Source organism: Lepisma saccharinum, chromosome 16, assembly GCF_977018435.1.
Source record: "Lepisma saccharinum chromosome 16, izLepSacc3.1, whole genome shotgun sequence".
NCBI classification, from domain to species: Eukaryota; Metazoa; Arthropoda; class Insecta; order Zygentoma; family Lepismatidae; genus Lepisma; species Lepisma saccharinum.
Window position 1 is genome coordinate 60,140,355 of NC_139244.1, and position 72,089 is coordinate 60,212,443.

At 37.9% G+C, this 72,089-nt stretch overlaps 1 protein-coding gene across 1 annotated transcript; it reads right to left on the minus strand.

Moving 5' to 3' along the window:
- Positions 1–2,045: 2,045 nt before the first annotated feature.
- LOC146000499 (SH3 domain-binding glutamic acid-rich protein homolog) lies at positions 2,046–45,590 on the minus strand. The gene is made up of 7 exons (XM_083138228.1): positions 45,398–45,590; positions 28,397–28,579; positions 22,407–22,568; positions 20,034–20,074; positions 13,945–13,990; positions 11,265–11,325; positions 2,046–7,302 (listed from the first exon to the last, which is right to left on the minus strand). The coding sequence occupies exons 1-6, from the start codon at positions 45,440–45,442 to the stop codon at positions 11,269–11,271; spliced, it is 534 nt and encodes a 177-aa protein (XP_082994354.1). The 5' UTR covers positions 45,443–45,590; the 3' UTR covers positions 2,046–7,302; positions 11,265–11,268.
- Between the last annotated feature and the right edge of the window lie 26,499 nt (positions 45,591–72,089).

Sequence of the window (72,089 nt, forward strand, 5' to 3'; positions counted from 1 at the left end):
CCAACAGAACAATGCACCCTGTCAGAGCCAAAATCATCTCCAAGTGGTTCCAGGAGCATGACTGAGTTCACAGTGCTTCGGTGGCCCCCTTCTTCCCCTTATCTCAATCCGATTGATCACTTATGGGATGAAGCAGAACAAGCGGTTCGGGCACAATCTCTCCCCCAGTCAATCTGCATGAATTGCAAGATGCTATTCTCTCTGCATGGTACCGTATCCCTCAGGAACGCTTTCGAGGACTTGTGACATCGTTACCACGACGAATCCAGCCAGTTCTGACATCCAAAGATGGCACATCACGATACTAGGTTGGTGTGTAATTTTTTAGATGTTCAGTGTATATCGCCAAAATATCAGGATATATATATATCACCAAATTATCATGACAATATATTGTCGTTGATATCGTCTGGACAATATTTTTTTAGGATCATGATATATCGTCTGGACAATATATCGCCCAACACTAGTTACAACTTAACACATAAAGCATCTTTATGTTTATTTATTTGTGGTCATACATTCAGAAGGGGATAGATATATGACATTCATGTTTGGTACTCTGGTGTATGTTTGCATTTTATCTGATGATAATCATAAACATACAATGTAATTCTTCTCATTATTTCTGAATACCCAAAAATATTAAGTACTGACATCAACTAGGTTCTAATGGTAAGATATTTCTGATAATAAAAATTAAGCTGTTATATTTATTATACATACAGTTTATTTACAAAGAGACAGAATATTACAATACAGTGAAAGAAGGAAATATTCATGTAATACAAATGTGTAACAAGGAAGATACTCAAAATATAATTAATTTTTCTAAATCCAACCTCTTTTGTCCAGCACCTCTTCAATCCCATTAACCAAACTAAAAAGAATATGGATATTATAAAAGCACATAACAAAATGTCTATGCAGTATAAATTCATTGCTTAAACACCAGAAACAAGTCCATAGTTTGATATACTAAAGTGTACATACTATCTATCTAATGCTCTCCTTTTTTACATCATTACCTTCAAAAAATCAAATTTAATTGGCACATATAAATTATGGAACTACATACCAAATTCAAAGGGTCAAAAAGCAACGTTTTTATGAAGCACCTTAAAACTATTAAATTTATAAGATTTTAAAGTTACTAGTAGTGATTATATATCTGATTAACAGATGCAACAAGACTATAGCAAAAAAACAAAGTAATTAAAAATTGAATATAGGATTCACACTTAAAATTCAAATTTCATTTCTCATTAAAAACACACCATGCAACAAAATGTACTGAGAAATCCTACTGAACAATATACACCACAAACACAGAAAAATGTCCTTAGTTAATCCTTCTCCTTTCCTGACAAGCTTTCACAAGAATGACATTTCTTGTAAAAATATGAATAAGAATTTTATAAACATTTGTTGCAAAGTAATGGTTATAATTAAATATGTACTAGAAATAAAGCTTATTGTTTTTAAAGCATTTTCTTTGTTTTTGTAATGAACAAGCCATTGTTATGATTATGCTTTAATTCACATTCAAGCATGTCATGCTATCAAATATACAATTCTAGTAAATACATACATGGCAAAAATCGTTAAAATGGAGGCTAGCATTAGAATATTGCAGGCTGAAGTATAAACCCTTAAAAACAACCAATGTATAATTTCATTGACCTATCTAAATAATTTTTATAACTTAAAAAAAAACATAAAAAAAAAGTACAGCAGGGTTTATAGAAATGGTATTGCACTTTTAACTTGTTATTTCATTTTCCCAGCAGTTCAGCTGTGTTGGAGATTGTGTAACAGAATTGCATAGAATGATATAATCCACCCAAAATAAACATGCTTTTGGCTGATGCCCTAGTTTTTCTGGTGAAATGTTTTGATGGTAATATTTACTTTCTTTCCTCAAGTAATATCTAGGGAGCAGATTTTTAGGCAAAAAAATATTTTTGTTGCTTCAGAAGTTGGCCATAGGAGTGCCAACCATACAGCTGCAATGTAATTTGCAGTCTTATTTCACATAAAAATGCATAATTTTAACTTTAGCACATAAAACACTCATTTCTAGGAAAATAACATAAACTGTACATATTTTAGACATTCCACACAAAATAAAGTTTCAATATTATTTGTCTAAATGCATATTTTCAAGTTAATGCATAAGACAAAGTGCATTTTAAATTAGTAAATTACTATCCTATTTGAGACTCTACAACACACTGGTCACTACTAAATAATTCTTAAAGCTTTCCTGGCGGCAAATATTGAAGAGGTTTTCTGGGGCAATCAGCCAGGTGATTTCCAGAAAGGCTTCCGAGCTTTCGAGAGCTAATGTCACTCTCGTCTTCAGGGAACTACTGGTCACTACTGTTAACCTACAGTTTAAAGTGGGATCCGAACCACTATGTGCGAACCCAGGACCTGAATATGTAGGTGCAACAAGCAACTAACGTTCAGCTGTCATTGCTGAGTATACATTTATTTGATGAACAGGTATTCTCGGGATATCAACCAGATGATTTCTGGATAGGTTTCGAAGCTTTCAAGAGCTAACATCACTCTCATCTTCAAGGATTGAAGTAATGATGAGAATGACGTTAGCTCTCGAAAGCTCAGAAGCCTATCCAGAAATCATCTGGTTGATATCCAGAGAAAACCTCTTCATAATTTGTGGCCAGGAAAGCTTCAAGAATTACATTTATTTATTTGTTTGATAGAATTTTGAATTAAAATATTTTTGACTATTATTTCTGCCGTTTTCAGAAGATGAAAAAAAAATGCACATAAAAATCCACTCCCTAGTAATATCACTATTTTTACTGTCACGGCAGTAAGTGACTACTCTGATGCCACATGTTTCTTTTTAATATTACTGTCTACAAGTAGCATATAGAACATGTACGCAATTCCCAAATTTCCCTTTACAACCGCCTGATATGTTCTGCAAACAGTAAATATTTTAATTCAGACATAATAAAATTAAAATATCTTACATCCAAATAACACATTTTCTTCAAGTTTAGGAAAGCCTCGCTTGACGGAGTAAAGATTTCCAATGTGGTAAATGGTGAAATGTGGAATATATCTAGTTGTATTATCAATCAAAAACTTTGCTTCTTAAAACTCTCAGGTTGAATGGTTTTGTTGACCGGTACAAACATCACAGCATAGGCTTGGATTATAACATCAAAGCTTCATGGATTATTTTTCCACCTTACAAGCAAATAGTGAGATGGGGCAATAGTGGTGGAAATTACAAAGTTTTTTGTCATAATAAAATAATATATAAAAAAATTCAAAACTTCATCCAATTTACTTTGGTTCATGACAAAAGGACATCTAACACATACTTAGACGGAGCTTAAAATGAACACTATAACATCCCATTTTACAAAGAAAGAAATAACTTGAAATTACAAAAGTTTTTCCCTTACAAACACAAAGAATATTTCCATGTAAGCTTAGGAAACATAAAGTACCCTGTAACTGCTTCATGCATTAAATAAACAAGCAAGTAATTTTTGTTCAGCCAGACATTTTCTGTTTACACATTTAAATAACCCTTCACAAAAAATTAAAAACTACAAGTGGTTGGTAATAATGAATATTTCTCACTCCCAGGTTTGTTAAAATTTAAAAATACAAAATCGCTAATGCACACTTCTTTATGCCACAAGTTGAGAAAGGCCAGTGATTTGTTATTCTCTATAATTATGCCTCGATGTTTTTGAGTGAGATCATTATAACAACTGTTTATTGCAAACATTAAAAAAGAACACAACCCTTGACCATTATGTAACGTAACAAGTAAACACTAAAACTTATATCCACGAAGAACATAATGAATATAAAAGAATCTTAAAACCCCCCTTTCATTTTTAAAAAAAATCCTAAACAAAAATTATTTTGCAGCTATATTTCATGGCCAATTATCACGTCAGTTGATTGATTCTAATTTGACTTCACTTTTCTGCCACTTTTACCTATTGTGATATTATAGTTTAATTCTAAGTGCAAACATTTCACTGGAATTTAATACCTATTAACAAACCCCGTTACTTAGTATGTGTAAAACATGAAATTGAGGTGCTCAATATGTAAACCACAGTTCATTATTGCATGACAATCTACCTCAGGTTAATTGTAATCTAATTTCATTGTTGATTAGTACATATATTTGTATTTACAAAATTCATTATTTTTATTGCGTACAAAAGCCACTTACAAATCTAATTTCAAATATATTACAAAAGAGAATACAGTTAAGTTTATCGTGAGTGTGTCATATGTTTTCCATGCTATATCATAAATATGTTCTTCCTCCTATTTCTTTCAATTTGATATATTTTGCTATACATTTTGTTGTTGTGCCTTATTTACAAAATTCAATTCTGGGAAGAAAATGACAATGTGTGATAAATTGAAGACTAAAATTGGTAAACGCTGTAAGTGCCACAATAATTCAAACACCGTTTTCCACGTTAAACTGTGAAATGTGCCATGCTTTATAATGTGGTAAACGTGAAATATGGCTGGTAGCCCTCTAAGTAGTTCAAAGGACGTGTAAAGAGGTCACTAATGTGCACGTTCTTACGGGCTGATGTGCGGAACGATGCGATTTCCCAACACTTTCGCTTTTGGCACTTACAACGTTTACCACTTTTAGTCCTCAATTATTCACCAACATCTAATTCATGAGATCTTCCAATAATTCTACAATCTTTCTCCGTGGCAGTTTTTCCCCATAAAAATAATGGCATATGGTTGCACACAATGGCAAAAATGTTGGAGCATATCTAAATGGCATGTTTGCTACAGTCTTCCTTCTTCATTGAACATAGCTAATGTATGTTATATGGCATTAAACGAACCATCCACCTTGGCATAGAGGTTTCTCCTACGAAAATGTGTCAAAACACATACATCCTCTTTTTGTGTTGCCTTTGTTTCAATGTTTGGTGTTTCCAATTCAGCTGCAGGAATTAATGGTAATATAAAGATATAGATACAAAGGTTGGATAAAATGTGGAAACACAGTGTAGCCACTAGATGATATACTGAAGGTGTTGAACGACTAAATCTCACTTCTGTACCAGCCTGTACCAACCATGAAATCAACACACTGGTATGGGTTATAATAGAGAGACACACACCCATCCAACAAATTAGAGCTAGTTTCTTGACTCGCATGATGTACTGCTTCAAAAAAGCAGCATTTTGCAGAAAAGGGGCATAGTGTTTACGTGTTAAAATGTGGGTAAACCAACAAAATATGAGTGATGCGTCACAAGGCGTTATTGACATTTCTGGAACATCCCCTGCCACAAGGATAAGATCACATGCACATGCTCTGATCTGAACTGGTAAAGAACTATCATAGGATGGTGTAGAGGCAGCTACATTGTGACAATGATATTTTGTGTCACCCGGGTCCATTCTGAAAGTTTATAACATTAGATACTGGATACAGACAATGTCATTACTGGCACGGTGTAGCTGTTCCTAGGACATTCACAAATTCTCTATTCAGTCCAGATCCAACAGGGCAACTTTAGTGCATGCATTTTCCCCCTTAAGAGACAGAATACCCTAGAGATATCGATATCCAGGCTTTGTGGGTTTGTTGTATTTTTATCCTGATATATTGGAATGCCACAAGGTCAAGTGAGCACCTAGTGTTTACAGTATAACCACATGTACATGTTTCACCGTGTTTCATAAGTTTAACTATGCACATACAAGAGATGAAAGCATGTCAACGGGTAGGGAAAATGTAGACGTTTCATTCGTGACAGATGCTATGGATTAGTTGCATTATTGCATTTTCAAGTGATTTGTTAAAACCGAGTCAATTGTTACAGTGCAACTTTGTTTTCGAACCAAGTATTGTACAGAACCACCAACGAACAAAACAATAAGAGACTGGTACAGAAAATTTTAGGAAACTTGCTGTTTGTGTGTCGCAAAACAAACAGGTAGGAACATGTGTGGCAGAAGCTAGATTACAGGTCTGTCAAGTCACCAAGGGAGGATATATTGAACATTTGTCAGGTAGGTTAAAGAAGTTCAATATTTACTTTTCACTGGCATGCTCTCATCTCCATGGGCGAGTTGCCCCCTGAACTAAGGACGAACTTCTTCTGGCAATAGAATTTTTATTGAGATGGCAGAATAACATCCCTATTGACCTGATCTTGCCCTTGTCACTGTTCTCTTTTGACAAAATCAATACATTCTGTGGAAAATTCCAATGACTTATTCAGGTAAAAGTTCAGAATTGGTGAAGCACCATTTTCTTTACAATCCTGACGAAGAAAAACTATATTCTGCATTTTAATAAAAAAGCATTGTTAAACATATTAAAACTTCACATACCACCTAACTACAATTACTTCTTTTTATGAATCGTAACACAAAAATATGTTAATAGAAAGCAAATACACCACCAGTTGTGTTCATAGGTGTTACATACATACACACACACAAAAAACTAAACAGTCTTAACATTCACAGAAAGTCAATACTTGTACTTAAGAGAAAGGAACAACTTTCCATCAATACAATGTGTTCCATACAGAGTTTATACAAGTGCATGATTTTAAAAAAAATCTCATCTACTTCATTATGGCATCTAACTTCTTTGATCTCAAAAAGATACAGTATAACAGAATTTCAACAATTATGCTATGGTAAGTAAAACAAAATGGCAAAATTTACAGAAAAATAAAGCAGCAAATTTGGTATAATTCATCGTTGTCTGCAAATAAATATGTAATCACAACACTTCTCTGAACATCACTGGGAACACACGTGTGGGTAGAAAAATTTGTCATTTCTTATAAACAGCCTGACAAAAGTTCAAAGCAAATATATATATATATAAATATAAAACAATGGCTACTGAGCATCTTCATGTGATTCAAAACACATAATACACTACTTTCAGTATATACAATTACTATGCAATATTCTACAAAATAGCAACAATCACAAGACTATAATGCAATTCAAAACAAAGAATGTATTAAATATTGATGCTTTATAAAAGTACAAAATCATGAGAGCTTATTCAATATATTTTTCATTGTTAAAAGCACTTGCGTTATACTGAACCAATGCATCAATTTTTTAATCTAAACACATTTGTTTTCTTTAATGCATAAAAATAAATCAACAACTTTAGGGGGAAAAGATTTGGGTATAAGTTCACTTCAGTTGTGCAAACAAAATGTCTGGCAGCTTACATTCAATTTTTTTTCTTACTATATTTTCGCCTTGAGCTTTGCCCTGCAAAGAAAAATAACAGACAATCCAATCAATTACAAAACTGGCTGATTTGTTGTAAAGAGAAGTGTGTATATATACATTATGTACCTTATCTACATTAACTAATAATGGCATACAGATTTATGGATAAAATTTATTTGTTGCTGTAATGGACAACAGCTTTACCATTCTGCTATTGTTCATGTATACCTACAAATTAATCTGTCCCTTTCTTAAAATTGATTGATTTGCTTTATTTTACTTCGCTTGTTGTGTCACTTTTGGCTAATTTGTGAAGATGGGGATGAGCGATGATATGATGAAATTGATGAATGGACATTCACAAACATCCATGCCCAGGCTGGGATTCAAACCCGGGACCCCTGTGTCGTAGCATGATGTGCAAACCACTCTTCCACGGGGGCCGGTATCCCTTTCTTAAAATATTTCTAAATATGCAGTTTCATTTATACAATGTAAAACCTATCACTATCATGCTCACATACATCACTTTATCAGATAACCACGGTAGTTGTTGTTCCATTGTCACCTGACTATAGCATTCTGATCAGAAGTAATTGTTGATATTTCATTTCTATTCCCCCCCCCCCATTTTTATACATATGAAGGCTTGAATTACAACACAACATACAAGGCCAGTCAATCAATAAAGAACAAGAATGAATGCTCACTATTGAGCAGGGTGAGGGAGTAAGGACATTATTCCTAACTAGTATATATGTGAATGAACCATCATGGAAGCAGGTCGCTGCATAGAAGTGGCAGTGGTGGAAGATTGACTAAATAGACAATTTTTGCCTCCAGCTTTCAGTTTTGCTCAAGATGAGGTCAGTATGCAGCCTTCAAATTTTGTGTCAGTCTGAAAAATCTATTACAGATTGTTGCAAGAGACAAAGTAGAGATTCTCCGCCACAATTGTGAACGAGGTGGTAATAAACACAGCTGCAGTCAATTGTAAAGATGGCCAGGTAACTGTCGATCAACTTTCCACCACTATTCACATCTGCAAGCAACAACGACTGGTGAAAATAGCAAGAGCTGTACCCATCTGGTTGGCATCTTCATCATGACAATGCCAGGCCATGTGTTGTCAACGTAGTTTCCCCCAATGAAGTAAGTCGTGAACCTTCCCTGGTGACGAATGATGAAAAGATTCTCTCAGGCTATCGCTCAGGTGAGTTATGGTAAAGATTCCACTTTCGAGAGCTAACGTCACTCTCATCTTCAGGGTACAAGAGCAGTCCTAAGCATCAACAGGGTGTATATACATTTGTGGAGGGGGGGGGTGCCAGTGAAGATGGCAGACCAATCAGGTGCCATGTCTGCTACGTCCCCACTGCTAGTCAACTAAACTAGTCAAGCAGGGTCCAGTTCGAGCCCCATGTCGCAATTGAGGTTCTCGTTTTCTCCATGAATAGCTATTGCTTATTTTATGATGTGATCCCAGTAGTTTGAAGATTTGGCTATCATTTCTGTGTTGCTGAAATCTGGTCTATGGCTCTCGTTGATTGAATGTTCCACTTTGGTGTAAATATTACAATGTTTGACTGCCCTACCCTGTCATGAAGAAGGCAGAGGTAGTTGTGAAGACCATGTCACAGAATGGGTTCCAGCACGTATTCCAAGAGTGGCAGAACCATTAGCCCAAGAGCATTCAACTTGGCAGAGATGATTTTGAAAAGAACCATGTCCACCTGGATCCTGCCGAATGTCTTTGGTGAATAATAAATTCATTTTCATTCTTTACTGGCTGGCTTTCATAAGTATTGTATGTTTGTGAAAAAGTCCCATTTTCAAAAAATTGCTTTGTATTTTAAAGTCCATGGTATTCAAATCTGTGCAAAAAAATCATAGGCTTGGAAATAAGAGTTGCATGCTTGGCCGCAGTTCTGTTGTGGGAAAAGGGGAGACTGGGCTTTCAAAGAAAATAAAATTTTTATATCCCAACCCTCAACGAGCGCAGTTTGAGGAACAAAAAAAAAAAAAAAAAAAAAAGACAAAGAGTATGCGAAAATCCATATTTGGTGAGACCCTATGCCCCTATAATAAATAAAAGTGTATAAAAAAAATAAAATGTAGCACTGCTGTTTGCCTACAATAGTGAAAAGTCAGGTTGAAAATCATTTGTAGTTCATTGAAAAAAGAATTCAAATGTATTACACTAACAAAGAAAGGCAGTGTTGTTAGCAATTCAAAAACTAGTTCTGGACAACACAGTTCTATGTAAGCCAGGTACAGTTTGGAGCTAAGAAGACTGCGAGGCTGAGGAATACGAAACTAACCTGCCTGTTGTCCCAGTGTGCAGCCAGCTAGTCTTCCTTTCAGGGTGGCAGCAGCATAAATAAAAAAGGTATGGTACGAAAACGCATTGCAAATGAATGGAACATATTACATAGTAACAAGTTTGATTCTGGTGTTTTATGTCCACTTTGTGCACAGTAAGGCTAATTGGGACTGGACCTACAGTTTATAGTGGGATCCGAACCACTATGTGCCTCCACCGGGTATCGAACCCGGGACCCCTAGATTACAAGGCAACGACAATACCACTGCGCCATCGGTGAGGGCCTACATAGTAACAAGTGAAATCAATACTAATAATGGAGTAAAACTTCACAAATCAAAGCAATCTGCTTCCAACGTGACTAAGAAAGTAATGGTGTGTGCGTGCTTTTTGTGTATTTCCTAGCATCTTGTTAATGCTTCTTTCCCAGACATGGATCAATTAATTTTAACTTATGCAGGGTAGTACATTTTCTCCCTCGTTTGTATTTACATTTTGGTATGTAGCATCGCTTTTCTGCAACTTTCGGATTATGGAACACGAAGTTGTAATGTCTCGGCCCCAGTGATTTATCCACCAACTACGCCCTAACACCCCACACAATTTTTATAAAAGGTCAAATTTATGGTCATTTTAGCTCTAAGTATACCTTTTGACACCCATAAACACAAACTTACACAATAAACAATTCTGAATAAACCTTTGCTCAACCCCCGAGCTGGCTTTCCCGCTTTTCGTTGCATGTTAATTCTATTGATAGTTAACCCTCAGCGACCCAGTTTACTACATATAGTCTGCTGTATACATATGCATTTAGTTATACACACACAACAGAACATTCATTCGATTTTTAAAACAAATTTATTTCCGAAAACACGGAAGAAGTGTGAATTCCTATGCCGTTGCTGGTCTTTGAGATGTTCCGTGGCTGACGTCATCCATGGAGGTTCATGAATGGTTCCAAACTATTCCAAACGCCAGACTGCACCTGACACTGTAAGTCCCGATTCCATTATCAGATTCTCACCCTTTCCTACAGGGACTTCTGCATGTCTGGCAACACTGAAAAATTGATCACCAAGTCGAAGCTCCTGTCCCCACACTTCCTACCTGTTCACCCCGAACCTCACCCCACACTCGCAGTCTTCTCAGCTCCCAACTGTACATGGATATAAGCACCACAAAATGTTGCTCTTTTCAAAAATATTAATTTAGTCAGAATTTTTGAAGAAACTTAACAATTCAAAAATTATCCTTTCACAATTTTTCTAGAAATGTTAAACTGCATGTGTTTTCCTTAGAACCTGTGAAATGCATGTAACTAGCATCCTGCTGAACTAGAAGTAATGTCTACATCAATCCGGTTTCTTCTTTCATACTGTGTAATAATGCTACTTGAAATTCAATGCGAAAGGTAATCAATTAATTAAAATTTGCAGTTACCTAATTCAGAACTATAATCAGCAGTTCCAAATACATTTAATAAGCTGTATGCGGCATTTGTGATATGAATGCAGTAAGTACAAAAATTATGAAATAAACGAAAGGACGATCACACTCGCATTTTAATTTAAACCTAAGAGCCCTGGTTTCATAGGCGTAGGTCTCATATCAAAGAAGCTCACCTTATTGTAATTTGTACATTACAACCAATGTTTGTTGAAATAATCATACTCACCAGGTTAATCTTCCTTTTCTTCCTCTTCATTGCCTTCTGTTTTTGCATCACCTGCTTCAGGCTGAAAAGAAATCAAAACTCATTAAAGTTCTTGACAACAGTTTTGTTACCACATTCATCAATGATATATAATCTAACAATTTATAACGCACCTTATAGCGTTGAAGCTTTTGCAGATTCGCTTGACATTTCGACTAATAAACATTTAGTTTAGTTTATTTGCATCCAAGGACTACCCCATGTGTACAAATAACAGTACATTAGAGTGTTGCAATGATCGTTTTTTGCTCGAGCGGCAAATAATTCACACGGGCAACGCTAGATAGTATGCAGAATTGATAGGTCTTATGCTTGAGCGAGAAAAGCTCGAATGAGCGGAATACACTCAAACTCTCGAACCCTATTAGAACACGTATTTCCCTCATTTGTCTATGGTAACGGGTCCTCAAATATGGATCGTGAAGTAAAAGATGAAGTGAAATTGAAAAATAAGTTAACATAGTCATCATTTCCATGACAAAATGCAGTTTTGTATATCTTACCGAGATATGTGAAAATGAAATAGACGATTTTTGGGCTGATACTACCAAGGCTGACATTTTATGTTTCTACAATTATTGTCACATTAAAATGATGTTCGATTGAATGCTATAACCGCATTTTATCATTTCACAGAATATGATTATCTTTTTTGGTAAGTGAACAATGATGTACACGTATTGTTGCACTGTGATACTATATTTGTAATTGCTTAGGCAGCTCTGTCAGCATGTGCATCCATTTTTCATTTCAGTCTGTAGATATTGCATATTTTCATACATATATTGTACTTGAGCTTTACATAATAATATACGGAATTATTATTTACAATTGTAATTGCATAGAGTGGTTTCCTTCCATCTGTGGGTTTTAGGTTGACAGTGCTGCTTATCAGGCTCTGAAATACGGGACGTTCGATCGAGCATTTTCAAGTGAAAGTGGTCCAATGCAGTACTCTACAGTACATAGTAATATAGGACATGTCAATACATTACGACATAATACTACATTAATAGATCTTACACATACAAATAGAAAATACATTACCAAAAATTGTAAAAATTGGGCCTTACTCGGGTATATCAAAATCACAAAATATAACTATAAACACTACAGCCTACTAGTAGGTGACACTAATTACAGTTCCTTTGACATTTAAATGTACAAGAAGAATATAGGATTTTACTACATCATATATAGTTATGTATATTTTGTCTTATGTAAGAGTTGCTTCGATGTATTCAGCTATAGAATAAAAAACATGCTTCAGAAGCATGGATTTTATCTTGTGCTTGAATGTTATCAATTTTGGTTCTTTCCTCACATCTTGTGGTAGCTTATTAAAGAGATCAATGGATGAGTTTAAGGGACCTTTCTTACATAAGTTAGGGTGGCAGTGTTTTGTGTGTTTGTCTTTATTTCTTGTGCTTAGGTCAAGTATTTCCTCATTTGTGGCAAAGTTGGAAATATTTTCTTTACATAAATGTATATGCAGGGGAGAGTTAACACATTAAATTTACAGAAAAAAATATTCTACATCTAGTTTAGGATTGTTACACGCATTCAAACACATTTTGTGATGTAACATTTCGGGAGAACACAGTCCTTTCATCAGATATTTATTTGAACTTTGATCAATGTTACATTTTAAACAATATGATAAATTTAACAAAAAGAAACAGTTATACAATGAATCATGTCAAGACTGTTTCTTTCTTGGAACCTAACAACTCAACTGTGAAATAAGAAACCACTTTTTGACTACAACCTAAAAATGATCAGGTAATTCAAAATCATCATCTGTACATATTTTGTTCACCTTTAATCTTAATGTCTTCCATTATTTTTTTCTTCTCTTTAATCTTTAATCTTTAATTGTATGTTTCTCCTTGATGATGTCTGTATTTCATTCAACAAATTTGTAGAGATGATGATTTTTAATTAGCTGATAATATTTAGGATCATTTTCAGTGAAAAAGTGGTTGCTTATTGCACAGCTGAGTTCCTAGGATTCAACCATGTAACACTATTGACAAGATCTTCTACAAACTACGAGGGTTACAGCAAAAGTCATGGCAACCATTTTTTTTCCCACGATAATGCGGGTCAGGCAAGAAATTTTAAAATATACAGTGGATACCCCATCACATGCAATGTATTGTGACACCACTAGGTCGCAGTGGCGGCCAAGATATTGAACTGAGGAAAGTGGGAAGTCAGTGTGTGTTTAACAGTCGTGCAGGATGTTAAACAGTGTTCTTATGTAAAAGTAGCAGTTCTCCGTGGAAGGAATGCGAGAGAATGTCACACTGAGCTTGTGAAAACTTTAGGAAATGATGCTCAATCATACCGAACTGTTGCGAGGTGGGCAGCAGCATTCAGGCATGGAAGAAAAGCAACTGCTGACGTAACATTCAGGATGACCTGTTACTGCACGTATTTTGTATTTTTCTCCAGCCTGATACAGATCTTTATGTTGTTCAAAATTCATACATTAAACGTTAGCATATATTGCAACCTTCCAATTGTATATTTTACAATTTCTTGCCTGGCCCGCATTATCGTGGAAATAAAGTAGTTGCCATGACTTTTGCTGTAACCCTCCTATTTCTACAAGTACATGAGCAGATTAAATATTTACCTGTTCCGATCCTTTTGTTTCGCTTGACTCTTCTGGTTCATCTTGCCTGTAAGAGTAATTAAAGGAGTGTAAAAAAAAAAGAAATTGAAAACTCATGAATGTGCAAAAAACAAAAGAGTTCCCAAAATAATATGTAATTATTCCTGCAGTGCCTTTCACAGTCGAGTTGTCCACAGAGTGGTGGGAGCATGCCTGCTGGCATTTAGACCTACAACTTTATGTTGACTTTGGCACTGGACAAGTCAGTGCTTTGAAAAACTCAATATGCCGACCAAAGCAGAAAATTTATTTTATTTTAAAACATAAACTAAACGTAACGTTTCAACCTTCTAGCAAGGTCTGTCTTCTTCAGACTCTGTACCCAGTACAAATGTACAGAGTCTGAAGAAAACAGACCTTGCTAGAAGGTTGAAACGTTACATTTAGTTTATGTTTTAAAATAAAATAAATTTTCTGCCTTGGTCAGCATACTGAGTTTTTCATATCATGGAAACAAGGCTTAATGGTGTTATCAGTGCTTTGGTATCCAGATAGCTGATGTCCAGTTTGCACATGTTTGTGAAGTGTTAAGGTGTTAACAAGTGTTTTAGATTGTTTTTTTTTTTTTTTTTTTTTTAATTTTACGCATTGCTGGTGCTTTTCTGCAGTCTAATAATGCCACACTATACGTACAACTTAAAACAACAAATTTTTATGTACAACTCTTACGTCATTATGAATTCTTATAGGGAAGGAAGTTAGAAGGCATTTTGCATCAGAATTCCCAGATGTTCTTGTACCACACAGAAACAGTGTTCGAAAACTTGCGGACAAATTTAGGGAAACTTTCGAGCATGATTGGAACACACACTACAAAATTCCCTCAGGCACAATTGCACAAGAAACAGACATTTCCATGTAGTCTGCGTGATAAACTAACAAGCTTTTAAACCTGAAGCCATACATTACAAGAATTGGAAGAAAATACCAGGAGAGAAATTCAAGCAATTTCAGAAGAAGAACTGATACGTATTAGTGAAAATTCACCAAAAAGGTTCCGTAAATGTGTGGAAGCAGGAGGACGACATTTCCAACACCTCTTGCAACAAGGTACGTGCTCACTTTAATTGTAACTGTCAATGTAATAGTACAAGCTTATTTCATTACATAACTAGTGGTTCCAGTCACATGAATTTTGCATCCAGTTTGCCGGCAGACATGCTCTCGCTGCCCAGAATGCAGGCCACTGCACCGTGGACAACTCAACCATGTAAGGCACTGCAAAAGTATAAAGCACAAATTATAACTCTACTGCCTTCTCGCCACTCCGTGCAGAGTAATGTGGATGGAGCTGCTGATACGTTCATGTCGTCTGCTGCACAGCAGAAGCAAACTGCACATTGCAAGAATTCTTCGCACGGTGCTTTTTCTATTTCCATTTGAACATTCACAACCATCTCACTTCCATGTGGATGTAAAGTTCTTTCACGGAAGACCCACAAACACTAACACCACAATACACATTGTTACAAACAAACCTACCATGTCGCATATGTATTCTACCGTGCGTTCATTTCGATCTGCAGCCGAGAGATCGGGAGAAGCGTGGCGGGCGGCGCTGACGGAGATACCGACATTTGCGGCCTGTAATGCCCGCTTATTTTTATAGACATATGCAGACATTTATATAAATATTGCAAAACGATCACTAACCTGTGTTATAACATGCAAAAGTTCTTCTGTAATTCATCCAAGTTCTGCTCTTATATACACAAAAAAATACGCTTTAGAAACGATGTTAAGAGCCACAGATAATAAAACATTTTAATCATAGTTTTGACCAGTAATGTCCTGCTTAAGTTTATATCCTTGAAAGAGTTTTGTACCGATGGGGATCGTTTGGAGGTTTTGAATGTGCAACACTGTATCAAGATTACGCTGTAGAAGAAACCGTTAAAAGTCAATAGTGTTCGTGAGCTTCCTTGCAATCCGAAATCTCCGAGCTCGAGTTTTTTGTTCCTTCGCGACTAGATGAAGACAGAGTTGTAAATATAGTGGCGAGCAATGTAAACCAAGAGCGTGTTAATTTCGTACTGTGCGCAAGAGTGTTATTCTTGGTTACTTGCAGTTACTTGTTTGTGTTATTGTAGTGTGTATGTGTGACGTGTCAGTGAGACGATTGGAATGCCAGCCGCAAGATTCACGTTAGAACAAAGATTTTTTTATGTATGACACGTACCTACGTGAAAACAAACTCGTGTCGAGACGTGTGTAGGTAATTTGTACATAAATTCCCATGCGTTTCAACTCCACACAGAGATACGGTTAGACATCTTGTCCTTAAATTACGAGAAACTGTATCGTTAAATTTTAAAACACCTAAGCAAAAACGACGGATTCTAACCGAAGCAAAACTCGATGATATTGGTGCAGCGTTAGAACGTTCTCCAAACAAACCTCTACGCCGTGTTTCACAAGAGGTGGGCGTGTCAAAATCATCGGCACATACAGTCACTAAGCTACTAAAATTAAAACCATACTCTTATAACACAGGTTAGTGCTCGTTTTGCAATATTTATATAAATGTCTGCATATGTCCATAAAAATAAGCGGGCATTTCAGGCCGCAAATGTCGGCATCTCCGTCAGTGCCACCCGCCACGCTTCTCCCGATCTCTCGGCTGCAGATCGAAATGGACGCACAGTATTTTGAGCCACCCAGAGAGAGTACGGGAGAAAGCCATGAAATTTAGAGACCACTGACCCTTTCAACAGGGATGTGATGAGCTTTGGCAACGATAGTGGCCGGTTCGCCAATATGGTTGGGTATTTCTGACACAGCCACCTGGTGTCGTCTGCTCTTTGACAGGAAGGCAGTAGTTACACTGTTTGCCCTGTAGTGTATACAGTGGAACCCCAATTTCATGTTTTACATTTTCCCACATCATACATTCAATCTTGATGGTCGCAACATGGAAAAATGTTAAAAACTTTCCTCACATTTACATATCCCCCCCCCACTTCATATTAAGATTTTTCAGCTTGGTCACCTGAAAAATGTAAAATAGAGGTTCCACTGTACACAAAAACAGCGAGAACCAACTCTGTGTGTTAATGCTTATTAAAATAAATGAGTTTTCCATTGTTCTCAATTAGGTCCATGGGACATGTATTTTAATCAGTGAATTAGTGCACTTATAAAATTTCTGTAGCTGTTACTTTTTCTTAAACATTAGATACACATTATAAGCAACCAAGATAGCATTTTCATAATGCTGAAAGCTGTTGTGGTCATTTTATTTAACAGTTATATCACGAATTTACATTATTATTTTTTCAGCCAGTCTCGGCGTTGGAGTGGTTAGCACAGCATGCTTCGATGCCAGGGGTCCTGGGGTAGAAACCCAGCCTGGGCATGTGTGTTCTTTGTGAGCGTCTCTTCATCATATCACCACTCATCCTCATCTTTGTGATTAGCCAACAGTGACAGAAAACTGAAGTAAAATAAACATTCCACAAATTTAGAATTTTTAATACATCAGAATGCAATTGTTCCTTTAAAAGTATCCTTAGTGTGAAATTTTGTGTCACAGTCATCTCTCTAAAGCTGTAGATGTGTTCTGGTGTTTATTTTTGTGAGCATTTACACTTCTTGATCCCTTGAGCATTTTCTGATCTTTTAGATTGAATTTACATAATTTTCATAGCCAAACTAGACACTACATAGCACCTGAAATACTACAATTTGATCTTCTAAATAATGATTGTGCAGAGATCCATTGGAGTGTACACCACACCAGTGTTTGTGCTATCAGCAAGCGAGGCACTCAAGGCCGTATGTCGGCACTGTAGACTGTCCGTGAATCAAGCATGCAAGTCTGCATAACTACACTGGTGTACAAAATTAAGAGAATAAACACCGGTTTGCGAGTATATCCCAAAACTGGAAAGTCTGAGATCACCAAAGCATGCACCAGCGCTGGTGTCGACTACGGCATGGTACGCAGGCGTGGAGGTGGCGCTGCGACAGCAGTAGGGAGAACAAGTGGTCGAGTGGTGTTCCGCACATACGTCGTTCAAATTTCATTCGTACACATCGGCAAGAAGCAGAGCGGTAGTGGTCAAATTTGGTACCGGTGGAGAAGCAGTGCGGTAGAATGAATACCCATGAATATTTAGAGGACAGCATGAGTTGGAGAATCGTTGGCCAATTAGATGCAGGGCAATCTCAAGTTCAGGTTGCACATGAGTTCAATGTAAAGCCTAGTGTAGTCTGCTATTTGTGGAAACAATTTCAGAAGACCAGATCCATATCCCGATGGCCTGGGCAAGGGCATCCAAAAGTCATGACGGCCAATGAGGATCGGTATTTGGCACTGTCCACCAAGCACCAGAGAACGGCAACAGCCACACAGCTCACTCGGGAGCTCTGTGCTGCCACTGGGACCTCCGTTTCCAGGGTTACTGTTTACCGAAGACTCCATGAGCGAGGGTTGTATGCCAGACGATCCACTGTTTGCATCCTGCTCACCCCTGCCACACAGGAGAGCACATCTGGCTTGGTGCAGAGAACATCAGCCATGGACCCAATGTCAGTGGGCCCACGTCTTCTTCGCTGACAAATTGTGATTCAGGACGGACCTTGATCTGCCACCAATGCCACAAACATCAGGAATAATGATCATTATGGTGGCAGAAGTGTCATGGTATGGGTCGGCATCATGTTGGTTGGCCGCACAACACTCCATGTGTTTGACAGAGGCACCTTGACTGTGCAGAGGTATTGAGAGGAGATCTTGGAGCCCTACGTGGAACTTTTCAGAGATGCAGTTGGCCATTAATTCATTTTCATGGACGGCAATGCCTGTCCACATAAGGCTCTCCTAGTTGGCGATTTTCTGGAAAGTGAGAATATTCGGTGGAAGGATTGGTCAGCTCGATCTCCAGATCTGAACCCAATTGAACATGTCTGGGATGTGCTTGGGAGGGCCATTGCAGGTCGCCGACCACCTCAGAGGACCATCCCATCCATGAGCTTCGATCTGCTTTGGAGCAGGTGTGGGTGTGGCTGCCACAGGCCCTTCTCACCAGTTTCGTGAACAGTGTATGCCAACTCACTGTGTCACCTGTGTGTCTGTTAGAGGTCACCATACCCCCATTTGCCTCACGGCAGTGTTGGACATTCCTGCTCTCATGGGCATTACTCACAGTCATGTGTTAATACGTAGGTTCACTGTTGTATGGTGTGTATTGCTGTAGGATATTACTCTGTACTCCAATTTGCATAACATTCTGTCCATTAGTTTTGGAGAAATTCATACACCAGTGTACTTTAAAAGAGTGATTTTTTTTGACTTGCCAATTTGTGAAAGAAGGCTGAAACTGGCTGCCTGCGTTGTCCACACATTTTTGATGCCTATTGATGAACCCATAACTCGCTGCAGTTCCCAGTTTATTAATGTTGCTCATTTCTTGGTGGATGTTACATTTCAGTTCTTCCAGAGTGTGTGGATTTGAATTGTATGCAGCATTTTTTAATCTACCCCAGAGATAAAAATCGCATGGAACTTTTACACCCAGGAATCTAGTTTCAAATCGCCTTTGAACTTCGAGTGCAGATTGAGTCAACACACATGATAAAGGTAAAGGTAAGGTGCTCCCCTGTGCTTAGCATCATGCCATGAATCATAAATAAATACACTCTGTGCAGTAGAAAACATTTGCTGAGCCATAGCATACTTTGCGGTTGAATACACCAGAAAATACACAATACGTAAGAGTCATCCTATTACTTCACGGTCTTGTGTCTACTTTCAGGACCTCCGTAAAAAGCAGTTTCAAGCCCCCATACCAGGTTACTTGGTGGATGTCTTAACAAAGATGTATCAAAAATGTGTGTGCATCGAAGGAGACTAGTTTGAACCCCTTGTACGTAAATCACTTTTTAAAATAAGTATGGAAACTGTTGTGCGTTTGCATCATTGACCTTCTACGATGCCAACAAACAGTCATGAGTGCCCCACTTGCCAATAGCGCAAACACTAACGTGGCGATCTACACCTCACTGGATTGCATTGTATAACAGAATTTTCAAAAAGTGAAATATCTTACCTTTCAGGTTGTTTTGGCTCTGATTCTTTCTCTGCAGATACCTAAAAACAAAAGTACACCATCAGAAAAATAAAACAAAGATATAGTACACATTATTTATAAAAATCAAAAGTAAGTTTCATACAAAATAAATACGTAAAATAGTATTAAAACTTTTCAAACTTACGTGAGTGAGTATATGTTAATCCGGAAGACGTTTCGAAGGTAAATACTTCCTCCTTCTTCAGGTCTACCTAGATATCTAGACACTGAATATGGTGTCACGTGAAATAGTGTTAAATAGGAATATGGTTAAAGGAATCAGTAAAAATCACTTAAAAATCCTGGTTATTAAAATCGTAAAAATCCCTATCCAGGTGAAACATTCTCAAAAGTACTCATATTCAAAACTAAAAGTCTAAAAACCCACATGGCAGCCGAGGAACTCCCGTCTAGCAGTAAAGTGAAGCGCATGGGTAATTGTCTACATGCGTAGAGTTGGAGATTACCTCCTCCGACCCAGGACTTATTCCCCTCAACAGCAACGTCACCAATTCAATGAGAATTCGCGTTCTTCCCCTACAACTCTCAAAACTTTGGCGGTGATATGAAAACCCAACTTGGCGTAATTTTTACCGGCATTATCCCATTTTCTAAGGAAATGTATCCACCCCTCTTCCAAATTCAATTTATTACTACTTTTTCTAATAACTTCCCTTTTTATAATTTTATGCTTGCTCTCAATAACGTGTTCCGAGACACAGGTTTTCGGAACCCGTTCTCTGATATCTTTATCATGCTCATCCCATCGGATTCGCATGCTCCTTCCCGTTTGTCCTACATATTCCCTCCCGCATTCGCATACAATTTTGTAGACACCTTTCTGTTCCTCAGGGTCTTCCTTGTTCCCCCTTCCACATTTCTTATATTCCGTAAAACATTTTTCAATGCTACGAGGGGCTTTCATTCCACATTTCACGTATCCTTCCATTGTTTTTTCTATTCTTTCAGAAATTCCTTTATAGCAGGGAATATCGACAAAGCATGTCCCCCTATCCTGTTCCTCCTTATTAGCGTCACTATCAGCAATATTTACCAGTTCCTTCCCTACAATTCTCCTCGCTTTCCTTGCAGTCCTATCCATCTCCAAGGTCGTATACCCATTCTTTAAACCAACTAGACTTATCCAAGCCATTTATTTCTCCTCCTCATTACTGTCATTACACAATCTCTCCACCCTGATGTAGAAATTAAGGTAAACATTATATTTTACCCTACACGAGTGTTCAGAACTCTTGTTAAGGTACAGTGGTTTATGAAATACACCGGTCATTATTCCGGTATCATTTTTTCTTATGCTCAAATCTAGAAAATTTATCTTATTGTTGATTAGGTCTTCCCTAGTGAAATTGATCCTTTTCTCTTGTTTTCCCAATTCAGTAAAAACAAGGTCTAGATCGCTTTCTTTCCCGATAATGAGAATATCATCAACGTATCTGCCGTAGAACTTTATCACCCTTAAAAAGAAAAAGAAAGTGACCTAGACTTTGTTTTTACTGAATTGGGAATGTCTGGTGTCTAGATATCTAGTTAGACCTGAAGAAGGAGGAAGTATTTACCTTCAAAATGTCGTCCGGATTAACATATAGTCACTCACATAAGTTTGAAAAGTTTTAATACTATTTTACGTATTTATTTTGTATTCAATAGTGAGTAATACGCACTTCCCCATCATGTTTGTAAGTTTAATTTAGTACACATTAAAACATGTACAGTAGAGCGTCGATTATCCGAACGTCGGTCAACCGAACGACCACTTAACCGAACTGTGTACTCGCTCACTTTCAGATATCTGTAATGAAAAAAGTACGTGACTTAGCTGCTCGTAAGCGTGTAGGCTTGCTTAGACAGACCAAAATAAAGGATTTTTTTAAACGTTAATTTTGTGTACTGTGTGTATTGTTCATGCAAAATGCGTATGTAATATGTACATATTTTTGTTTAATAAACTGTACCACATACTATATATTCCTACTAAAGTTGCCTTTGTACGTTACTTTGTAATACATACTTAAAGAGATGCCTGTTTTTATGAATAAATTTACTGTACAGTACTTCTTTTTGGCAAATAAACATGTACAGTTCGATTATCCGAACAAACCAGTTTTCCGAACACCCATGTCCCCCAATTACTTCGGATAATCGACGCTCTACTGTACTTCATTAAAATTGAAATTAAACTTCCACTGTGTTAAATGTCTTATTTCTTCACTGTGAAAGGAAGGAACATATTTAACACCATTCTAGCTAGTTTTTCTGGTAGTTTCTTGAATGTTTGTTTAAAAGTTCCACTTTCAAGTACTTATCCACAATAAACTAATTAATAAAACTAACCTCCCTACTGGATAAACCATTCAACTGTCCATTTTCTACAGGTTTAGAATCCTCTTTGTTTCCAAGCGTTACTTCTGCCTTAGAAACGCTACCTTTGGTGGATATTTTTAAGAATTTGTCCAGTTCATCTACTTCGTTGGCAAGGTCAAACTCTTCATAATCCTAAAAATAATAAGACGAGAAATAACAAATTTATTTCAATATTCATTTGAATAACAACAGAGTAAATTCAAGACGATTACCTCTTAGCCACTATTAGGCATCAATTCCTTATGTTACTATTGTCAAAATAACCCTAAATACTAAATTACAGTTAGTGTTGCTTTGCTGGCACTTTTTGTTAATCACAGCAATGAGGATAAGTGATGATATGATGAAACTGATGAAGGGACTTTCACAAAGAACACCCATGTCCAGGTTGGGATTCGAACCCAGGACCCTTGGCATCGTAGCATATTGTGCTAACCACTCTGCCACAGAGGATGGCCTTGAATAATTCTTAATTGAACATAGGAAATATATTAGGGGTGGCCTCAAATTGAATTCGCTCCCCACAAGGTGTTATCCAAATGGCACTATTATTTTTTATTGTCATATCAGTTATCTCTGAAAGCAATTATACCACTGTAATTACAATTTATGTGTCGACGACTCCCTGATATTTGTATATTCATAAAGACAAGAGACTATTCAGGGAGATCTTGACAAGATTTTGAACTGGTTAACACAAAATTTCTGATGGGCATTATATGTATACATATAATATGAAACAGAAAGTAAAATTCGTGTGGGTATTAATATGTCTGACAAATTTACAATTCATGATGTGTTAAAACAAGGAGATGCATTATCTCCATTGCTCTTTAATTTTGCCTTAGAATATGCTGTTAGGAAGGTCAAAGAAACTAAAGAAGGACTAAAATTAAATGGTGTGACTCAGTTGTTAGCATATGCAGATGATGTAGACTTACTGGGGGATGATGTGAATACAATTAAGAATAATGCTAAAATATTTTTCAAAACTGCTAAAGAGATAGGTTTGGAAGTTAACAAAGAAAAAAACTAAATATATGCTTACAGGCCGAAACCAAGTGTTAGGCAATAATCAAAATCTAATTATTGATAACAACTCGTTTGAACCAGTTTCCAAATTCAAATACTTGGGAGTAATATTAACAAATAAAAATTATATTAAAGAGGAAATAAAAAGTAGGCTTAATTCAGGAAATGCATGTTACTTCTCTCTTCATAAACTTTTGTCTTCTCGTTTAATATCTAAGAAACTAAAAGTTAAAATATACAAAACAGTAATTTTGCCTGTAGTATTATATGGATGTGAAACTTGGTCCCTTACATTGAAAGAGGAACATAAATTGAGAGTATTTAAAAATAAGACCCTTAGGAAAATCTTTGGACCTAAAAGGGATGAGGAGACAGGTGAATGGAGAAGGTTACATAATTTAGAACTACATAATTTGTATTCATGTCCAGATATTATTAGAATAATTAAATCAAGAAGACTTAGGTGGTCAGGCCATGTGGCACGAATGGGAGAGGAAAGAGGAGTTTACAGGATTCTTGTTGGGAAACCTGATGGTAAGAGACCTGTAGGAAGGCCAAGACGAAGATGGAGGGACAACGTTGAGATGGACCTAAGGGAAATCGATAGGGATGGAAAAGAGTATATAGAACTTGCTCAAGATAGGGACAGATGGAAGGCCTGTGTTGCTGCAGCCATGAACCTTCAGGTTTAAGAAGGCTAGGGAGTTAGTTAGTTCATTATATGTATACAAAATTATTCTTCTACCAGGCTGAGTCAAAAAGTTTGTTTGTTTCTCCATGTGGGAAAGAGTGAAGCCGGAGAAAAAGCCTGGAAAGCCAAGCTAGTACCTTACGGTGGGCACATTACATGCACGCCACCTGGTACATACATTCACATAGGTACAATGCATTTCAACTGATAGGTATATATATATTAATGTTAAGATGAAGAAGAAGACAAGTTGCACGTTGTCAGGGTATATTCTGTTTTGTTGATTGGTAACATGTCGGTAACGTGAAAGCACGGATTGTGTAAAATGTTTTTTTCAGTTAATATAACCAAATGCTTAAATAACAAGGCCCTTGTACACTTCACTCTACAAGGATGCCCATCATCATTTTTCAACGCTCATCATTATGGCACAGTCGGTAGAATGATAGATGTATATTAGAATGTTTAGAAGAAGAAGACGACAGCTTACATGTTGTCTGTTGTCAGGATATATTCTGTTTTGTTGCTTGGTAACATGTCGGTAATAGGGTGAATGGCGATGACTCAGATTGTGTAAAATGTTTGTGGTTAATAAAACCAAGTGCATAAATACCGAAGCCCTTGTACACTTCACTGCCCATGGATATCTATAATCAATGCTCATCATTATGGCGCAGTCGGTAAAAGGATGATAGTTTGAGCAAGGATATTCAAGTCTTGAACCAGATATGGAAGTGTGGATTAAACTAACCTCATCACGTGAAAGGAATTTATTGTTTCGGAATCATGGTTCAGCGGACATAACTGTCAGGATATGACACAATTTATTTGGATATATGAAAAGGTTTGTCAATTAGAACATTGCTTCATAACTACAAGAAGAACCAACCGAAAAATGGGTTGGAAGACAGGAATTGTCACAAAGTTCATTGCGAGTTATGTACCTGAGAATTTGTCCCGGAAATTTCGAAGGTTATTAATCGAAATATTCGGTGATATGTCTGTGTTGTGAAGAAATTTTCCTCAATGAATCATCAACTTGGTCCTTATTAACAACACAACATTAACTATTTGTTCAATTCGTTACAAGTATTGGCAAAGCTACTCTTAAATGTGCAAGGGCAAAACTTATTAGGTTGGACATTATTTGTGATTTTCTACTATTTCTTGTGTTCTGTGATAAGATGACATTAACTAACGAATGAAATAAGTACATAAACTATTATTACATCGTCGTTAGGTCGAACATTGTTTGTTTTCAAATTGATAAGAAGAATGGCATTAACAGCTCACTACTGATCCAGAATAATGTCACAATTATAAATGTACTGAAATCGGAGTGACGTTCATCAGAATGGTGTTGTTTGAATCAGAGTATAATAATTCACAAGCTATAGAAGCTTGAATGTTTTGGTGGACTACCAAAGAGACTGGCTGTAGAGACTACAGTTGATATAAACTTTTAATGCAGTTTGCAGAAAATACATCAGTTCTACGTGGCTTGCATATTAGTAAATCACTTAACGCGGTTCGTGTATTAGTAAATCACTGAACACGGTTTGCGTATTATTCAAAAATGTAAAGCGGTGCGTAATAATTAAACCATGTAACGTGGTTTGCGTATTATACAACGCGGTTTGCGTAAATTTTCTCTGGTAATGCCATTTGAAGTCTATCGACGGTTAGGTGCATTTGTACATCAAGTGACTGGCAAAGAGGATCATAGATATAAGATGACAAACCATGCATCAAGAGAACCGAGGATTAATTTGGATTTTAGTTTTGAGTGTGGTGCATGAAACAATGCAAGAGGCATATAGGAAATCGACCTGATTATTACAATGGATTACCTATGGTCATATTTTCATTTTTTTAAGCATGTATTTCGTAAATTTATTGTACATGCCTGTATTTAGACGTTAAACATTCTTATATAATGCAGTGACAAGTCTTTTATACTTATTTTTATAATACAATTTTAATATTTCTTGTACTCTGTGGAGGAATGATAGGTGCATATATTAATATTAAGATGAAGAAGAAGACAACTTGCACGTTGTCAGGGTATATTTTGTTTTGATGATTGGTAACATGTCCAGTAAAGTGAAATCAAGGATTGTGCAAAATGTTGTTTGCTGTTAATAAAACCAAATGTTTAAATAACAAGGCCCTTGAACACTCCACTCTACATGGATGTCCATCATTTTTCAATGCTCATCATCAACAAGATACAGTGCAATTACTGCGGTCCGTCATGGAGGTTGACAAAATGACTGTGTGTATCTTGTCACGACATTATTGGAAAAAAGGGGTGAAAGCTGCAAGGGAAATTTGTGTGGTGGAAGGTGAGGGCACAGTGAACATTAGGACAGCACAGAAATGGTTCAAGCGGTTCTCATCTGGGGACATGAGCATGGAAAACAAGCCCCGATGTGGGAGACCGGGTGTCATAGATGCACTTGCCATGCTACAGCACATGACAGCCAATGCAAGCATCAGTGCACGGCAACTGGCATGACAGGTTGAATTGTCCCAAAGCATCGTGGTTCTCTCTCATCTCCAAATGGGTTTTGTCTCTCGACACCCTGAACATGTTCCCCACAAGTTGACACCACAACAGGCTGAACGTCTAGTCTCAATTTGTCAAAAATTTCTTCAAAATCCACGGAGCAACAGGTTTTGGCATTGAATTGACACAGGTGACGAAAAGTGGATGATTGTAAGATATTCTGCCGGTGGTAACCAGTGGTTGTGGTTACTGCAAGAAGCAATGTCACTTGTTCAAAGGGGACAGTTTGAAAAGAAATCATGTTGTGCGTATGGTGTAATAACAATGGCCCATTGTTCTGGGAACTCATACCACGCAGCCATGCTGTCGATGGGAACCTTTTCGCTGTACAACTTCACTGGGCCCATGATACTATGTTCCAGAAGTACCCAACATTGATGCATCAAAAGAGAGCCTTGGTGCAGGTCAATAACGCCCCATGTCACCAGTCACAAATTGTTACCCAGTAACTGCAGTATTTGGAGGGAATTGAAGTGTTGCCTCATCCCCCGTACAGCTCTGATCTCGCACTATCTGATTACCATTTGTTTCGCTCTCTCGTGCATTTCCTGCAAGGACACATTGGATGCTGTGGAAACAGGTGTGCACGTGTTCTTGGGCTCAAAACTAGCTGAATGGTATCGTCGTGAGATTGTGACTCTCACGAAATGTTGGCAGATGACCATACAACAGAATGGCCTATACTTTGCTGAATAAGTCCGATGTCTCTCCAGTCTCAATGTCCATGTGCAAAAATGAACGAACTTTTGACGCATCCTGGTATATACTAGAACTACTTTCCAGGAAGTACCAAACATCTATTTACCGGTAATGCACCTAATAATAAATGTAACAAAATCTACTAATTTAGGATTAATATGTGATAGTGACTTTCTACGACAAAGCATTCATATTGTTATAACATGACTGTGGGAGTATAGAGTTTCTTAGCCAGGGAACTTTGCAATACTTCCAAAGATACAGACTTGAATTTATTAATTTTATCTATCGCATAAGACCCAGAAAAAACATGAGGGAAAGGAATGAATGTGGAAATATTAACAGTAGACAACACTATCACTTACTTATGTTTATCAATAAAATATACTATCACTTACTTATGTTTATCAATAAAATATTGCATGCAAGATATTTTTTTTATCTGTATCAGATTATGTTAAATGTCATGCATCTGTGATAGAGGTTGATTGTTAAAGTGGCTTTAGAGGATAAAGCATGCCTGCTCAATAAAGATAACACCTAATTTAATCTAACCTAACATTTAAGTTTTGATATTCTTGAAGACAAGACTACAAAAAAGTGCTTTTCTTATTATGCCACATGTATAAACTGTCATTTGCTTCTTATTTAAGTTATAATATGCCATTCAAAAGGTGATGAAACAAAAAAAAAAAAAGTCTTAAATTAGGACTAGAGGTCTCTAAAACAAGAGTAAAGAAAATATACTGTTCTAAAAAACCTTAGTTATGGGCTACGTTCATAAATTAATAAACAATGAATCCATCACCTCAGTCATTTATCAATCTTCTGGAATATTTGGCACAACAGAATTTATTTTCTCAGAATGATTTCCAAACCACGATTTTCACATTTCACAACAATTCTTTGTAAAGGTTAAGTTCACAAATATTACAAATTTATAGTTAAGCTAAAATTGACTATACTTACACCACAGTATGTCTCATCATTGAATATCTGGGGTAGTAGAGGATATTTTGCATTTTTGGCATTACTCTTGGTTTGCATAAATTCTTTCTCAGGTTCTTTACCAGGTTCTGTGATATCAATCACATCGTATGGAATATTCTTGCTCTCTAGGATCATCATCACCCTCTGCTGGTGTTTCTTGACCTGAAAAACAACAAACAACTCTCTCAGATTTGTTCATTTATCATGTTGTACACTCAATTTAGTTAAAACTACTTTCATCTTACATTCATGCTATTTCTCTCCCCTATTTTTACACTATAATTAAGCTACACAGAAAATAAATACACCTATTCTATCCATGCAGTGTTTCGACTAAATGTCCCCAAAAATCAGTCATAAATTTGATTTGATTTAGTTTACTTCGTCTTTCAACCACTTTTGGCAAATTGCAAAGACGAATGTTGATATGATGAAATCGATGAAGGGGCACTCATGAGTGCTCGATACACGCCATTCTGAAAGCCTGCTTGGATAGACGGAAGCCTGGATGATCACATGGTGGCCACTCTAGGACCATGATAAAATTCACGAATAATTCCCGGTTTTTAAGGCGTACTTTCCAAAAATTCAAGGGTACAAGCAGATCTTTTCTCTATCTCAACCTTACGTATTACCGCCTCTCACCCCCCCCCCCCCTGACACACACAAATATATTAACAATATAAAGGATCTGTGCGATGTATTAAAAAATTCAAATTCAACTGAACAGTATATATATATTTAATATTAGGCAGGGCTCGAAAAATCCCAGTCAGCAGGTCGCCATGGCGACTAAAAATTTCAGCCTGGCGACAGTGATCTTTTGCTATAATATGTACGAAATGTTGATGATTCTAAGTTCAAATTGCAGTAGAGAGTAAGTTAGTAAATGGTATTTCTTTTATCAACATTGTGAACATTCCATAGAATTCTGTAACACTTTCTTGCCCTTTGTCCCCCAACATGCCATTTCCTGCTTTCTCAAATGATTTAGCGATGTTTCGAATACCGTGATGCTCAGCATCTTATACAGTGTGTTTCAAAAGTTGAACAACCCAAACTTTGGAAATGTATATCATGAAAACTGTAAGAGATATTTACACCAGGTTTTCTGCATTATAAAGCCTCATCCATTGAGATATTTTTCAATGCTTAAACTTATCAGTTCACTCCGTACAGAAAATTATATAAATTAATAACTGACGAAAAGCAACGTTCAATTTTTTTCCAGAAATGAACTTCTGAGTAAGAAAAATATGTAAGAAGTTATCGAAGGGTCATAATTAGACGTCAGTCTGTCATTTGCGACAATCTATCCCATCTTGTTATTGTTTTTATCTTTTGTTATCTTTGTTTCTACTTTGTTGTTTCAGCGTAAAATGGCCAAACAACACTGTATCTGAAACTCTTAGTAAATAAATAAATATTGGTTATGTGCAACATTTGATGAATTTTTGACTGGCGATTTTATGGGTTGAGTGAAAAGTGCCGTTTTGGGACATATATCCATATATGGCAACACTATCAGGTTGAAATATTGTCAACAGTCGCATGCAACATGTGTCTAAGTATTGGCTATACATTTACGTGAAAAATCGTAAATCAAGATTTTGTGCCGAAATTGGACTCTTGAAAGAATCCTAGGCTGCCCCTGGTTACATTGAATTCTCTTCGCTCACTTTCGACGCTACTGTGCCTGTTTTTTTAAATTGATTCAGCATGGCGTATTCATTGGAGCAGTGTGTGTGCTTTGCTGAAGAGTATTTTACTACTAATTCTTACACTCATGTGCAAGAGGTTTTCCAATAAAAATGCCCAGCTTCTGCTGTACCTCACAAAGCAACTGTTTTACAACCAAACACCAACAAATGATCCCACAAATTGTTTAAGAGTTGGTATTTATTGTTAAAAATCAGTCCTCAGATGTTTTCAGCAAATTAACATGTTTTTTTTTAATAATGTAATTGCTTTTATTTAGATAAATGCTAGCATAAATTTATGAGCCCAGTGATAGCCTACAGGATTAGTTTAGTGCAAAAAACCCGGTGTATATATCTCTTACGATTTTTATGATATAAATTTTCAAAGTTTCGATTGTGCGACTTTTGAAACATACTGAGAATGCACAATTTGCTAGTAGGTGGTTTCCTGGCGCCTGATTTTCAGAGCTGGCGCCTAGCTTTGAAGACAATTTTTCGAGCACTGATATTAGGTGTGGAGTTTACATTTGCCATTTTGCATACTCAGACTAGAAATACATCTACAAACACAAGTCACAAATGTTACGAGATAAGTAATCTATGAAAAATTGTTAATTGTATAAGAATTTCAAATTTACTTAATCAACTTCAAGGTAGAAAAAGAACACTAAACAAAGCAGAAGGATTGAGAGAAGTCTGTTTTATTTTCCACAGCCTTTTCTTTTTCTTCCCTGATAAAAATGAAAGATAAACTGAAAAACTTGCCACAGGGCATTAATCAATATGTATAAATTCAAGGAGATTTGGATTAACAAAAAGTTCCATGGAAAAAATTTGAGTAAAATTTACGCATAATTCCCGGAGTCAATAATTCACGCACAATTCCCGGTGAGTAGGCACCCTGGATCATTTAATGGATTGTACATGGTTTGTAGCCTATACATAAGTGATCTTTGTTCTAAGGATAGTTTTGAAGATTTAACGTGTAAGAAGTTGTTGCATTTGCTGCTGATATGTAGGATCCAGATGTGAAGAATTGGCAAGAGTTTGTTAGTGAAAATTTGTCCCTTCACGATTCTGAAAAGAAATTTCATACCTGACACTCGGCGGAGAAGAGGAAGATCATTAATTTGCAGAGTGGATAGAATTTCATGTTTGGACAGGTTTGCAAGGGCTGGACATCTATGTTTGACTATTTCAAGGAAAAAAATTATTACTTTGTCTGTTCTCTTTACATTGCTTTCACAGGACATTATAGACACACCACAAGGGGAAAAAACCTTGGACGAAAAGTCCCCACGCAGCTTTCCCTTCTTCCGTTCAGCTCGGCCCATAAGGAAGCATGGTCCACTCTCCCCCTCCTCTCCATGCGGGAGTCACGGGTCTGCGCAGGTTTCTTTGCTTGTGGTTCCACAATACCAAATACATGAACCATATTCAAGAATAGGTAAAACGCACGTTGTAAAGTAGATTATGAGGGCAGAAACATGTGTGATACCTGTAAATCTGTAGGATTTATTTGTTAAATATTGTCAGTAGTTCTCACTGCATGCTGTTCACACACCTTCCACAATACGGGCATTTACACAATTAAGTGGCATGCATAAATATTGCCTGGTGAAGTGTGCATCGCTATTTTCATTAACTTTTTTTTATGTAATGAGGTTGAAGAATTTACATAATTCAATTATATTTCTTTCAGATATGTGAGATGTATGAGATAAATCGGAGTCGTTGACCCAAGAATTACATTGATTTTTATCTATTTGACAGATTTCAATGTTTTACGTAATATAAAATTGATTCCGGCACATGGAAAACAGAAATAACGGAGATACCAAAGTATGGCCCACATAAGTAAAAAAAAAAAATGCAATCTTTTGCTATTTATTAGTAGTAAAAACTGGTTGTTGCACTTAAATAGCTAAAGCCATGACAAAGAGCACACCATCAAGCAGCTCCTAACTGAAGAAAAACATCAAAAATTGCTATGAGCACCAAACCTAACAGTCCCAACGATAATTTCACTTCTATTTGGTTCCACAAGTTCTCCGTCCTTCGTGTTTGATTTCCATTATTTTATAATACATTTACAAAACAGTAGCCTGCTGTTCTGGAATGTTGTGTTAGGGGCTATATTCACTTACGCAAAGCATTCTGGCTGTTCTGCTTCATGCTAAGGCAACAAACACACACTATTTCACAATAACACGTCTGCGAGCTAAAAACAATTGAAAGATTTCATAAAAAACATAATCTTCAAATAGCATGCAAAAATTTCACTTTCTCGATGGGGCCCAGAGGGTGAAGTGTACCTATGCATCTTATATGTACCATCCACAGAAAATATATAAAACTTCAGCATCTTTCATAGATTTTTCTCCACTTGCTTAGTGTTGCATTTGTGCAAAAATTTACATCTGGTTACACTGTCAGTACAGTTAAGTTTCAAAATTAATTTGTTTTCTCAAACCCAAATGTTGCCTATAGCACCCAAAAAAAATTGCTTGTGACATTTGTATGCTGTAACTGAGATTTGATTATCTATCATCTGTGAGTTGTCAATCACCTCACCCTCCCACTGGAAAAACATACAGTAACCCCCCCCCCCCAAGTTACGTAAGCAATGCGTTCCATAAGCCTTTACGTAACTTGAATTTTACGTAAGTCGAATTTGTAAATTGTTTAAGTGTAACTACGTAAGAAACTGCAACATTTATTATTATTATTATTATATGTATGTATGTATATACCAGGTGGGGTACAGTGGGATCCATAAGTATTACCGCACAAATTGTCCATGTCTGTTTTCATTAATTTTTCTCTTACATCCTGTGTGTTTTTAAGCCATGGATTTTTATGTTTGTTGTATCAGAATTTGTCAACAGCTTGCTTTGAGTTTTCCTTTAATTATTGAAGCTCATATTGGATCAAATAAAGTGCTCGAACATGGTGATGGACGATTTGCACGGTAATACTCATGGATCCCACTGTACCTGAAAGTACCACCGGAAATATTTCGTGAACAACAATAAATATTGAAAAACTGCTTTCACAGATATATAGGTATTAGGGGGGCTCATGAAATTAGTGGACACAATACATTCAACTACGTAAGGAAGTACAATTTCAAACACAAACTTAGTTTTTTTTAAGGAAACCCCATTTCATTTTCAGCTCATTTGAAAGTACAGAAAAATCTTTAAAAATGGTGTTTGTTACATTGTGATATATCAAGTAGTTCTCAAGTAATTGTAACCTGAAGTTGAGCATGAAGGCACATCCTCCACTACACCTGCCAGCAGAGCCAAGCGCAAATGCCGTCGCGCATACAGCCCGCACGCATGTGCTGCATTTCTCCTACACTCGACACAGATAAGTATCATCCTGGCCTTTTCAGAGTCTGAAAATACTATTTTCTCAGCAACAGTTCTGACGTACGTACACTATCAGAAACATCTTGTTAATTAGTGCACTTTGTTATGCCCTTGCTTTATTTGATAAATCAATTTGAAGGAAAAAAATGTATAAGCTGTAAGTTTAAAAGTTGACAACAAAGATTTGTCATGACCAAAAGAGAAGAGTTGATTGTCCCAAATGTACTAAAAATTATGACGTAAATAAATGAATGCCACTTAAAATTTAGAAAGATGTTAATGTACTAACATTTATGTATGTAACTGATGACAGAATGTTTAAAAATTATACTTTTTAATTAACAGTTATTTGTTAACTCTGAAAGATGTATCAGAACCTTTTAGATAATTTATCACAGCTTACTTATGTACAAACTTCATATTTTTTAGATAATTTGTCAGAGCTTACTTATGTACAAACTACATATTTTATTGTAACACACAGTTGTTGGAATGTAACAACTTTCCTAAGCACAACGCTTAGTATGCAGAACACTAACATGTTTGTTATGATACATGAATGGCGTCAAAAGGGGATATGTATGTTACGACACACAAATTAAATTGTGAGAATGTTTGTTTCAAGCGTCAACTTCACGTTACAATTACTTGAGAACTTGAGTTGGTGTTTTAAGTCCACTTTATGCACAGTAAGGCTAATCGGGGCTGGACCTACAGTTTAAAGTGGAATCCGAACCACTCTGTGCCTCCACCAGGTATCGAACCCGGGACCCCTTGATTACAAGGTGACGACGTTACCACTGCGCAATCGAGGAGGCCTTACTTGAGAACTACTTGACGTATTCAGGGTGGCTACAAACAAGCAGAAATGAAATTCCCTGACTTTTCCAGGTTTTCCAGGACAAAATTTACATTTTTCCCTGACAATTACAAACTAAACTAAATCGATGTTTTTGCAAATGGAAATAATAAACTCATACAGATCCACGTATGGTTTTGTTAAGTACCAATATTATCTTCTATGAAATGGACTTAATTTCTCCATTCTCTATGATTTGAATTCAAACTGCAAAATAGTGAATTTGGAAAATTATTACGATTCACAAGCTAAGGAAGGATTATGGAATATTGTCATATGCAGTAAGTTTAAAATAAAATACTTGATTATTTTTAAAGTTATGACTAAATGACATAAGAGTGAAGAGTGATTGATTAAGAAATACAATTTGTAATTTATCAGTCTCCTTATACATTCTCGGTATTATATGTTGATATTTCCACTGAGGTTTGGAACCCTCTGCTTGCAAAAACTATGAGTGCGGACACATTTTTCAATGCATAAAGCTACTTCTCTCTTCTCTGTAAAGCATACAACTTCACTCTTGCATATAAGTGTAACAACTGAATCGAAACAAAAGAAAGTGTCATATTTCCTTACATTATCAATGGGATTCTGCTTCAATACAGTATATCCAAGTGCTGTGAAACTGACAACATGCAGTTATACCATTAATGCTGACGAAAAGCGTATGTAAGTATTAGAAATTTAATGCAAGGAATTTATAGAATTGCATTGTATAGGTACCTGATTTAGCTAACCAACACATTAAAACAGGAACACTCTAATAATAAAAGCTTCTGAAAGTTCATATACGAGGGGCATCCTGGTCATGGTGCCTATACGCAGCACTAGTGGTCGGAGAGCAACACACACACATGCAGGCAGGAAGAAGTGGCATGTAGCTGTAATCTGGTACAGTTGCAATGCAGCCGGTTTAGGACAGTTCTAGGTTAAAGATTGCAGCTCTCATAAAGTCTCCCACCGACTGCAATGTAGCTTACATTGCACGCTCAGAATTTGGCACAGAGTCATCAGCAATCGTGTGAGTTGTGCAGACCGGACGTCGTGAGTGATAGTATGGTCAGACGATGGTACACACAATTCACGGAAGGCCAATCGAATGTGCACAGCCCCATACAGCTGAGTACACGCGGGCCCTTTGCATCACTTCAGGTGAGAGATCTTGGACCACTCCCTGTACAGCCCTGGCCTTGAATGTACAGACTTTCATCTCCTTGTTTAACTGAAGAGGTTTCTGGCAGGGCAAGGATTTGACAGCTACATTGCGGTAGAGATAATTCCAGTCTTTGCTGTCAGACACATATACCATGGGCATAGAAAATTTAGTGCCTTGCTACGACACATGCCAGAACAACGGTTGTGATTATGCCGGAAATTAGGTAAGGACTCACTGTTACTAATGCAATAAATTACAACTGATATTCTTGTTTTATTTATGCCTAATCGGTAGGGACCTTGATAATTTGGTTTTTTTTTTCAAATTGGTGTAGCTATTTTCTTATTTTTTTTATTTTTTACTATACGGTGTTATTTTTCCCAAAATTCACATTTTCATTTTAGCGCATTTTCTGGCAAATATCTGAAATTTACCTTCATGGTGTTTTTAAACTACTGTTTCAAATTGTAAGTCACATGGCTTACGCCTCTTTGTGAGAGTTTGATATCTTGAAAGTTATTTTGGGAAAGTTATTTTCCATACCGCTTTATTAATTTTAAGGTAAGGATTTTAGATAATGGAATTTTGGTGTGGAGTTAGGGCCCCACACTTTCTTGATCACGGCTGAAGGTAGGGGTGATGTGATCAGCACGACACTCCTTGCTACCTTTATCCCTCAAAGTTTCCTCAAGGTACCAGCTTCATATGATGCTGGGTGGGCGCCTCAGCAGTTTGAATAGGTGGAAAACATCCCGGTTCTCCCCTGCAGGGGATCAAACCCGGGTCTCTCGCATAGTAGTCAGATGCCCAAACGACTGAGCTCCATTATTACTCGCTCGACAAATGCCAATAGTGCGCACTTAGCTTGGTAATTCAAAACATATCTTGTGCGACAAATACGAGGATGTGGATCCCGTGTGACAGTAGATACGCACTCGATCTCCTCTTAGAACCCTGCTACTTTTCTCTGTGATGGAAATGGTTTTGATAGAAGTTGAAAAAATCGTTGGAAATACATGATTTAATGTGGCTGTCGGAATTATTCCACGTACGTAGAACTCTATAGTTTACTCTTGAGTAAAATGTTGGAAAACTTGCATGTTCTATGTACTCAAACATGGCCTAGAAAAGACAAGGATGTTTGATATCATGGAATTTTTCGTTGTTTTAGGACATTTCTTTAAAAAAAATCGCTAAAATTGCCAACAATTTGCATTCTTTGCCAAATTCGCATTATTTCGATATTTCGAACGGGCGAAAAATGTGTCCAGACATCACTGCACATTCCTAAACATAACTTCGCAGCATTTACCATTTTTTGGCGTTTGCAAAAAATCAACCCTACTAATCGGAAATCACTTTCTAGCCACCCCTCGTATAAATCAGTAGATGGAAAGTGAAAATTTAGCAGGGCTGGCAGAGAAAAGTCAATTCTTGAAGAAAGTGATTTGGTTTTATGAATGATTCGAGCAAATATGATATTAAAATATTTACGTATTTATTTAGTATTTTATTTCATAATATTGGACATTAACCTTACTCAGTGAGAGATTAATGACCACCTCTCATGAGTTTAAACAGACAGGATAGAGAGTGGCATTAATTTCATTGGAATACTAGTGTTGCAGTAAATTTGAGGTTCGGAGCATGCACTTGCCAATTTTTATAACATTCACAAATGCAGATTTATATTTCAATTTTTCGTGATAGTATTCAATATATATCCCGTTTGGTTGGATTCTTCTTGATATCTAAGAATAGTGCAATGTCATTGTAAACGTATGTTAACTTGTGCGAAACCAGTAATACGTCAGGATGATAAAATAAAGCCTTCGTAAGGACTGCTACATTCAATAAGGTGAAGTGAACCAGAAGAGTAATAAAATTCCAGCAGCATATTTGCAGTCTAAAGCTCTTCTTGTTTATGCATGAGATTTTTGTTCGATGTTGCAGTCCATGCAATTTCTGTCGCATGTTGTAGTGAGATACTTTGTCGGGTGGCGATATTCGACAAAAATCGTATGTATCAATGGAACATATTTGTTTCCAATGTTCCTTCAGTTTGCCCAACAAAATGCCTTACTACGACGTCCGACAACTATCGCCACCCACTCTTATCCCCTCCATCTGTTAACAAGTCCCCTTACTACTCCCATAGGGACAAGAAAAAATGATAATTCAATGCATTTTCCACGTAATATTTAACCTTTACTCCCCCGATGATACCATATGGTATCATCAGAGTAAGGTCGTACTGGACCGATGATACCATATGGTATCATGGTGCTGATTACGAAATGAATGTGCTTCTTGGACCTTCATACTCTTGTGTTTGGGTGGAAACTCTGACACAGGTCTGGAGCAAGCCTGGGAAATTCGCATTGATGACCAACCTCCCCCCTCTCCGCAACATATCCATGCCATATTTCGAAAAGAGTTTCACATTTTGGCTCATTATTCAACTTGTATGGCACCCAGGAACATGAAACATGTTTCAATCTCTTTGGAAACGTCCATTCTTTGAAGAGAATACTAAGGTTTGCGCCTTCGCCCCAAAATAGTGGGAGAAGAGGAGGTAAACTCCAGATTTTTATGTTGTTTTTTTCATTGAAATTCGAGAGTCGCTCCCCCCAAACCCCCTTTCCTCGGTTTGGAGTTCTGAATTGTACACGGTTGCATGCTCTGATGTTTTAGCTGCAAGACAAAACTTATCCGAAGTAGATTGCTCCCATAGTAGCCGAGTTATAACAATTTTCCTCCAAACATGCAAATTACCTATTTTTCGTAAAAAAATCAATCACATTTTGGCATATTATTCAACTTGTATGGCACCCAAGAACATGAAACATGTTTCATTCTCTTGAGAAATGTCCATTCTTTGAAAAGAATGTAGCATACTCCAGATTTTTGTTTTTCCCATTGAAATTCGTGGGTCGCAACCCCCCAAACCCCCCCTTCCCCGGTTCGGTGTTCTGAATTGTACACAGTTGCATGCTATGATGTTTTATCTGCAAAACAAAACATATCCGAAGTAGATTGCTCCCATAGTAGCCGAGTTATAACAATTTTCCTCCGAACATGCAAATTACCTATTTTTCGTAAAAAAAATAATAATCACATTTTGGCTTATTATTCAACTTGTATAGCACCCAGGAACATAAAACATGTTTCACTCTCTTGAGAAATGTCCATTCTTTGAAAAGAATACTAAAGTTCGCGCCTTCTCCCCAAAATAGCAAGAGAAGAGGGAGCAAACTCCAGATATTTGTTTTTTGCATTGAAATTTGGGGGACATGCCCCCCCCCCAGCCCCCCTTCCTCGGTCCGGTGTTCTAAATTGTACACCGTTGTATGCGCTGATGTTTTAGCTGAAAAACAAAAGTTATCCGAAGTAGATTGCTCCCATAGTGCACAAGTTATAACAATTTTCGTCAAAAGAGTGTTCGAAGTCAATGAAGACGAAATTCCCTGACTTTTCCCGGTTTTCCAGGTCTGTTGCCACCCTGCGTATTGCAATTTAACAAATGCCACTCTTAATGATTTTTTCCATACTTTCAAATTAGCTGAAAATAAAATGGGGTTTCCATTTAAAAAAAACTAAGTTTGTGTTGAAAATCGTACTTCCTTACGTAGTTGAACGAATTGTGTCCACTAATTTCACAAGCCTCTCTTACACCTATATTTCTGCGAAAGCAGTTTTTCAATATTTTTTGTTGTTCACGAAATATTTCCGGTGGTACTTTTAGGTGCCCCACTCGGTATATGCACATTATTTACAGAGTATTATTTTATAAATGAAACATCATGCAGCAGTATTTACTCAAATATAAACTATAAAAGTATGAAAAATATATAAAAGAATATAAAAACAAACTGACATCCATTGCCGTATGTCGTTGCATACTGCAATAAATGTCAAAGATGCAAAACCCCCAAACACTTTCATACGCACTAGTAGTTGCAATTTTCAAGATTTATTACGTAACTGTGAATTTACGTAAGTCATGTATTACTTAAGGTGGGGGGTTACTGTAGTTTATTTCAAGTTAGAAAAAGAGCAAAGAGCTTATTCTTTTGGTAGTCCATAACAGAAATAAAGTTAATGATTATGCCTGCACTATAATCAGTGGAAAAATTAAATTAGTGTAAATTGCAGGAAGTAAGTTAGAATTTCAAGTTTTCAGATTCTACAGGGTACGCACAAAATCCAAATACGATCTGCATATATTGTTATCAGAAAGGTAGAACGGCCTCTTAGGAATCCAAAATATTTGTATGTGTCCTTCCATGGTCTTTACATAGCTGAATGTACCGTTCATGTTACCTAACATTCATGAGGTTCTTTCAGGAAGACTGCATGCACCGCATCTTTGAGTTCATCGTTTGTTAAGCAATGATGCTTCCGTACCTCCTCCTTGGTTAAACCCCAGAGTGCGTTATCCACTGCCGTTAGATCAGGATTTCTTGGCAGCAACGAAAGCTGGACAACTGTCCTATCCTTGTCCCATCCAGCGATTCTTATCACTAGAATGGCTGGAGGGATCAAAATGACCTCTACTTTCACCATTATTTAATAACTAACCTAGAACAGCGGGAGGGGTCAATTTGACCCCTGTAAAGTTTAATTTCTGCACGCTGCAATATCAGTGTTAGGCTGTGGTTCCTGTGTCAAACTGTCATTAGTATGTTCCCACTTGTCACAGTTTATATGTTGTCATGTAGGTTGTGTTCTTGGACTGGGAAGGACGTCTCCGAACACGTCACATCAAGCAGCAGTTTCTTGTGGTGAAATGTTGTGTATTCTGGAATGTCCAGTTGTTGATTGTAATTTTTATTTCTAATCAAAATGTATCATAATCCACTTAAACACTTTGATTATAATGCATAAAGAAAATACTATAAATTAAAAATATGTTCCCATTCTAGAATTTTAAATGCATTTCTTACGAGGGGTCATTTTGACCCCCTTCCGCATTTCTAGGGGGTATCAGATCCTTCGCCATTCTAGTGTTAAAGACCAGTGGCGTGCATTCAGGGTATTCAAGGTACCTAATGTGTACCCACAACACAGTAAGAAAAAAAATCAACATGTTTTTCATCTTCCCAACATGAAAATTCGACAATTATCGCTCCGAAAGCACTTCCACTGCAAGAAATTCCTATTTCCACGTGAACACGCTGCTGTCTGTCTCGTGTAGCCTAGCCTGGCCTTCCTAATGGCAATCTCGAATGATCCCGATTGCGACTTCGGCCCTGTCCGCACCCACCCGATCCCCGTTTCTGCAAACAGATGCTGCTGCATTTGCTTGGTACCCTAGAAATTAGGAAGGTAACTCCATTGGCTCAGATCACCCCCCTCCCCTCTCACTTCTTTCCCTGTTCTATGCATCGAGGGTATCAAAGATTTTGGCAGCGTCTGTAGTGTTGGCAGCAGTCAACATATATTTTTTGTGGAATGTTTAGCTTACTAGCATTTAGCAGTCACGCGTAGATAGATCACTGTGTTGGGTTGCAATAAAAATACATTATAAAAAATGATGTTGATGCAGGAATCAGAGAGGAGGGCAAGAATATGTAGTAGTGGAACATCATATTTAATGTACGCGTAAACTATCACATACACAATATTTATATGATGTTAAAGTCACACTAGCAAGTTTTTATTTCGAATGGGGAGGCGAGGACCAGAATGGACTGACCGACTGAGGATTGCATCTTGCTTGAACACCCTTTTGGCGTCGGCACTGTGTCGAGGGGAAAATATGGAACAATTTGCAAATTTCGCACAATTTGGAACGAGAGTATCTGTTTATCTCCTTTCGGAATCAACATTTTATTTGAGTTCCATAGCATGTGTGTTGACTGTTGACTCAACGATATGAATGAATGATAAAAAACAAAACAGAAAAAAAAAACATAATAAAACACAATGCTTACAATGCAATTCGAATGAGCCCCCCTTCCTCCTTCTCTCCAGACATTGCAAAGTGATATAATCAGATGTTACAGGATCTCTATTGTTTGTCGGTGCTGTGAAGTCATAATAAGGGGGACCGGGAGTTATTGATGACATTCTGGAGAAGGGATTTTTGGCATTTACGAAAAAAGTGTAAACAATCTGAAATGGAAGATCTCTTCCTGATTTGGAAGACTTCTTTCATGCAGGAGTTGTAAAGGATGGTAAGCAGTATATTAGGCATTTTTAGAAGAAAAAATATCTCTACAGAGGGGTTGACTGAGTAGAAAAACAGTGAAACTTTATTGTTGGCCTTGTTCGTTCGTTTCCTCTGAGAAAAGTGTTGTGAAATAGTAGGATACTGAAATTTATCAAATTTGTCCCATGCAATTAGAAAGCATGGAAAATGATTGTGCCATTTCATTCCCATTCAATGTTCATCGCACTGCATGAAGGAAATAATTGAAGTTGAATTGTTGGACTCTATGTCGCTACTATCAGAATATATTTGCGAATATAAAATATCATACATATATATTTTACCTCGTTATATTTGGATATTGATACAAGGATGAGAAAATCCCATTATAAAAATGTGGAAAAAAGGTAATTTTCTGAATAACGTGATGGCTTGGGGTTGGGGGGGGATCTGGACCCCATAATCCATTTCGGTTGGCCCATGTTGCACACGCCACTGTTAAAGATTGCATTCACCAGGCATCGAACAGTCAATGTGAAGTGGGCAATCGCCCCATCATGTTGAAACCAAACACTGTTCAGAATTCCCACATCTCAAGCTTGTGGGATGAAACAAAAGTGTGCAGATCATTTAGATCATCTGGAGATAACTAACATTATCAACAGAATCAGTAAAAAAAAGTATGGACCTAACAGATCCATTGCTGTCATTCTGGTTTAGATCATGAGATGAGGTGGATGGTGCTCACTTTATTTGAAGAAATGTGGGTTTTTCTTTTCCCCAGACTGCGAGACGAAATCGTCAATGGTATATTTTTTATCAATTCCCTATTAATTTGATGTGCATACACACACACACAGCATCCACCAAACACTCCTCAATTGTGTAATCACTTGAGTCAGCCATTGCACTTAAATCTGACCCTGATATATGTGGCCACGGTGGCTCAGTCGGTAACGCATCTCACTACTATGCTAAAGGTCCGGGGTTTGATCCCCGATGGGTTCAAATCCGGAAACTTTCCTAACGTTGGAAGCGGCCCCAGCGTCGAATGACATGGATACCTAGGGGAAACCCTGGGGGTTCCACGTTTCTCCGAACATTTTCCCTGCCAGACGAAAGTACACATTCAAACACTGCACGTAAACGACTAGAATCAGTGAATCGATGCCGAAAACCCCTTTGTACCTCACGGATGTGACCCACAGAGTAGCGGAAGTTCGTCCGAAAGACGATGGTAAAGAAATGGCTGTTGCCAACGGTAGTATAACATAGGAGTATATGGAAGTGGAAAACCTGTGTCAACAAAACACCCAGTAAGTTATCGCTAAAACTCCGCAGTATGTGTTAACAGAAGTAGATCGAAATCAAACCATATAAAAATTGCATTCGTAGCATGATGAAATTGCAATAAAATGAAAGGAACTTGGGCAGATTGTTGTGTCATTTATGAAGATTATGTTCTATATGAATGATTTGTGTTGTTTTTAGGTTTAGGAGATGTATTATAGTAAAGTAATGAGAGTTTTTTGATGGGACTATTTACGGCGTTGTTTTGATCGTTGCCATATGCATGTGATATGAAGGATAATGTTGTTACGTTGTTTGTGTTTTGTAACTTGGAGCCGTGTTGGAAATATGGTAACACTTTACTATACCGGAGACGGATTTCTTCAAATTTACAGGAGAAAGTACTTACGCAAATCATTTTCGGTAGCGTTGTTGATGTTTGGTAATGTAGCTTTGATCCATTTTAATGTGAATGCATGTGGTTTTCTACGAAAATCTCTTTCCGACGTGCTATTGCTGCTGCCGCCATTTGCTTTCTGCATGAGAGCACAATGTTCCATGTGTTTGATGACGTGCCGTTGTCCATATATGCTAAATTAAACGAAAGGAGTGCTAATGGAACCTAACCCAACAGGCCTAACCTAACCTAGTAGGAATAACTCGTCCCCGTGATGGTTCGGGGGGCTATCGTGAATTTTTGGGCTACCGTCAATGGTTTTGGGGGCTAACGTCAATGGTTTAATAATTACTCTTTATGTCGAAAATTGAACTTTTTTTCGTGGTGTTTTTAATTTTTTTTTAAAAAAATTTAGATATTTTTCGGTGAACAAGATTGCAACACTGCATGCACACTCCAAATCGACAAAACACTGGCACAACGTGCGATGAACCGGTAAGCTATCGCCATATTGTGTGGAAATAAGGAAGAACAGTAAGTACTCGTAAATGTAAGAAATAGGCATTATTTTCGTTAGAAATTCATTATTTCACCTAAATAAATGTTCCGGAATGCAGAATAGTACGTTAGCAATGTAAAAAAGTGTGAAATAAATCATTGACAGGTGTCTCCGGTATAGTAAAGTAGTACCGGAAATATCGGAGATTGAAGGTTGGCAATCGTGGTGTTACGTCAGGGAGTGCGAGATTTACTGCAGACGATGTTTCGGTAGACGAGGAATGCCTACGAGGTTAGGTTAGGTAGCATTAGCATAAATACAATGACAAATTATTATTTAGGCTAAGAGTACTAAACCTAGCTAGCCTAACCTAACAATGTAGACCCCGTGACGTCAGATCACAAGGTTGCTAATGTGTTGTGCAATAAGTGAGACCATCATGTGGCATGGTACTGGCCCAGATTTTCTTAGGAAGGTGGGCGTACATTTTTAGTGTGAAAGTGCATTGTTTTAAGGTTAGTACTTTTGAGGAGGGGCAGGTTTGGTCACGGTATTTCACATTGTTTTCTTAGTACCTTCAAAAATTATGTATTCTCGTTCGTATTGGAAATGCTTGTTTTAGGTTAGGAGGGCCATATTTGGTACCGATAGTGATTTCACATTTTTGTTTCGCCTGGAGTGTTAGTTTTGCTGCTGTTTGGGAATTTCTTACGGGAAAAATGAGTGATAGTAGTCCGTAATAGAAGTTTCTTGTGCTTACGCAGGTCATACTTTGCGATCAAATATCCCCGTTATTTGTGGTTTCCTAATGCTGGAACACTATTATATTATGTAAAACGTTGAAATCTTTCAATTAAAAAAAATCGACGTAATTCACGATGGGGTACAGTGGGTCGACGGCCCCCAAATGGTTCCATGAGTTTCCAAAATCACAAAAGTGACACATGTCAAGGGGTCAACGTAGTGTTTATTTCGTGGCTAAAATTTCTCCCTAATCTTCAAAAAAAAAATCTTCAATAAGGTGTGCAAAAGTAAATAACAATATGAATAACTATGTATTTCTGTATCTTAACAGTATGTAATATGAAAAATACAGAAAATCAGTTTTCCGAATCTTTTTCACTCATCTTGTGTATCAAGTAATTGTCTCTTGCTGAGGATAAGATGATAATAATAATTTGGCAATACACGTAAGTTCATTAGTTTATAACTAACAACAATTGTTGGTCGATAATACGCAAATGATTACATGTACCAAATAAAACAGGACCTAAGTGTCAAGTAAAATGCAGTAATTTTCGCAAGTGCCTCGCCTATTTCAGGATGGGTTTACATCATTAGTTTAAAACAAAATGTTCGAATGAATACACAATAATAATTCGAAGAATAATTACTTAAGTTACTTCAGAATGTTTTAGAAGTTTTTATCCATACTTTCAGCTCTTTCTATAAAAGAAATGCTAGACAGTTGTTGAAATTTGAGACCGCTTAAACAGTTCCAACTTAAGGAATACGCTTTAAAGTTCAATCTGAAACGAGACCTACCTCCTTATTTCCTGAGATCCCTGAAATGTATACTTTCACACCCATTTTGTTTGTGAAAGGAAACTGTGAAAAAGTTTTTTGGAACGTCGACAGTTATATCCTACTTTTTTACTACGAAAGGGCGATAAACCTACTTCCCGATGATTCAGATTTCCCAACAACCAATATAATAAACCTGGTTTCAGGTCGCAATCCTTTAAATCTGTTGTTTGAACTCTTGTAAGTAACTTCAATCCAACTCGTTGACGAATCCAGAGCATCTAGTGTTGCCAACCATCTAAATTATGTAAATGATGAACATTGGCCTAGGGATGTGCGGGATTCCGAAAAGTCGGTGGATCAGGAAAAAAATAAATTCCTGTCCCGATCCCGACTTCGGGAAATGACTTCCCGACTTTTTTGGATCCCGAGCAGTCGGGAAATACAGAATGGTCATTTTTAAAAGTCGTTAATTCTCGACGTTTTCTGCATTGTAAATGTCTGGAACTTATGGAAAATTGTTCGTTTTTGTACCAGAAATGCGAAAACAATCACTTAAAGTGAAAATGACGTGTGGAATTCGAGATTTCCAGAGCTTCGGGTTACGAATTTTTCCCGTCCCGAATGTCGGGATTTAAAAAATGGCAGTGTCTGCTGCCACGTTCTTTTTCTACTAACCTCAAAAGAGATGCGCGTGGCAGCAGATTCGGTCTTTGTTTTATCGTAATTTCATCATGCTATGTACGCAATTACGCCTGGAACACATATTGTAAAGTTTTAGCGACTACTTACTCAAAAATGTTTTAAGATTAGGTCTCTTAGCATTCTTCTATTAATACATCTCCTAAAGCTAAAAACAACACAAATTATTCATATAGAACATAATCTTGGACTTCCATCTGACCCCAATATAACCTGATATATGTGGTGCGGTGGCTCAGTCGGTAACGCATCTCACTACTATCATAGAAAAGTTAGGGAATAGAAGTGGAAGCTACATTTAAACCTCGCTGCGCTTTGAAATTGCATTTCCATCGGTGGCCAGTAGATGGCGCGGCCGTCTTCTTTTGCTGTTTCCAGCACAAATTGGGGGGGAGAGCTCTTTCGGTGACAGTCACGTGGGTTTCAAACGTCCTTATTGGTCAGATCTCTTGTATCCCAGCAAGGCTGTTACCAATGGCAAGGGCTTTCTTTTTCGCTAGTTCCCTTCCAAGCACCGCTGTTAGGGGTGGGGTGAAGAGATGGGATGGGTGATGCGTTTCCGCCACCGCAAAGTTCTTCGGAATCTTTTACTCGAAAGTAAGGTTGCCTTTCCTATGCAATTAACAGATTCTTTGAGTGTTTATTTGAAGGCGAAATTGGGAATGTAAAATGTAGGCATTTTCAACTGGCGCCTGAATTTTCAAATTCAGTTCTCAAAAAACTTTTTTTAAAAAAATATTTCAACTTCGCTTGTGGAAATTTCCATTACCACTTTTGAAATAACGAGTACAGTGTGTGGGCCTCCCCGATGGCGCAGTGGTAGCGTCGTCGCCTTGTAATCAAGGGGTTCCGGGTTCGATACCCGGTGGAGCTACAAGTGGTTCGGGTCCCACTTTAAACTGTAGGTCTAGTCCCGAGTGGCCTGAGCAAAAAGAAAAAAATAATAACTCATAACTGAAGTACAAACTGGGGGCGGCGAATTCCATGCACCGGCGCAACAATCATTTCTTGACTGCAACAATCTTTACTCGACCTCGCCGCACAAGAAATGAAAATGAACTGAATAACGTGAAATTCAAATAATTTTTGTTTCGCTTTGCTCGAAATAAAATCGTTTCTTTAAGATAGGGTGACCATTCGTCTCGTTTTGACCGAGAGAATCCCGTTTCATAGGCGTGTCCCAGTTGTCCCGTCGATATTATACAAGAAACACTATTTGTCCCGTTTTTTAAAAGTCTAGGAATTAGCTTGAAAACCAAGTCTAAATTTGAGAGATTCTTAAAAAGAATGACTTTCTGTGTCTTGGCGGAAATTCAAATGTCAAATCCCTCGTTTTGTGTTAGATATTAATATGTGATGCAACTTTTTCGGGGAACTTTATTAACGGTTAGTAAAGAATAAAGTTGTTCTCAAGAAGATTGGTCCTTCTGCAAAATACTTCTGGCATAGTAGTCATACCGAGATTATAAAAATTAATAGCTCTTGACAACGAGAGATCATATTTTACATAGATATTGTTCATGATGTATCATTTATGTGATCCATACTATAATAAATAATAAAAAAGGTAAAGTGCTCCCCTGTGCTTTCCACCACGCCATGAAGGCGTACCTCGGCCGAAGCTTGGAGTGATGTGATCAGCACCACGCCCCTGGCCGCATTTACCTCCCATACTTTCCTCCAGGTATCCACTTTATACAACACTGGGCGAGCGCCGGAGCCGCATAAACAGGTGGAAAAAGTCCCGGTTCTCTCAGCCGGGATCGAACCCGGGCCATGGTAGTCAGACGCCATACCGACTTTTTTATATATAAAATAAAGAAATACCCCTTTTCGGTGGTATCTCCCGTCATTCACACACATTTTCTCAACATTCGTACATATCAGTTTTTCTCTATATTCTCGGTTTTCTAAATTTACGGACAACACAAACATCCAAGTCCTAGCCGGGATTCGAACCCGGGACCACTATGCTAACCACTCCTCCACGGAGGCCGACCACCGACTGAGCTACAGCGGTTACTATAAATAATAATAATAATACGTTAATGACAATAATTTTATAGCTAATTAGGCCTAACCAATTTTTCAGGAGGGAGTAAAGTGACCTTTGGGTCAAAATATTATGATCACCCTACTTTAAGAGCAACATCAAATCGTACTTGACCATGTTTTTATGTTTACATTTTTGCAGCTATTAAAAATTAAGATATACTATTGATGAAATCCTACGAGCAATATTTGTATTTTCCTCAACCACTACAAATTTTTAATTCACCATGTTCCAAAAAATTGTAAAATTATTGCTTTTTTATTTTGTTATTTTTTTTTTTTTTTTTTTTTTTTTTTTTTTGAAGAGTGACAATTGTCAATTCAACCTGTATGTGGAGTGAGTTGACGATATGTTCGGGGTCAGTTGACAATACTTGTAATTCTACCTTTGAAATGGTTTGGAATATTTTATTTCAAACAATATACTGCCTTAAAATTACAGATTACAAAAATGTGATTTAATGAACAGCATAATATGTAACATAAATGTTCCAAACCAGGGTGCGGAATCCCGGGGGGGCGGGGGGAATTCCTGCCACCAACGATCTTGTCTTGAAATTCCCCCCTCCCCCCACAAAATTCTTCCAACGGATTCGAATATACATGACTGGAATAATATCGAGAACATACAAAAAGAACAGACAACAAAGAGCCTCACCTCTAAGGACACTAAACCCAGCAATCCCCAGAACACAGAAATTAGACCGACTTGTTACTTCTTCTCCATTTCTCATCGTCTTTCGTTAGCAATCACGAAGTACATAGATATATTAATAAAACACGTAATAGCATTTATATGTGAATTTTATACATGAAACTATTATCATCTTAATATATCTTATTTTTTATCCCTCCTCCCTTATGCACATCATTGTTCATCTATTTGCAATTATACATTTTGAATGAAAGACAGTCGATATAATATATTGTATATTTTATAAAATAATTTGAGACATTTAATGACATTATATATATAAATATGGGTCGGGTCATTCATTCCATGTCAAATCAGGCAGGAGTTGACCCTCATAGTCACGATGTTGATGATATTTCGGACACAGCTTTGCTTTGCTCCAAAACCTGTGAAAGGATTTTGCTGAAATATGATTATTACGAATTATATAAGGGTTGTTCAAAATGTCATTTTTGAGCAACATGCTCTTTTCAATTAAGTATATCTCGGGAACGAACGAAGATACAGAAGAGTTGTTCTTGAGCTCGTTGTAAAGGGGAAAAACGGTTGCATATTATGAGATGATAAAATTTTGAAACTTTGTAAAATTTGAACACACTGTTCAAATGTTCAAATTTCAAGTTTGAACAGCTCAAAACATACCCCCATCGATTTTTCTCATTTTTGAATATTTTTAACTACCATCCTTCCTCTTCATACTAATAAAGTTTTATCGAGGGTTTTTTTTTATATAAGAGAGAAAAATGAATTTGAAATTTGTCCTGCATCAGCAATGAACTGAGCTATAATGAGACTTTTCATTTGTGTCGCGCTAGAGGATATACATACGTACTGTTCAGAGACAGATGATATTCCTCTTGATAATTGCCTTTATTTTGTGCTGTTATTGCTAATTTATACGTTACTGTTTTCATATTTTTAGCCGCGTTCATGGGGACGAGATGTGGGAGTGTTGTGAAAACTTCTGTGTTAGCCAAAAAAAAAAAAAAAATTAAGTTGAAAACGACGAATGTTGGGAATGATTTCGTAAAATATGGATTTTGGTCAGTTGTTAGGCCTCTACTAGAAGAAAAAAATCTCAAAAGTTCACGTCCTTCTCCCCTGTGCTTCCCCTCAAGCATCGGATTCACAGACTCTTAGTTACTGGATTATATCTAAGCAGTTATTTTTCTATTAAACTTTTGATCCTCATTAGATAGACTGAAGAAAAGGTAATGTTTCGTTGTTCAATAATGCGTAACGATCTGTAGGATTTTATATTTTGGTAATGAACGATACCCCTAAGATTGGATCACATATAAAGACGAATTCAAAGGAATTATTTTCCGGAGAGGGGCATCGTAACGATCTGTAGAATCTTTTAAATGTAACGTACAACGAACTCTAAAATCCCAGACATTTAGCCATCACGTTTCAAATCAGGAAATTGCTAGAACCATCTAAGGAATGAATGTCTTGTCAGACATTGCCGAGCTTCCTTGATCGCCGTCGTTGCAAACAGGTGTAAACGATCGCAATCAAGGAAGAGTCTACAGATAACTGAGTCGGCATTACTGAGTAAATTCGATTGGAATAAATGTCTGGAAGGAGAGAGGTCAGTGGTCAGTTCTAAGTCAATCAATCGAGGAGCGAGTACGAGGATTACGAAGAGAGATAAGAGGACGCCTTGGGGGGACCGTGTCGAGACGAGTCGCAAGTCAGACTCTTTGTATAGTCTCGAGCGTAACCTCTCATCGCATATCTTCAGCTGTAGTGCAGAGACAAGTATACCCTTTCCAATAAGCCATGTTCATCCAGTCTTTGGGGGTTTAAAACTCAAGTGGTGTGTCTTGCCACACGTAGGGTTACCAGACGTCCGGTTTTTCCCGGACATGTCCTACATTTTAGCCTTATGTCCGGCGTCCGGGAGGAATTTGAAAAATATCATAAAAGTCCTACATTTTGAGCGTCACAAAATATTAATTAGGAAAATAGGTAACAGAAAGAAATCATGCAAGTTACAAATCTATGGACTACGCTTCCAAACTCAATAGTGACATTTATTTTGCTTCAGTCATTGATGTCCGTGTGCACGAACGAAGATCAAATTTTAAACTCTGATCGGGAAAGGATCCCTGGAAAATTCCATTGCACGAAGACGGTTCAACACTTGTTTATCTTCTGATCGGCCATTCGCGACCGTTTTGGTGTGTGATCCTGGTTCACGATACTGACGCTTCGACTGCAGGCAGTTGTTTTTTAATATAAAAAGAGCGGAAAGTGATATCGAGGGCGTGCAAACGCTAGAGATGTTGGATGTACAATGCTGATAATTCGAGAACTATGTAAACTAAAAACTGCCAAAATAATAATAATAAATTGTGGTTCTGTTGTGCAAAGTTGTAATGTTTATAAATACTGTACTTTCTATCCCAGAACACAAAACATATATAAATGTCATATATTACGTGCAAGGTAAATTAGAACACAGCAATGTTTACGATATTGCTACATGGTGTTGGAAATATGATTGTATAAATTTACGAAAATACATGTTACTGGCTATTTACACGACACGACAATATAAATATATAAGAATTAAGAAATGAAAAATTCAAATAGTTACCACAGTACAGTAATAATAGAAATAATAATAATAATATATCTTTATTGCGGGCGAGGTTCAGCGTACACTGTTCTCTCAAAATCGAATGTATTTCGTAAGGCATTAAAGTCCCGTAGAAGAAGGTTCCATGCTTTCTCCTCCTTTTGTGTTGTGCCGTCAGTTCTTCTTTAATATCATTATTTCTTTACACTCCACTACATCCTTGTACATATTGACAAGGTTGATTAGTACATCTCTCAAATTCAGAGAAGTTTGCAGCCCGAATTATCTTCTTCTCCTACATGTTGATACTTTACCACATCACATTACTCTATGGGGTTCTTGGTTGTAATTTGTGTTAGCCAACCAATCAGGTATAGCCTTACAAATTAATCTCGGATCAGTTGAACGGAATCTCCTGAACGTCGTTTTTCGTTGGTGCAATGCAAATCCTTAAACCAAGTTCATTTATTGTGGATTAAAATTGATCTCGTTCATCTGAACTTCGAAATAATCGGCGTTGGTGAACGCGGCCATGAGTCATTGCCCCCCCCCCCCCCAAAGTTTGTCCTGCTATTAAACAAACAGGAAAACGGAAGCACTTAATGAACAAAGTTTTTTGACCACTTTCTGATAACGTCACTGTTCAATGCCTGAGCAGAATTTCTTGCCTTAAGGTTTATACTGATGGAACAAGGTCTTGCCTATTCTGATTCAATATTCAATACAATTTGATTGTAAAGCAGGGGTATAGATAACAAAATTCTTCATGGTGTCTGCCAGTCAAGAAAGTCATGGTAGTCAAGAAAAAGTAAAGAAATTAACAAGTAGGTCAAGAAGTCAATAAAAAGGCAATAAATTATTCTTGTGGTCAAGAATTTTTGCTATCATAATGACTGATTGGTTGATTTAGTTTATTTTACTTCACTTTTTTCTGTCCCTTTGGCTAATCGCGAAGATGAGGATGAATGGTGGTAAGATAAGATGGATGAAGGGACAGTCACAAACATATAGGGATAACCGACACAAGCCCGACATAAGTTTATACTGGCTGTGAGTAGACGCCAAAGCCTCGCTTATCTGCCAACCACAGTTCAGGCTCTTTAGTAGGGTTTTTCATTAAATAAATATTTATTTTCTTAATTACTAATTTTCAACTTTACCTAAGTAGGGGTCGAATAAATAGACATTAAGAAAAACGGAAAAAGGTATAGAAAAGTCCAGAAAAAGTCAAGAATTCTGGATGTGTTGTCTTGGTAGACACCCTGGACACTACTCAAGATGAAACTTCTCGAACCATTTTCAATTACGGTAACTGCTGAATATTTGTTTGCCATTACAGGTCATAATTCAAATGTTGAGAGAGTACTTTCATTACCATCAGCACAACAGACTCACGAGAGAAATTATTTTTTCATGAAGTCTGTAAAATGTTTGTTTGGTACTGGTCCCTATAATTTCAAAGAGTTTGACTGTCCACTCTAACATAAATATAGTTTGACTAAACCTGAAATTTTCATAAAGATTGTCTCCTCCTCATGTAGTGAGAGGTGCATTGATTAGTATGATTGCAAGTTTTGAAATTTTGCATTTAAAAATTCATTAAGAATTCATTTTTTTAAAACTGAAAAGTGTCACTTTTCAACTACTTTCTAAAGTGTTCTATAGAAATATCTATTATTTATTGAGAATGTTTTGTGTCCTACCTACATTTTGGGACAGCATGTCCTACATTTCCCTTACAGCGATCTGCTAACCCTAGCCACACGTATGTGTTTAGTCAGTACCACTTGCACCTTACCATCAGGTTTGCCATGAACAGCGAGTATGCCAATAGTTGGGGTGATGAATGATGAATGAGCTACATTACCCGTAGTACGATCCCACGTGGTGATAGATGCGGGATATTCATTTATTTCAATTCGAAATAAATGAAAATTGGAAGGATAGGCAATGATACGAATGTAAGTGGTTTTCGCGTTATGTAAGAAATCATCTTTTAAAATAAAGACAAGTCTTGTCTTCCCCTGTAAAATGGACACAAGTCTTCCTGCACTTTTAGAATTTTCTCGATTGTAACTATCAAATAAATTATGCGAGAGAAAATTATTTGGAATAAAAATTATAGCCTAATTTATAAGCGTTAAACTGATATAAGTTTTAATGTATTTAATCAAAGAATCGCCATAAGATGTGTCTCCAAATAGAGGACTTGTACCCACCATCTTGATCACTGTCCAGCGGCTAAGTCCCTAATGATTGACGAATTGTTACACTTTTTGATAAAAGCAAGAGTCTTGGTAGTATAATTGTTATGCCATTTAAGGAATTTTCAGTCGAGGAGCCAATCGCTATGTGCGTGCCGATGCCTCCCATGTTCAAAATAGTCCACCGTATTAGATTTATTTTGGTTTGATATTTCTCGGGAACGGTGACGCCTATGAATGTCTGGTTTTCTCAGAAGTGCTCCAAATAGTATAAACTTTCACACTAAATCAATAAATCTATTTTTAAAAAATAAACGATTATTTTGTGAAATACTCATTTTTAAAGTATTTTGTGAGAATAACTGCATATTGAAAATTTTGTTGATGGTTATGTTCTTACATTTTCAGTCATATAAATTAGAGCTCATTCCAACATCTCGAATTGAGGTCTCAAGCAATAAAATTTTGTATAACTGTCATTTGTCCAGTAACTTTATAAATATAAAAATAGTATTTTAAGAGGAAATCATGCCCCTCGCCCGAGCGTGACCGTCTCCCCCTCCCTTTCCTAGAAAGACGAGTTTTCCCCGTTTATTTGTAAAAGAAGTAATCAATTCCACTCCTCCGTAACTATTGGACTTACGACCTTCATATTTTTATGGGACACTTTTTAAAGGTTTATTTCATAATCTATTCACTCAAATTCTCTGTAGTGTGAAAGTCGTCGGCCCCCCTATCCCTCGTTTCTATCCGGCCCTCTGGATTACTTCCTACTTTCATCCCTCAATCTCTCCTTTCACCTCACCCTGGGTGCAAAGCGAGCAGATTATATTTGCGCCGGAATTACAAAAAGGGGGGGTTTCACATAACAATTTATATTTGTATGTCCCTGGTTCGTTTACACATATACAGCAAGTGAATATACAACTGGTTAAATGGACAGTACCGTAGTTCTTGAAATTATAACATTCTCGTAGGATATATTGGTTTATTATACGTAGTTAGATATATACATATTTTACAGAGCGTTTCCATGAGTGTCTTGCATAGACCAAATTACCAAATCTCTAAATCAATAAACTTGCGCACCTATGGCATAACCATCGGCACTTCCCTTACCACCGAGTTAGCATAACTAGCTCGGTGGGCCTATCCTCAACTTAAATGATATTCCGTTACAAATGCGTTTCCTTACGCCTTCACTCCTTCTTTCGGGCATCAATTAATCAAATACGGAAATATCCACATAATCAAAGCTTTTTCTAAAAGGGGAATTGGGACAGCAACAGGGGCTGGCATAACCAGATGCTACAGTATTTTATCCAGTTTAGCCACCATAAGTGGACTAAACTTGAGGAGACGTTCCTCTTTCGTCGATCAATGGGGAAACACTATTTTTTTGCTAAAGCCCACTGGCTCTTTTTATAGTCGGGGTAAACGTCCGTGGACGTGGACCCCGTAGCGTTGGAAAATTCCACTGCCAACGGTCTTTTGAAAGACTGCTAGCTCCCCCAACCGGGGAGGTAAGAGACAGGGGAATCTAACATCCAGCAAAGCACAATCCAATAAGCATATACACTTACATGCAATAATAACATAAAAATACACTCATTGGAAACATATTACTTAACCCTACACCTTGTAGCTGGCCAGCAATTAATTATTACAATATACCAAAACCAGTAATGGTCAATCCGACCGTTACATAGTTCCCCCCTTCAAGAGGAACAAGAAAAAACAATACACTCAAAACCAGATCACCATATTTACAAAATCATCCAACACAATTACACAATACCCACTAAAGTATTCAACTGTTCTCAGAGTATCTGAAAAATGAAATAGTCACTAGTTCATTCACTTTATCACGTTGTCCACAATGTTCACAGATTCACCAAGCTTCCTCTTCCTTGTGAAGTCCGCCACTGAAGTATCCTCTCTAGGATGAAGTCTTCCTGACAGCATCTTCCTTGAAGTTGGTTTACTCTGGTTCCTGGTTTGACTACCCAACGAGTCCCTGGTTCGACTCCCGACTGAGTCCCTGGTTCGACTCCCGACTGAGTCCCTGGTTTGACTCCCGGCTGAGTCCCTGGTTCGACTCCCAACTGAGTCCCTGGTTCGACTCCCAACTGAGTACCTGGTTCGACTCCCAACTGAGTCCTTGGCTTCGACTCCTGACCGAGTCCTTGGCTTCGACTCCTGACCGAGTCCTTGGCTTCGACTCCTGACCGAGTCCTTGGCTTCGACTCCTGACCGAGTCCTTGGCTTCGACTCCCAACTGAGTCTTAGGTTCGACTCTCAACCGAGTCCTGGTTCGACTCTCGAACCTAACTTCGCAATGTGTCTTTCTGTTTACAACTTGGAGACACGCAAATAAATAAACAGTGTTGTGAAAATGAAGAAAATGGGGGTAAGTTATATACAAATGAAAACTAAATAAAAAATATCAAATAAAAAGAAGATCGGCGGTCGGCTATTATGACAGCTGGGATTGCTGTCTAGGCGTAGTCTCCCGAACCCTCATTAGGAGCTTGTCGCGTGGCTCCCCTCAACCGTTTTCTGTCCCTCCACCTCACAGCAAAAGCTGGTGGTTTATGGCTGGACAACTGGCGTGGTTCACCTTCCACAATCGGACAAACCTTCGCATTCTTTGCCCTGAAAGTATCATCTTTAATCCTTCCAGACATTAAACATGGACCTGAATATTTCGGTGCAAGTCCACCATAAACGCCATGCAAGCTACCAGATGTAGTGTGCTCTTTCAGCCACACCTTGTCTCCAATGCGAAATTTACATAGCCTACATTTGATCTCGTTCTCTTCATCCTGGAACACCTGAAGTAAGGCTGGGCTCGTTTTCTTGTATTTCAGTCTCACTTCTTCTGTCTTCCTTTTGCTGGAAACAGTACAGGGAACGCAACTTCTGACGTAGCGAGCGATATCTCGTGTCATTCCAAGCCACGAATATTTCTCCTTGATTTTCGACAAAGTTTTCTGCTTCCCATTGTGTCCTGCAAATTCAGAATCGTGATGTGACGTCAATATTTGAGATTTCAAACTCAACGGGACCCATATCTGGGCTGTTCCCTTAGAATCTTGCTTGCAGTCTATCCTCCTGCACAAAACTCCCTCCTCATCCAAAAACGACTGATTGGCCAACTTAGAAACTTTCTCCTTATATTTCCTACTCCCAGAGAAATGCTTTCCCTTCAGTTGCTTCATTATATGAGATAACAAACTGTCTCTCATTTGCTCTGAAACAAGCGATGAAGTTTTTTGTAGCCTCTCAGAAACCAGTAATTCATCCTTTTCATTGTCCTCTAAAGCAAAAGGCAACAATGATAATGAATGGTTCTTCTCGTTCGTAGAAATGGAATTTTTTCGACGAAATGTATTTTCCCTTACTATTCCCTTCCACTGTTTCCTCTTTACCTCATTAGAGATTTTCAGAGAGCATAATGCACCAGCGTTTGCAGTCTTCTGAACTTCGAGTCCTTGGGAATCGACTAATTGCCCCGTATCCTCATTCGTAGACTTCCCGCTATTCTCTTGTGCATGTGTGTTGCATCCATCCAGGCGCGAGTGATCTGACGAGTTATTCCTTTCCTGTACCACGTTATTTCTCTGCATAACTGTAACAGCGAATTCTCGTTTACATGCACGCTTAGAGAACGTGTAAATCACGTCGCTATCCTTGAACGACCAACCGTTCTCCTCAATGTGCAAAATTATCCCACTCTGTCTCAAAAAATCCCTCCCAACGATTATGTCTCGGAAACAATTCTCAAGGATGATAAATTTATGCCTAAATTTCATGTTATTAATACAAACAGTAGCATACATTTCGCCAACTGATGTAACACTGCCCACAGCTAACGAAATGTTCCATTTTCTCGTCTTCATGAATTTATTTCCATCCCTCTCTAACAACTTGGCTGTTTCCAAACTTAGCGTAGAAGCTGAAGCTCCCGTATCTGCAAATAATACAAAGCGTTTGTTGTTAATTTTACATTGAATGAGAGGTTCGAGGTCTTGCTGAAAACAGCCTTCTCCATTCAAAAAACGGCCTTTGTTTCTGCGTTTTCTCCCGGCGGGTGACAGAATGTTTATTTGGGGACGCTGCTGACCTCCCTTTCCAGCGGGTTGGTTCCTTTTATTGGCCTGTTGACATTCCTGACGTTTATGGCCCTCACAACGGCAGCCCCAACAAATTAACTTTGCAGAATTTTTATTGGCCCCCGCTTGCCCAAAAGTTGCATCAAAAGAGGGTCTCTTTTGCCCTACGGTTGCGTCACCGCCAATGCCCCTTCTTAGAAACGCGGTTGTTTCACAGCCCTTGACCCTTTTTCCTAAACCTGGATTGAGAGAGCATAAGGGTAGCTGGTCACTCTCGGTTCCCCCTTCGCTTGTCCTCGCGGTCAAAGCCAAATGTTTTACTCCTGTTCTTCGCGAGGTGTCCTCTTCAGTGTTGCAAACTTCAGAAAAAGATAATTCCGTCTCACCGGCGAGTGGTGAATAATAAAGCATTTCTGAATACAACCTCCTCTGAACAATGGTTGCTTCAGATTCCAATTCCTTCAAAGTCTGAAATTGCATTCCATACAAATGCCTTCGGAAACTAGGGTGTGCATGAGATAGAATATGTTCTATTACTTCACATTCCTCTGTCTCTTTTTGCCTCATAGAAAACAGTTTCCTCATTCGACGAATAAACAAAACCAGAGATTCTTCGCTCATTTGGAAGCGATTCAGAATCAAACGTTCGATCTCATTCTTATAATCTACAGAATAATATTCTTCTAAAAAAGCATTTTCAAAGCTCTTGAAATCTTCAAACGGGCGTGAAAATCTAAACCAATCCCCTGCAGCCCTCCTTAGCGAAAACGGAAGAATCTTGTCAAACAATGACTTCTCCGAAATGCCCATGACATCTTTATAATTCCGCAACTCCTGCAAATAATCATGCGGCGAAATCTTGTCATCGCTCCCCGTGAAGACTGGAATCGGTAAATTTGACTTATCGAGAATTTTCTGAACTTTTTTCTCCTGTTCCTTAGCACTCTGCTGATCAGTGCGCGATAAAGCAAGATTATTTAATTCCCTAATAATTTCCTCCTGAGATTTATCGCATATATCCTGATTACCCAATAGCTGTCCAAGCAAATCTCTATCTATTTGTACTGCCATTTTTTCTACTTTACTTTTTCCACTACGTAATAACATTCACTTCTGTACGATCTTTGTTGTAAAAATTAAAAAATCTATCCGTCCGTCAGTCCGTCTATCTTTCAAACCTATAGACCTGACGACAATTTATACAACAAGATATATCCTGGACAATGGAGCCCCCATATGTGAAAATCGTCGGCCCCCCTATCCCTCGTTTCTATCCGGCCCTCTGGATTACTTCCTACTTTCATCCCTCAATCTCTCCTTTCACCTCACCCTGGGTGCAAAGCGAGCAGATTATATTTGCGCCGGAATTACAAAAAGGGGGGGTTTCACATAACAATTTATATTTGTATGTCCCTGGTTCGTTTACACATATACAGCAAGTGAATATACAACTGGTTAAATGGACAGTACCGTAGTTCTTGAAATTATAACATTCTCGTAGGATATATTGGTTTATTATACGTAGTTAGATATATACATATTTTACAGAGCGTTTCCATGAGTGTCTTGCATAGACCAAATTACCAAATCTCTAAATCAATAAACTTGCGCACCTATGGCATAACCATCGGCACTTCCCTTACCACCGAGTTAGCATAACTAGCTCGGTGGGCCTATCCTCAACTTAAATGATATTCCGTTACAAATGCGTTTCCTTACGCCTTCACTCCTTCTTTCGGGCATCAATTAATCAAATACGGAAATATCCACATAATCAAAGCTTTTTCTAAAAGGGGAATTGGGACAGCAACAGGGGCTGGCATAACCAGATGCTACAGTATTTTATCCAGTTTAGCCACCATAAGTGGACTAAACTTGAGGAGACGTTCCTCTTTCGTCGATCAATGGGGAAACACTATTTTTTTGCTAAAGCCCACTGGCTCTTTTTATAGTCGGGGTAAACGTCCGTGGACGTGGACCCCGTAGCGTTGGAAAATTCCACTGCCAACGGTCTTTTGAAAGACTGCTAGCTCCCCCAACCGGGGAGGTAAGAGACAGGGGAATCTAACATCCAGCAAAGCACAATCCAATAAGCATATACACTTACATGCAATAATAACATAAAAATACACTCATTGGAAACATATTACTTAACCCTACACCTTGTAGCTGGCCAGCAATTAATTATTACAATATACCAAAACCAGTAATGGTCAATCCGACCGTTACAGTAGCAATAACGATTTCATACTTGATTTTAATTATATTGAGTTTGGTAACAGCGTACAATTGCCTCACTAAATGGTCGGCTTCTCACTTTCCGATTCCGTTTTCTTCCTCATTTTCAGCGAGGGTAAACAAAACAGGTTTCGAGAATCGACGGGACCTAGAGGGCAGGTTTCTAGTGTTTCGCCCGATGGGAGGGATTGAGAGAGAGGGGAGGGGGGGAGTGAACTGCCTCATCCAGAATAAATAGCCTCGGCCTTTTACCATAGCCATGGGCAGGGGCAGCGTGACAAAATCCGCAGCAGCTTCTATTCTCCACTTGCTTGTGTCCATAGGAACACAGAGCAGATGGTAGGTTGGTTACTCTATCCCAGTGGTTCTCAACCTTTTCGAGACCTCGGTCTAGTATTTTTTTTATTTTATAGTACGATGCCCAATCCCAACACATTTATTCGTAAATACTTTTCAATTTTTTTTATAGTTAATACTAACAATTGGAAAGTGTGGTATAATCATAAAGACTGACAAATATAAATTTAAATTAGTTACCAATCACTGGACCAATGCAATATTATAGCATATAAGTTCCTCAAGCCATCATCATTAAATTATATTTCTGTTCATTATTATTGACAAACCCCTTTCTGATAAAAAATATATAATATTATTCCGTATAAAATTAATTATTGTATTATTAAATTGATTGATTTTAATTGTGTAATTAAAACTGCCGGCCCCCGTGGCGGAGTGCTTAGCACATCGCGCTACGACGACAGGGATCCTGGGCTCGAATTCCGGCCTGGGCATGGATGTTTGTGAGTGTCCATTTATCAATTTCATCATATCATTCCTCATCACCATCCTCGCAAATTAGACAAAAATGGCACAAAAAGCGAAGTAAAAGAAAGCAAATCAAATCAATAATTTTATTTAAAACTGTACTCACTATAGAAGTCAATTAAGCAGGAAGCCAGCAGAAGAATGACAGCTTATCGGCGAAACCCTGTCCTATCATATACACACAACAAATATGTACATGCGTAAAATATATAATTTAGTCAATAAACACTAGTTCAACACTAATACCATGCTGTCCCAGAAGTCCTGCACCATCAGCACACTGAGCCCCAAGAGATGAAGTTTGCGAGGGTAGGTGGCGCCACCGGTGAAAGGCTGTTGGCAGGCATAGAGGACAGGTTCGTGGGATCAAGTGAAGGCACGCGCAGCATGTGTAGCGAGTGTTCCTTTGAAATTAAAGTGGGCACGATGAGTGAGGACCAAATTGCACTTCGTGCAGTGCTAGCTTTTTTATGGAAAAAATGTCTAACAGCAAAAGCGGCAGCGGAGGAAATTTGTCGTGTCGAGAACGAAGAAGTGGTGAATCGATTAAAAAATTCGCTTCGGGTGATCTACGCCTCGCGGACAAGGCCCGCACGGGGTGACCTCCGATGGACATTAACGAGTCTCTGCAGGATGCTGTGCATGTTACACCACAATCCAGCACACGTGTTAGCCAGAGTGGTTGGGGCATCCAAATCGACAGTAAAAATTCGCTTGCATGACATGGATTACACCAATAAACAATATCGACAAAGTCCACACGAGCTGACAGAGGTGCAGGCCCAGCGTAGAGTTGCAATTTGCTAGACATTGCTACAAAACCCGCATGATCTTCGTTTTTGGAGGAGAATTGTGACAGGAGACGAGAAGTGGGTGTTTCTGAAAACCCCGATACACGTAAACAGTGGGTGAAAAGAAGACAGGAGGCCATCGCCCATGTGAAACAGGACAGATTTGGGAAAAAGCTCATGCTGAGTGTGTGGTGGAATATTGACGGGATTGTCCATTATGAGTTTGTTCCAGAAGGTCATGCTGTAACAGGTGAAATGTATTCTGAACGATTACGCCGAGTGTATGCCATTCTGGACGGGAAATACCCGGCATTAACGAGGAGGAAGAGGTTACTGCTGCAAAATGACAATGCTCCCAGTCACCGGTCTCGAAGAGTGACCAACACACTAGCTGAGCTTGACGGATTTGAGTTGTTACCTCATCCCGCCTATAGTCTGGAAGTTGCACCATCGGATTACGGTTTGTTTCGCTCTCTCTCATTTCCTGTGTGGTCGGCACTTCAGTTCATATGATGAGGAAAATTCTGCCTGTCGTGAGGTTTTCAATTCTAAACCTGCCACCTGGTATCGCCATCAGATTGAACTGTTGTCGCAGAGGTGGGTGAAGGTAATTGAACATGGAGGCCTGTACTTTGCTGAATAAAGTCTGTCTTTGTTTCTGATGTTCTGAGTTTCGTTTTCGTTTTAGTATGGTGCAGGTCTTCTGGGACAGCCTGGTATTTTATTTTGAATCTGCAAACTCGCTGAAAAAAATTATTGGGTTATTTTATTACTAATGAGCTTCTTTTTTTGTAGGTTATTCTAGTGAAACTTTTGCTGCCGTTTTCTGTCCGTAAGTTTGTTAATTCAGGAATGAATTAAAGTGATATCCAAACGAAGACAGTCACAAAATTGCAGGTTTTTACCTTAGAACACTAAAACACTTCTATCTTCATTTAACTTCTTGGATTCCATTTTCTAATATTCCTGTGAAGAGCATGTTCCAATGTCACTTCGGGTTCGGGCCTATTATAATAATTAATGCACTGTTACAGAAATTGAATTACATGTTTAAGAGATGATAATTAACCTATCGTTAATGTCCAGGTTGAAGAGGTCCTCCATTTCTTCTCTTGGGATCTCGTCAAAGAAGGCGCCATTAGAAATATTACGCTTATTTCTGTGCTTATGTCAGAAATTAGTTTTTAGATTATATTTAGTCCCGTCTTCACAGAATTGCTTCCACATAAAAAAAAACATCCACTGTGAAATGAGATTTGAAAAGCCTCAATTGCGTACAATTTAACGAATCCATGTTTGAAAGACAAATTGAACGACACCCAGATAGCGCAAATTTGTAATTTATATTTTCAACAGATAGTTTCTAATTTATATGATCAGCGATCAATATATGTCGTGGGATATATACTAATGAAATCTGTCCGAAAATCTTACTAATTCAAACATTAATAGAATTTTCAAGAAAACGTGTACATTACCCAGGGCGAAGTTCAAACCTGGAATCTTCGGCGGTGAGATTTTGAGTCGATAACTCAAATCATTTGGCCACTGAGGCTGTCCATTAAATGTAGAAAATATAGGTACGTGTATCAGTTTGTACTTAATCACTCCGGATAAATTCAAAGATGGTACCATAATGGAGGCTCTTCCTCCCAGTTTCATATTTTTATTCCTCCATCTCGACTTTCTTAATCTAATGATATAAAGAGCAATATATTTAAGTTTATTACACTTATATTCACCTCACCGTTAGATCAACTTTGATGGAAAAAAGTTTCAAGATAAAGTAAATTGAAAGAAAGCATACGAGGTCTTTATGGAAAACACAGTCCTATAATTCACATAAACTGACTGTATTTATTATTTTCGTTGCTTTTATAACTCTTAGTTTAATCGCGACGATGAGGATGATGAAGCATATACAATACAATTTCTCTCTCCGTGTAAACAATAATTATAATTATAACCCATGGCGCAAAGGTCCAAGCAGGTCAAGATACTGCCGGCATCACTCCCACATGCCTCAGCAGAGGGAGATAATGCAACAGTGGCGCAACTACAGGGGGCATTGCCCCCCACCCCAGCCTTGGACGGAAATGAGTTCTGGGGGGGGGGAACATTGACGGCCAAGTGCATCTGCAAGGGGCAATTACCACCCACAACTTCCAATTTTATGTAAATAAAAATGCTTTTCGTAAAATTTTCTTCCTCGCTTCGCTTGCAGTACCTGCTTTTCTTAGTATTATCAAGTCCCGAAACATAGCTGGGGATGGCGAAAGTCGGCCTTGGCCGCCTAACGATCTAAATGAAAAGAGATGAATTGTGGTTTTAAGTCCACTTTATGCACAGAAAGGCTAATAGGGATTGGACATACAGTTTAAAGTGGGATCCGAAGCACTGTCATGTGCCTCCGCCGGGTATCGAGCCCGGGTCTCCATCAACACCCAAAATGACTAAATCTTGGCGTGGGTGTTGTGGGTGAGGCTAGCTTCACAGGCGGCAGAGATCAAAGGAATCTATAAATCTCTAATAACTTGCTTGTATTAATAGCACTAATTTTTCTTTCATGCCCGTTGATCAGCACTAATTTAGCACTAAATCTTGGCGTGGGATTTAAACATTTTGGATGTTGTGGGTGGGGCTAGCTTCACAGGCGGCAGAGATCAAAGGAATCAATAAATCTCTAATAACTTGCTTGTATTAATAGCACTATTTTTTCTTTCATGCGGGATGATCAGCACTAATTTAGCAATAAATCTTGGCGTAAGATTTAAACATTTTGGGTGTTGTGGGTGGGGCTAGCTTCACAGGCGGCACAGATGAAAGAAATCAATTAATCTCTAATAACTTGCTTGTATTAATAGCACTAATTTTACTTTCATGCGGGTTGATCAGCACTAATTGAGCACTAAATCTTGGCGTGGGATTTAAACATTTTGGGTGTTGTGGGTGGGGCTAGCTTCACAGGCGGCAGAGATCAAAGGAATCAATTAATCTCTAATAACTTGCTTGTATTAATAGCACTATTTTTTCTTTCATGCGGGATGATCAGCACTAATTTAGCAATAAATCTTGGCGTAAGATTTAAACATTTTGGGTGTTGTGGGTGGGGCTAGCTTCACAGGCGGCACAGATGAAAGAAATCAATTAATCTCTAATAACTTGCTTGTATTAATAGCACTAATTTTACTTTCATGCGGGTTGATCAGCACTAATTGAGCACTAAATCTTGGCGTGGGATTTAAACATTTTGGGTGTTGTGGTGTGGGTGGGGCTAGCTTCACAGGCGGCAGAGATCAAAGGAATCAATAAATCTCTAATAACTTGCTTGTATTAATAGCACTAATTTTACTTTCATGCGGGTTGATCAGCACTAATTGAGCACTAAATCTTGGCGTGGGATTTAAACATTTTGGGTGTTGTGGGTGGGGCTAGTTTCACAGGCGGCAGAGATCAAAGGAATCAATAAATCTCTAATAACTTGCTTGTATTAATAGCACTAATTTTTCTTTCATGCCCGTTGATCAGCACTAATTTAGCACTAAATCTTGGCGTGGGATTTAAACATTTTGGATGTTGTGGGTGGGGCTAGCTTCACAGGCGGCAGAGATCAAAGGAATCAATAAATCTCTAATAACTTGCTTGTATTAATAGCACTATTTTTTCTTTCATGCGGGATGATCAGCACTAATTTAGCAATAAATCTTGGCGTAAGATTTAAACATTTTGGGTGTTGTGGGTGGGGCTAGCTTCACAGGCGGCACAGATGAAAGAAATCAATTAATCTCTAATAACTTGCTTGTATTAATAGCACTAATTTTACTTTCATGTCCGTTGATCAGCACTAATTGAGCACTAAATCTTGGCGTGGGATTTAAACATTTTGGGTGTTGTGGGTGGGGCTAGCTTCACAGGCGGCAGAGATCAAAGGAATCAATAAATCTCTAATAACTTGCTTGTATTAATAGCACTAATTTTTCTTTCATGCCCGTTGATCAGCACTAATTTAGCACTAAATCTTGGCGTGGGATTTAAACATTTTGGATGTTGTGGGTGGGGCTAGCTTCACAGGCGGCAGAGATGAAAGAAATCAATTAATCACTAATAACTTGCTTGTTTTAATAGCTCTAATTTTTCTTTCATGTGGGTTGATCAGCACTAAATCTTGGCGTAAGAGTTAAACATTTTGGGTGTTGTGGGCGGGGCTAGCTTCACAGGCGGCAGAGATCAAAGGAATCAATAAATCTCTAATAACTTGCTTGTATTAATAGCACTATTTTTTCTTTCATGCGGGATGATCAGCACTAATTTAGCAATAAATCTTGGCGTAAGATTTAAACATTTTGGGTGTTGTGGGTGGGGCTAGCTTCACAGGCGGCACAGATGAAAGAAATCAATTAATCTCTAATAACTTGCTTGTATTAATAGCACTAATTTTACTTTCATGCGGGTTGATCAGCACTAATTGAGCACTAAATCTTGGCGTGGGATTTAAACATTTTGGGTGTTGTGGGTGGGGCTAGTTTCACAGGCGGCAGAGATCAAAGGAATCAATAAATCTCTAATAACTTGCTTGTATTAATAGCACTAATTTTTCTTTCAGGCGGGATGATCAGCACTAATTTAGCACTAAATCTTAGCACATGTTTCGTAATTTATGCTGTTGTGGGTGGGGCCACCGTGAAGTTAGCCTCACCCAGAATGATTTTCATTTTTCTGGTATATTAAAGTAGCACTAATTTTTTGGATTCCATACTTTGGTAGCACTAATTCGGCACTAATTTTTAGGATATGTCTTATAATTTGTGCCGTTATGGGTGGGGCTGTCTTCACGGATCTGTATTAGATCTATTCTGCGCCTTTTCTTTCTACTATCTTCCATTTCTTGAAGGTTTACTCTTCCAACGAAGGTTTGGCACTTGTTACAAATAACACAAACTCCCGTTGCTTCGTAAAACACACTGAAAGGAGGTTCAAGCATTCCGTGGTCAAAAGCAGGCGGGCCATTAGCAGCACCCCTCCCTTCCTTCGCGGTCCTGCCGAAATGAGGGGAAAAAAACTCCAACCGCCGCGAAAGACCCCGTTCCGTGTAAAGGGTCGCTTTTGACTTCGCCTGTTTATGGCATTTGGAATGAACATTGCCAAATTTAATGTAAATCAAACCATTTGTGAGAATGAAAATTTGAATGAATAGATTATGAAATAAACCTTTGAAAAGTGTCCCATAAAAATTTGAACGTCGTAAGTCCAATAGTTACGGAGAAGTGGAATTGATTACTTCTTTCAGAAGTAAACGGGGAAAACTCGGGAGACGAACGCGCTCGAGCGAGAGGCATCATTTCTTCTTAAGTATTCAGTTAATCTAAAATTTAAATTAAAACTTCTAACAAACATTGCCCAATATTACGATATATATAATACTATCGTTTGATTCGGGAATATTTTTAAGACTGCTAACTAGTAGTGGTGATCGGCACAAGAAGAGAAGTAAAATAAAGTAAATCAATAATAATAATAATAATAATGTTACAATAACATTATTAGCAACATTATTATTAACATTATTATTATTATTATTGGTACGATTATCCTGGTACTTGCCTCCCCCCAGACAAAAATTCGTGTTTGCGCCTCTGGTCCCAACCAAGACAAAGCCTACATCACGCAGGAAGTCACAGCACGGAGTTTGCGGGTTGTTTTTAAAGAAATCGTTGACCCACGACATCAAACTATGGTCAATGGATTCGTCTCTCCCCCAACCTTCCCTCGCTCAAGGACGACTGGTCCTCTATGCCTCGCAAGAAGGCATCCCTTCTGTCCCGCAGTCAAGTTACGTTGTGTTCTCTGCCCACTGCCTGAAGGTCCCCTTTTGCAGGGATATAAAACCTTTTTCGAGCAAGGCCTCATCCCCTTTTGCAAAGAGAATGAATGGGATTTTGTCAACCCTCGCGGTCTGAAAATTCTGTGACGTCATCGAGTTTAAACCCATTCTTGAGCTTTGATTATATAATGGAAAATTTGGAGAGCGGTATTGGAGGTTTATCACGAATCTTTACAGTGTCGTTTGAGAACTTTCGATATGTCTAAACCATGTAAGCTACCGCCACCGCAACATTCAATTTTGCATTCCCGCTCCCCGCCCCCCCAAAAAAGTCACGCGGTGACTCTTGCCAGAATTGTGAAAATTCCTTTCCTCGTCGCATTGGGTCGTCGTTATTGCGAACGTTCTTCCCGGTATTGATTTCGTATCCCCTTGTGAACTCTCAAGTGGTACTGAATCTACATCTACATCAGTAAATAATGTTGATGAAGTGCTTTCTGAATAGTCTAGTGATTAATGCGTTGCAATTTTTTAAAATTTACTTTTGAACGCAAAAATAGACTCAGTGGAATTTAGCAACATGTATTCTGGTGAGTTCCATAGGTAAAGGTAATGTAAATTTTAACGTGCATATAACACCGTGCCCAGGGGCGCCGACTTGTCAAAATTATTGGGGTGGCTCTGATCACTGAAATAAATGAATGAATGACTCACTCCCTCCCTTTTAAAAAAATAAAAATTACGTCTTCGTATGGCAGATTTAAGCAGCTATTATATTCCTCATGCAAATGAAATGTAACATGAAAAACGTGTGTCTGCTCATTTGTTTTTTAGATAACAATTAACATTTTTATTTAAAAGTAGGCTATGTATTTACATTAAGAGGCCAACATAACAGTTTTATGCCGGCCTCGGTAGCCGAGCGTGTTGGGTGGTCGGCTCAGCTCGCTTTGATCCGGAGGTGTCGGATTCGAGTCCCGGCGAGGGCATGGGTGTGTTTTAATGTCCGCAACAGACTTGTAAAGAAAGGACATGTGACGGGTGCAAAGAACCTTAGTGTTGACGTACCCATAAAAATAGCGAATATTTACAATATTTAACGGTTTTATTTAATTATTTACATAAATGCTAACACAAATCGCAGGCAAATAGTTTTACTTTTTTGTTCTTGCTACAATATTTTACTTTTAAATTTAATTTTGCAATAATAAATAAACACATAGCAACGTGCTTTAGCAATAATGCCTTTGATCATAGCCGTTCCCGCTTTTGCCATACAGACTTTTCATAAGCTTTCCTTGCGTTCTTTACTGCAAGCCAGTGTTAAATAAACTCAAAGACTTTAGAATTATTTTCCCCTTATTCTTTGGACTAGAGGAAGAGATTTCGAGGATAACTAAATTTCGTACATATCAATATTGCCTGAAAGTCGTGTTTACTACCTCAAATTGTTTGGAATTTACTAAACAAGAAACATACTGGTATAATTGTCATATCACCTTGTTATTTTGAAACTCTTTTTAGTAAAAATGTTATCAATACTCATAATTATATACTTAGTATATAGTAATAAGTCATGTGTTTTGCTGTCTCCGTTCATAGCACCCCCCCCCCCAAGTTGATGGTTTAGCGGTCTCAGCCCCCAAATTTGATGGTCTAGAACATTTCAAATGTGTATTTTAAGTTAAGTTCATGTTGCACAATTCAGAGTAAACTTTACAAGAGAAGCAAAATAATACATTAGATTCTCTTAAGCAAAATTATTTGAGGGTCTCTTCCCCCATATCATTAACATTGGGGGGGGGCTCGAGCCCCCCCAAGCCCCATGGAGTCGGCTCCTATGACCGTGCCATGATGGCATATGCAAGGGTGGGGCCCACACATTCTCGATCTCGACCATTTTGGAGGTGATGTGATCACTACGCTCCGGCAGCCTTTACAACGTTGATTTACTCTCGGGTACCCATTGATATAAGGGTGGGTGAACCTTGGAGGCACAAGGCCGGAAAAGTACCAACCTTAGATAACCCATCCCGAGAATCAAAGCCAGAAAAACTCCAGCTTTGGGCCTCTCTGCAGAGCTGATTAAGGGAGTCCTTTATAAATCGTGCTTCATAATGTTTCCCACTAGTTTCCAGTATGCAAGATTTTTACTCACAAAGGAATCTAACGAGAAACCAACAACACCATTGTGTTGTGTTATGCAAGAAAAATCGAATTAATTAAATAATAATGGTTACATATTATCTACACTTTGATGATAAATTATGTAAAACTTTGTAATATTTTTTTTTCTACTTGCTAAAACATGGGTCCCTTAGTCCACCACAGTTTCTATTTCCTTCAAAGGGCAGAGACTCTTGCATCACAACAGACAATGTTTGCCTCCTGGTTGCGTTAATCATTTTGCAAAATGTTGTGTGAATTTTGTTATTTTATTGTTGAAATACATGTGTTTGACACCCAACAAACAAATTGGAATCCCTTGATTGATCAGTTACTTCTTGGATTACAGTGGCATCATTAATATTTCACATGAAGTTTCATAGAGAGAAATTTAATTAAAAGGGTGCAAATAATTTTAAGGGGCTCCATGGCATTCTCTTTAACATTTTTTCCCCCACATAGATCATTTGGCTCCCAAGGCCGACTCCCGCCGCCCCATGGTATGGCTCTGAATTTGGACTATAAGTGCAAAGATATTGCGAGCGAAGCGATCAAGAAAATTTTACGAAATGTATTCTTATTTGTATAATATTTGAAATCCAGGGGGCAATTTCCACTCTGTGCCCTCCTGCAAGTGCCCTCTGCCGTCTGAAAGATGAATGCATGGAACACGTGAAAACTAATTCCATACTGAGTATCCATTTGTCCTTGTTTTTCTTTCTTCCTCAATGTTTGCTTCCCCTAGAATGAACTCAATCCAAGGTCGGGGAGGGGGGCGGGATGGACAATGCCCCCTTCGCCACTGTAGTTGTGGCACTGTTTGTGAGTGTCTCCTTATCAATTTCACGTCATCACTCATTTTTGCGATTAGCTAGAAGTTGCACAAAAGTAAAGCTAAGTAACAAAAATTAAATATCCACTCCCTCTCTCTACCATATGATTCATATGATATGAATCAATATTACCAAAAGGTAGACTTGGGAATCAAAAATTTAAGCAGTTCGAAGTTCATACCAACACATCAAAGAAAAACATCCGGACACATTAGGGAACTTTAATACAACACTACTCAAAATGCCACAACTGTTCTAGATATTGAAAATTGCGAAATCATTTCCCGAAGTCTGAATCTCGAAGAGAATCCCCCCTTGCATCAATGATTGTAAAATAGAACTAAAAATATACACAATATTGCAGACTGCAAACTTCTGATGTCTGCCTCTCTACACAACAAACACATTCATTTTTGCAAGAAGAAAACTGGAATTTTACAAATTTGAAAAATCGTCGATGTTATTTTCGTAGCTTATTGTAAGTTCACATTTAAATATTTCATAGTTCGATGAGGGGCATGCCCCCCGTGGCCCCTCCCCTGGGTACGGGCCTACCCATATTATATAATATTGCCTAAAATACCAATTTTTCTATTATTTTTTATTTATCTTTATTTCTTCAACTCAGGTTTAAGTACATTGTAAATGCATTTATGACCTAATACATGCAAGAAAATGCCCTATAAACTTAGTAAAATGACCTAAAAATTCTGAAAGATTTTTAAAACAAATTTATATACTACCAAGAGAAATTCAAATTACAAATCAACGTTACAGTATCTATCACATGCTCTTTGCGTATGGTGGTAGTACAAGTAAGAAAGTTCACTTTTTGTCATCTTTTACACTTCAAGTACTGAGTTGCAGTACACAACGAGTGATTGTCGGTTTTTGGACAAGAGAGCCTTGTACACCGAAATTTTTTTCTCGACTTCCACCTACACAAGAGTAGCTTACTTGAAATGAACAATATCACTTCCTGTTAAGTCACTTTCAATTCCATAGAGTGCAAATTGCTCCCTGACAAAATATCCGATACCGAGCACAAAACTTTGATAATCCGTCTGGCGACAATATATTTACTGATATAGGGGAAATCACATTGTTTGAGCTGAATTGTTATACAACACCTTGTGTCAACAATCCTGCACAGAATTTCTTTGTTTCTTCAAACACAGTCATTCAGAACTGCGCTGAAGACAATGAGACGAGAGTCGGGAACCTCTCTCCTTCAAAGAACAATCTGGGAGGGGGCAAACATTGAAGTAAAGAAACATGACTAGCAGAATCTAAGAATAGTAGAACAAAATGGATACTCAAGTTGGAATTAGTTTTCAAGTGTTTCTTGCTATTTTCCTCCAGACGGCCAAGGGCACTTGCAGGGGACAAGGAGGGGCAATTGCTCCCTCGATTTCAATTTTTTTTTACAAATAAAAGTACATTTCGTAAAATTTTCTTGCTCGCTTCGCTCGCAAGTTCAATATCTGCTATTCTTATAGTCCCACGTTCAGAGCTATAGCTAGGGGGCGGCGGGAGTCAGCCCTGGGAGCCTAAACGATCTAAATAAAAAAACTGTTAAAGAGAATGCCATGTTCACCGTGAAATTTGATGCACCCTATTAAATAAATATTGTTTTCAGTTTGCAAATATTTGATACTAAAGATTTTCCTGCTCGCTTCGAT

Excerpts from the sequence above, each read along its gene's own strand:
- LOC146000499 (XM_083138228.1), bottom strand. The coding sequence starts at position 45,442 with ATGGGTGTGAAAGTATACATTTCAGGGATCTCAGGAAATAAGGAG. Across the intron at positions 22,569-28,396 it reads ATGATGAGACATACTGTGGT|GATTATGAAGAGTTTGACCT; the intron begins GTAAGTATAGTC and ends TATTATTTTTAG. Across the intron at positions 13,991-20,033 it reads GAGCCAAAACAACCTGAAAG|GCAAGATGAACCAGAAGAGT; the intron begins GTAAGATATTTC and ends TTACTCTTACAG.